The sequence below is a fragment of the Orcinus orca genome, chromosome 4 (genome assembly GCF_937001465.1).
Source record: "Orcinus orca chromosome 4, mOrcOrc1.1, whole genome shotgun sequence".
Classification (NCBI taxonomy): Eukaryota; Metazoa; Chordata; class Mammalia; order Artiodactyla; family Delphinidae; genus Orcinus; species Orcinus orca.
In genome coordinates, this window is record NC_064562.1 from 68,804,974 (window position 1) to 68,864,807 (window position 59,834).

The 59,834-nt window shown below is 36.8% G+C and overlaps 1 protein-coding gene across 11 annotated transcripts; it reads left to right on the top strand.

Annotated features, from left to right (window-relative positions):
* Nucleotides 1-2,240: 2,240 nt before the first annotated feature.
* Nucleotides 2,241-56,635, top strand: TMPRSS11A (transmembrane serine protease 11A). Of its 11 annotated transcripts, none has more exons than XM_033425553.2 (11): nucleotides 2,241-2,402; nucleotides 22,969-23,087; nucleotides 25,101-25,219; nucleotides 35,326-35,397; nucleotides 37,356-37,423; nucleotides 39,387-39,547; nucleotides 44,037-44,075; nucleotides 45,978-46,149; nucleotides 48,319-48,578; nucleotides 51,200-51,342; nucleotides 53,104-56,635. In XM_033425553.2, the coding sequence occupies exons 1-11, from the start codon at nucleotides 2,392-2,394 to the stop codon at nucleotides 53,263-53,265; spliced, it is 1,326 nt and encodes a 441-aa protein (XP_033281444.2). In that variant the 5' UTR covers nucleotides 2,241-2,391; the 3' UTR covers nucleotides 53,266-56,635. The 11 variants fall into 11 exon arrangements, with proteins under 11 accessions (XP_033281444.2, XP_033281447.2, XP_033281449.2 ...); XM_033425556.2 differs by lacking the exon at nucleotides 22,969-23,087 and adding an exon at nucleotides 10,202-10,347 and having other exon boundaries at nucleotides 2,243-2,402; XM_033425558.2 differs by lacking the exon at nucleotides 22,969-23,087 and adding an exon at nucleotides 22,830-22,948 and having other exon boundaries at nucleotides 2,245-2,402.
* The last annotated feature ends 3,199 nt before the right edge of the window (nucleotides 56,636-59,834 follow it).

The window sequence follows — 59,834 nt, forward strand, 5'->3', positions numbered from 1 at the left end:
AGCAGAGAGAGGACAAAAATATCAGTTGAAAAAAAATATCATTCAGAGAAATATCTTACATCTCACTCAAGAAAGGTGTATTGCTATTGTCTCATGATATAATCCTTATGCATTATAATAGTTTTTAGTATTCATATTTCAGTATTTCATATTCAACCAGTTAGTCCTCTACCCTCCTGTAAACAAAGACCCAGAAACCTAAGAAGCCAGATGACGTCAGGGCCTATAGAAAAGTTCGAAGCAAACTTCTTGCCATGTTCTGCCATGCTGACATTCAGGGTAGTCATCTTTTGATCTCAGTACACTTCTCTGTTCAGTTCTTATATATGCCAGTTAGTGTGGGTGACATATTACATGTACTGTTACATTCATTCCTACAATAGCCTGGAAAGCTGTTATTAATGTCATGTACAGACAGGGAAGCTAAGATGCAGAAGAGCTAAGCAGCAGCTATGTGGGGAGCCAGGATTTAGTCAGGTGTATCTCCCTCCAAGTCTGGGCTCTGTCTACCAGGCCTTCTTCCACCAACAATGGAAGCTGTGATTTATTACCAGATATCGTGCTAGGCAGTTCCACACACATTATGTTGTTTAATTCTCATGAAAGTATTGCACATAAATGGTATCAGCTCATTTCATATAGAAGGAAACTGATGCTCAAAAGATCTAAGTAGCCTGTCCAGGTCCACATAACTTTCGGAGTGTCAGAATTCCATTTTAAGTCAGGCCCCATTTCACTGAAGTGAAGCACTCTGTCAAGAACAAAGGAGGGAAAAGAAGGAAGGGAAAGAAAGGAAAAGAAAAGAAAGGGATGAATGAAACTATGTGTACTCCTTGTATAGTTCAATAGAATATGCTCCATTAAGTGTTTCTCTCTTAAATAGTAAGAAAATATATGCATATAAACTACAGGCCTAATAATAATAATGCTTAATATTTCTGTGGTGCTGTGATTGCACAAAGCACTATTCTAAGCATTTTACATTTATTAACATATTTACATTTCAAAAAACCCTACAAGGTACTCACTAGCATTATTCCTATTTTACAGACATGGAAACTGCTAAGATTTGAACCCTGGCATTCTGATTCTAGAGTCTATGCACTTAAAGCACTATGTGGTACTAAGATTATTTCAATAGTGTTAGAAGCAATTTCCTTAAGTGTTAGAAGCAATGACTGCTGAAAACCTTTATTTAAAGTAGTGTTTCCCTTTAAATGGGTATCACTGGGTTGTAAGATTATAATCAAGGCTAAACACTAAGTATATTCATATTTCATGTAGCTGTTAAAAAGAATAAGGTAGGTAGATCTGTGTCTCCAAACACAGAAAGATCTTCTAAATATTAAGTAAAGAAAGAGCGGGTTGCCCAAGGGTGTTTGCATCATGACATTGTTTAATTAACATTCATATATATTTTTCTCGAATATATGTGTGTATGTGTCTGTGCCCGTAAATGCTTAGTATGTTCCATGAAAAGATGGACCCTAATAACAATGGTTGCTTCTGAGGAGAAGGAAATAAATCATGATAAGGACATGGTCAAACAGAGTTTCAGCCTCATTTCTAATGTTTTAATATTCACAAAGAGCTGGTATTCATGTTGTCTAATTGAAAATATTATGTTTCCCTTATCTTCTCTTTTTATTTTCTTCATTATAATAAATCTCTCTCTCCCTCTCTCCCCCTCTGTGTGTGTGTGTGTGTGTGTACACACACATACACACATATATGTATATAAATATAGATATATATATGTATAAATATATATTATATAAATTAAATTACACTTATTACATTAAGACATTTAGGGGAAAAATCTGGTTTGATATGAATTTATTTGTATATACTCTGAGAAATAGGTATTTTTAAAAAGTAAAATGATTATGTATTAATAAACTCACTATACCCCTGATACATGGAGATAGCTGTTGTTCAACAAAAATTTAAGGAGTATTTCCCGAGTCATATTATGAATCTCGGTTTTAAGAATATCTAATTGTTTTTATTGAGAGCTTTTTATGTGAAGGTTTCTTTAAGATATTTGTATACCTGCCAATAATCTTCTTTAAACTCTTAATCCTAGTGCATTCTTAAAGTATTTCTCATTCAAATCCCTGAAACCAGTTCCTTCTCCTTTAACAAAATTAGTCAATACCAAAAAAAGAAATATTGCTTTCTTGTTGGGACTATGCTGTCTCTGGAGCTATTCTATGGGTTGAGGCTTCTCTGTTCAGACTTGTCAAACTAGTTTTATTTCAAGTACTTGTAATTTGTTTCCTTATGTCTTCCAGCCATAGACCTCTAATATATCTAGAGATGTCATATTGTTGATTAGAAAGTCAAGGTGAGTGCACGCAGACCTCTAAGATCATATTCTTCCTCCCACAGATGATGAATCGGTAAGTTCAGTTTTGTTTAGTAATGGCTTGTTTGTTCTACAGTCTGTCAGTGGCTAGATCCCCGGAATGTCGGAGGACTGCCTACATTGGATGTTATGAAGTTTGTGGAATTATTATAGCAGCTGGATTAATTAATCTCTGTAGTTAAAATCAATATTTTTGTATTAAAATTCATTATTAACATTATTTCATGTTACCAAGTTCAATAGTTGGGATTTTAGAGGAAGTTAATGAAAAACTATATTACATTGTTGTTTTGACTGCTTCTGATTTTGGAGGGGGATGGGGGAGAAAGGTGTTAATTTGTTTTAAGAAAAGCCTCCTTTCAGTAATCTGACTAAACTTAGCTTCTGTAATACTTTCCTTCAGCTCCTTTTCCTCATACCTTATAGTCAGTCAATGGGAACTAATGCAGATTGGGAGGTCAAAATCTGCCAAGACACCTGCCTTCATAGATATTTCAGGACTTCTTGGGGGGAGAAAGGAGACGAGATCCTGATTAGGGAAACTGTTTACTCTCTAAAATTTTTCATGTTAAATATTAAAGAGAAAAGAAAACTATAAATTATTTCAAGTTTTTTTTCAAAGGTTTGCCACATGCAAAGGAGAGGAAAAAAATAAGACTTCTTGGTATAACCTTTGATACAATTAAAATAGTGATTTTAAACATCAATGACAATAATATTTCAAGATTGCTTAGATGTATGCCATTTTCAAAACATTTTTACACATTTTATTTCATTTAATAGTCAGGACACCCCTGTAAGATCAGCAGAACAGTTACCAACTACCATTTTAAAGTGATGAATCTAAGAGAAACAGATCTTAAGGGGCTTCTCTGTATCGACAGAGCTGTGATGTCAAGATCAGAGCACTGCAACCCACAACTCCTTAAATCCAGTCTTCCTGGATTCTTGCAGCCTCTCTAGGTGGCAAGGATTCCATCTGGGGCCTTTCAGAGATGAGAACTTGACACTAGGTCAGCCTCTAAATTAGTGAACTTCACTGGGCTTCCTTCCCCACTAATAAAATGCACATTTGGATCAGTCCTTTAGTAAGCAAATAGTAATTGCCAGAGGGTCTCTGACATCCTTATGCAGGGTCTACAGTGCTTCACACATAATTGGCACTCCACATATTTGTTGAACAAATTAATGAATAAACAAATGTAAATATCTAGAGTTAGTGTTTTGCTTATTAAAATTCATTGAATTTGAAAATGCATATTCCATGTCTATGGAAATCATGATATTATAGACCAGTAGTTCCAACCTTTCGTATTTCACATTCCCCAAATTATTCTTTTAAAAAATCAAGTCTCATTATTATGGACACCAAAAGTCTTCTTTTCTAATGCATATTTATGTGTTTAGAGGAATGTTTCCAGCTTAAGGGAAGTAAATTATAGGAGTAATATTAGGGGTCAGTGCAATTGTTCAGGACATCCATGACAAAGAAAGGGGACAGTGAGAAACACTGAATGTTTATGGTTTCTTTAAGATAAACTAATGGAACATTAATCCAGGATTTGGAGGATTTGCAGGAGATGGCCAGGCAGTCTTAAGGATTGAGGCAAAGCAAATGCTTAATAATTACTATGACACCCTATGTCTCACCTACACTAATTTTACAGTACATTCTATAGTCGTGTTGGCCATCCTTACCTCTCCACTAACAAGAAACTCAGTGTGGAAGCTGTGTCAAAATGTACTTGATTCATCTTTGCTGTTTCTGGTCTGTTGAAACTTGGATCTCTTTTCTATGGGTTTTTGACCCTTCTCTCTACCTTTCAGAGATAGTATTTAGTGTTCCAACTTTGCTGTGAATATCCATTTGTATTTGCCTTTAGCAATATCCATACGCCTACTCTTTCCTATAAATTGATTAGTTGGGTGATATATTCACTGAAAATCTCAATTATTTCTCTTATAAAAGATAAAATATCAAATGACTTCTTCATCTGAGATTGCTGTCCTGTTCCCAGATGACGGGCATCTCTCTCTTCCTATTGCCATTATTTTCAGCATTGCTTAATAAATGCAAAAATTAGATTTCTCCTTGTCATTATCCTCATTTAGAGAAAATGCTTCTCAAGCACTCATGTTGTACATTTTAATTTCGTTTTGAATACTCATTTAAATCAACTTGTTAATTTGCTAAGGTCATTCTCTAATATACTCAAAAACTATATCTTCAGAGTTAAAGCCAAAATAACAAGGTAAAACCTCCATGTTACTTACTGATCACTAAACTTTGTGTAAATTATCAATTAAATGTTACTGTTTTGTTAGTTTTTCGCAAACTCATAGTGCTTGCTGGGTGCCACATATGCATATTATATTACCTCATTTAATTCTCACAACAATTCTATGATTAGGTACTATTATTATCTCCATTTTATAGATGAAAAAGTAACTAGCCCTACATCACAGGCTAATGAGTGGAAGCTGGGATTTGAGGCAGTCTAGAACTCAAGCCTAAGCTTAACTATTAGGATATCCTGTTTTTTTCAAGAGAAAAAAATCAATTTTTCCATTTTAATTTAAAATTTGAGTAAGAGATTCATAATGTTAGTTATGCAGTAAAGCTTTATCTATATATGTATTAAAATCATTGAAATTTAAAGGCTAGTTTATAGCATCCTCTTCTTTCTTTTGCTTTTCTTCTTTCCAATTGTCTGTCATACAAAGAATAATGTATTTGTAGATAAAATAGGGAGGCTGGCAAATATGTATACAAAATACTTGGAAACCAAGATAATAGAAATTTATGTTCAGGTAAGCATATATGAATCTATAGTAGGTGGTAGTTTATTTGTAATTACTGTAATAGCATCTACCATTTATTACCTATTTACAAAATATTCATCATTTTCCATATATTATCTCATTTATTTACAATCCTCATATAAGTTAGCTATTATTATTCCATTTTACAAAAAAAGAAAGCAGCCCCAGATTATAGAGTTATTGAGCTTTAAACCCAAGCTATACACACCATCTTACCCCCAATACATTCATAACTGTGCCTCTGAAACATCTGGGCAACGACAGGAAATTGACCCACTACGGATACAAAAATAATATAAGCAACAACTCAACAGCGTACTACTAAAGGCTTTCACATTCATGATCAGAGTGGCCTGGTTACGAATGGTACTGATAGATTCGAAGTCAGAAAGATAAGGCCTCCCCTTAGCTTTGGAACCTGTGTTGATTTTCCTCTCTGATCCTCAGTTCCTTATTAGTGAATGGTGATAAGACACACCTCACCAAGCTGTGGCAACAAATACATCAGATAGCTCCTATGAAAACTCCTGACCCAGAGTAGGAATTTGATATGTGCTAGAGTCTTTCATATACTCATTTCACTACCTCACATCCTTGGGTAGTATTTATTATCACCATCTTACAGGTGAGAAAACTGAAATTCAGAGAGGTTTCATTAACTTCTCAAGATACATGTTAAAGAGTTATAAGCATGGACTGAAGCCAAAGTCCTTTGACTCTAAAAGGTAGGGCAGATCTGCAATACAAATAGGCCTAGAGAAGGTTTGTCCAGGCAGGTAAAAACGTAAAGGAATTAAAAAAAAATCTTTGTATTGGAAAAACTGTGTTTTTCTTTACTATCACACTATTACCACACACAATACTTCTGACATCAGCTGGGTAGGGTTTTCCCCCAAGCAATTCTCCAACACCAGCTGGGAATCTTACAATTCAATTCAATTATGACACTAACCAGAGTTAGTGCAGGCCCCACAGGTTAAGGGCTCAGTCCCATAAGGCTGCCCGTGCTGCCACTTCAGATATCAATCCCAAGTCCCAGTTGTTACCTGTGTTCCTGACTGGTGGGCTATAAAATGGAGCTTCCTACAATCCCCTCGTCTGATTTGAGTAATTTGCTAGAGTGACCACAGAACTCAGGAAACCAGTTTACCTACTAGATTACCAGTTTATTACAAAGGTTATTAAAGGATATGTATAAACAGCCAGATGAGACAATATATATGGTGAGGTCTAGAAGGGTCCCCAATGCAGGAGATTCTGTCCTCAAAGAGTTGAGATGCTCCCTCCTCCCAGCACGTAGATGTGTACACCAACCCAGAAGCTCTTTCATCATATACGACTGGGATTTTTGTGGAGGCTTCATCACATAGGTATGAATGATTATTAACTCGATCTCCAGCCCCCTTCTCTTCCCAGAGGATAGAAGCGGGTGGTGGAGCTTAAAGTTCCAAGCTTCTAATCATGGCTTCGTCTTTCTGGCCCCCAGAAAGACTAGCCCCCATCTTGAAGCCATCTAGGAGCCCATCAAGAGTATCTAACTGGAATAAAAGACACTGCTGTCACCCAGGAAACTCCAAGGGCTTTAAGACCTCTATCTCAGGAACTGGGGCCAAAGACCAAATATTAGAACAAAAGATGTTCCAAGTGCTCTTCATCACTTGGGAAATTACAAAGGTTTTAGAAGGAACTGGGGGCAGAGACCAATATATATATTTTCTATTATTTCATAATCTTTAACTCTCATTTTTATTACCTTAATGGAAATTCATTATTTGTGATATTTTAAATATTTATAGAAAAGAAGTTTACAATACTTAATTATTATCATCCATATGGCACAGATTGAGACAAAAGCATTATATGTTGTATCATGAGTTACATGAGGGTAGAAACCATATTTTATTCATCCTTGCCTCCCTAAGCCCTGCATGATTCCTTAAAACATAATAAAGACTCAATGAAACGTTGTGGAAAAGAAAAATAGTTGAGTAAATGGACAGATGGATGAATAGTTGAATGGATACATAAAAGGACAAATTAAAGGACAAAGGAGGAATAAGAAATATTGCAATATATGAGTAATTCTCAGTAGTTTGCTAGGACATATTTATGGTATATAAGGCTCTGATCCAGGCATTTGTATACAAACAACTCATTTTGCACACATGCATAGACTCCTAGCCTAGACCTTAACCTCTAACCTGAGACATATTTTACAAACCTTAATAGGTGGGACTGCACTTTGCGTCAAAAACATGCTAGACTAAACCAAACACACACATCACACAACTCCATAACATCTGGTGCTGTCTACCTTTTCTAGTAAACTAGAACATCTGTAATAAATTTCTGTTTTGTTACTGAATCTCTTTTTCCCTTACTAATAGTGTACTTGTAAAACAGGATTTCTATTTCATTGTGTCACTCAGGGCCACCCAAGGACACATTTTTGTTGATTAACATTGCATTTAAAATATTTGGGGGATTTCCTAATATACTACCTATCTAAGCTTTCTCTTGCAGGGCCACTCCAAGATGATCCTAAATTCCAAAATGCTACTGGTATAAAAATTACCTACCATGAATATTCTCAGGGTGAAATGCCAACTTTCTCAGCATGGCAAATTTCTAACAAGTGTGTAATATTAAGAAGAACAAAAATATTGATAATAGCTCATATTTATATAGCATTTACAATGTGCTGGTCATTTCACATGAATTAATGCACTTAATTTTCATGGAAATCCTGTGAAGTAGGTATTAATTTCATCTCCATTTTACAAATGGGGGAACTAAAACAAAAAAGGGACAAATACGTTGCCACCTATTACAGAGCTAGCAAGTGGCAGGGCTAGGATTTGAACTCTGGTAGTTCAGCTCAAGAGATTGGGCTCTTATCCTTAATACTATACCACCCCCTGTAGAAGTGAGTTCAATCATGCTGCATTAATTTAAACTAACATGTGACTATGCTCTACCTCTAACGCAAAATCTAAGTTCAACATCATTTAAGAAAGACTATGTGGGACCTCCCTGGTGTTCCAGTGGTAAAGAATCCGCCTTCCAATGCAGGGGACGTGGGTTCCATCCTTGGTCAGGGAACTAAGATCCCACATGCCGCGGGGGCAAATAAGCCCGCGTGCCACAACTACTGAACTCGTGCGCCTTAACGAGAGAGCCCACATGCCGCAAACTACAAAGCCCATGCACTCTGGAGCCCATACGCCACAACTAAAGAAAGAAAACCCACATGCTACAACTAGAGAGAAGCCCGTGTGCCACAACAAAGAGCCTGTGCCGCAACGAAAAGATCCCACATGCTGCAAAAAGGAGCCCACATGCTGCAATTAAGACTCAACACAGCCAAAAAAAAAAATAAAATATAAAATAAAATAAAATGAAAGACTTTGTGCTAAACTAGCACAATAAAACTCCCTATTTTGCTTATATATGAAGGTGAGAGAATTAAATGCCAGTCATTTCTTAGAATAAAGCTAGAGAATGCCTCCTTACTGAACCAGGACAGGGAAACCTAGAAGGGATAAGAATCTGAAATTAATTTAACTCACTAGGGCTGGGTAGATGCTAGAGGAAAGACAGAGCTGCCAGGATTTGGAGTAAATCCAGCCCAGCAGGTCAGATGTGATAAAGAATGAGTAATTGTGTTCCCGTCAGGAATTGTCAGGGGTGGGAATATCCCTCCAAGAGGAAGAAGTACATCCATGCGGAATCCAGGAGAGGTATTCTCAATCCCCTTTAGGTCACGTTTTCTTCTTCCAGCTCAAAATTCTCAGTTATGCTCCCTTTTTGCCAGTGTGCCTAATTTCCACCCCTGGGACCAGGATGAAGGCATTTCCCTAGATATGTGAAGAAGTTGAGTCTTGTCTTTTCTGGCATTCTCATTTTCTTTTTCTGAGTCCCCTGAATTCAGCTCAGCCTGAAACTCTTCATTATTTTCTACAGAAGATGTTCTTTCGTCTAGACTCACAGTGGTATTTTATTCAATTTTGCCCTTCTCTCTTTGTCCCAACCCTCACTCCACTCATATCTGGAAGTTAAATATAGAAGGAAAATCAGAAGTTTTCTTTGTTTCTTCTTCTTTTTTTTTTTAACCTCCTGACAATAAAGCATTCCATGGAGCAGCACACTGGTGTAAATACATCTAGAGCCATGTTTTCAAAACTGTGTTCTGTGGAACATCAGACTCCCATGAGATACCACTAGATAGGGTGATTTTTAATGAGCACATTTGGAAAACTTTTATTTCAGTCCAATTCATTAAATAGTATTCAAGTATTTACCAAGAGTCAGATAATGTATTTGGTACTGGGGTTGTATCAGTTAACAGGATATATGCAAAGCCAAAGCAGAAATGCTGCCTCACCTTTACTCCCTTTTTTTTTTTTTTTTTTTTTTTTTTTTTTTTTTTTGCGGTACGCGGGCCTCTCACTGCTGTGGCCTCTCCCGTTGCGGAGCACAGGCTCCGGACGCGCAGGCTCAGCGGCCATGGCTCACGGGCCCAGCCGCTCTGTGGCATATGGGATCTTCCCGGACCGGGGCACGAACCCGTGTCCCCTGCATTGGCAGGTGGACTCTCAACCACTGCGCCACCAGGGAAGCCCCTTTACTCCCTTTTAAAACCATTAAAGGCTCTAAGACTTCTAGAAGTGAGAATCCTATTTAACTTTCTTTAACCCATTTTTTTCCAAACCTATTTAAATATGGGAAACCTCCCTTTACCCCACTACCTGGGAACACTTCTTGAGAAATGCCTCAATGCTGTATATGACTTACTCACTGTCTTCAAGATCTTCTGCACTTTGGGGCAAGAAGATAGGTGTACACATAATATCTCAAGAAATAAAACTTATAGGGAACATATGGCAGCATGGAAAAAGTGTCAAATTAAATAAAAGCCTCCAAAGTTTACAGACAAGCCCAAATATGGTAATTAATTCTCCTCGTACATGCCTGCTTTCACAGCCCTCTTTCCTTCCTCCTCCCTTCTAGATGACCTCTGCTACTGTCTGGAGAGGGATAAGGGAATACTTACTTCTTGAGAGTTCACAAGAATTTAAAGCCAGTAGAAAGGAAGAAGAAGTGAAGGCAAAAACAAATTCAAGACTTGACCACAATGGACGTGGGTGGTCCCTCTGGTCAGTAAACCAACCCTTGCTTTCACTTCATAAAACTCTTCACCTGCCTTTTATGCTTCTTGATGTTCCACACATTATTCATTTGGATTAATAGGAAGTCTGTTCTGTAAAAGGGAAAAAAATCACTCTCAAAAGAAAATATCATACTACAGAAAAAAAGGGCTTCTGAGTCACAGTGGCCAGAGCTAGGTTCTGCCTCTGCTTCTGGCTGCATGAATTGAGCAAGTTGTTCACCTGTAAAATGAAGATAAATCATTCTACTGACAAGAGCATTTAAAGGATAAAATCAACACATCCTACGAAGTCAGCACTTACTAAATAGTAGCTCTTGTTCTTATCACTTTTAGTACTAAATGGTCATTCTAAAATAGTCACAGGAATATCAGAGCATATTAGGTCAGCACAAAAGGTTGCTTTTCTGTAACAAATGACTGAGTTCAGCCACTCAAAGGGAATGACAATTTTCACTGGTGGAAGGAGAGTTTGGCACTTTAGTTCTATAAGAACTTTCCTCCAGGGGTGGGAGCCAGGCTAGGAAAAGAGAAGCAAATTTTCTGCACCATCTCCCAGGAATTCAGTGCATTTAGCATCTTTGACAGTTTATATTAGGAGTTCAGTAGACTTGTAGGTTGGCCTGGGAAACTAACCAATAATTTCTTTTTAAATCAGATAGTATATCTTAAACACCAGAAAACTCTCTCTGTGAAGATTTATGGGAACATAACCTGTCTGTAAATTGGCATTTTTATAATAATCACATGTATCTACATTTGTATAATGGTAAAATGTAACTACAAGAAAGCAGAAAAATAATCCTGAAAAGGGAAGATTTGGAGCTTATAGCAAAAATGATAAAGGGCATGTAGTTGACTGTGGAGTGAGCCAAAGTTACTGCCTTCAAGGGAGGTCTTTATAGGAAAAGGAAGATCCATGTGGAATAGGGGGTCCATGATGTCTTCTGCTAACTCAAGTCATCTTTGAACTCACATATATAGAAGTCATCAGCTTAGAGGGTTTTTTTTTTGTTTTTTTTGTTTTTTTTTTTAAATATTTATTTATTCATTAGGCTGTGCCAGGTCTTAGTTGCGGCACATGGAATCTTCGTTGCCACGTGTGGGATCTTTAGTTGTGGCATGCGGGATCTAGTTCCCTGACCAGGGATCAAACCCAGTCCCATTGCATTGGGAGCGCAGAGTCTTAATCACTGGACCACCAGGGAAGTCCCCAGCTTAGAGTTTTGTTACTAAGGAAATGAATATCCCAACTCTGATCATTAACAATTCATACTGCTCTATATATTCTTCAAGGTGTATATCTTTCGGTCTTCAAGATTGCAGAAGACAAAGTCACAAATTTATTCATATTATCACTATGTTTTTATTGATAACATCTTTGGAAAAATCATGCCATAAATACACCCTTCTAAACACTGAATAATCAAAGTTAATGAAGGTGTAATAGATATGATAAATTGGATTTCACGCAGATTATAGGTTACTACTCTGAATAAATATCTGCTGTACTTGCCCTCTCCTTAAAAGAATGCAAAGTGCTAATTAGGTCATGATCAGGGATTACTTTTAGCTTTTTTCCTACTTTAATTTAGAAGAGTTCACTTTGTATTCCCCCCAAGTTGTTACTTGAATAAAACAGTCGTCTTCTAATTTTATGCTTAAAATAGAATTCCCTTTTAATGAAATAGTTCTGCCCCAGCTCCACAAAAATTAGAGAAGATTTTAAATCTCACATGCTTTTCTTTGAAAGCTGTAGATTTCTGTCCCTTTTTATGAAAGTCATAATATTTTCAGTTGTGAAAAACTTCTAAGATCCTCCAAGATTCCCAACCCTTGGGGTATACACTCCTTCACCCAATTATTCAAACACTAACCTAGGTGCTGCTGTGAGGGGATTTTGCAGATATAATGAAGGTCTCAAGTCAGTTGACTTTTAAATGAAGAGATTCTAATTTGTAGGCCTAACCTAATCAGGTGACACCTTAAAATAGAACAAGGCTCTACATGGAGAAAGAGATTCAGAATGTGAAAGAAATTTGATGGGAGGAGATTCCCCATTGCTGGTTTTGAAGATGGAGTGGGCTACATGGCAAAGAATGTGGGTGACATTTAGCAGCTGAGAGCCCTCTGACTGACAGCCAGCAAGGGAACAGGAACCCCAATTCAGCTTCAAGGAACTGAGCTCTGCCTCAAACCTAAGTGAGCCTGGAAGAGGGTCACATACGTCAGGTGAGATTGCAGCCTCAACCAACACCTTGATTTCACCCTCCTGAGATCCTGAGCAGAGTACTCAACCATGCCACATACAGAACTGTGAGTGAAGAAGTGACTGTTGTTTTAAGCTGCTAACTTTGTGGTAATTTGTTACACAGCAACAGAAAATTAATATACCAGTGTTTGTTTTATGGGTGCAGGTAAAGCAGGGAAAAAATGCTTGAGCATCTCTACCTACATACAGGCTAGATTCCAAAGGCTTTACTGAGTATATTTCCTTTCAAATCTGTAGTGATATTATGCAAATCATTAATAGGACCTCTCCAGAATGGGAGGTTGATGATGCATATTTGTTTTCATGCCTTGCTTGTTCATAGTCATGAAAGCTGATACTAAGTTGCAAGGTTATTCATATAGGATTAAGTAGTTACAGCTTTAACCCATGGCTCCTGCAGCATTTATAATTTGGTCTTGCGCACCTGTTACATTCCCCAAAAGTTTTCTCAAAAGGAGAAACTTCTGACAGCTGATCACCCCTGTTTGTTGGCCACCATTTCCCGCAAGATGTTAACAGCTCCTTGTATTGCATTTTTGGACATGACCTCCATGGCACTTGAGGCAGTGTATCAGTGAGTGTTGAACCACTCTTCTGCCTAGTGTCTCACAGCCTGTAATAGTGTGAGTTTGTGTGCATTTTGGTGGCGGGGATGTGATCTTCCTGCATCTACTTTCTCCATTTGTCCTACTCAGAGGAACTATGTTATCATGGGAAGATAGATTTGAAAGCTTGTAAATCTGCTTGAGGTTTAGCCTTTCTCCTTTGGTCCATTGTTGGTTTTGAATGACTTGAAGACACACTGATAAGATTCTCTAAGAAAATAAATGAAGAATGAATAAGTGAAGAGATGAATATATAAATAATAAATCTAGTTAAGAATTAAAATGCAATCAATGGGGAGGTACTCTGGCACTGAGAAAAAAATAGCATACTACAAGTTAGAAGACATGAGTTTGAGATGACTACTAGCTTTATTATACTGGAGAAGGCACTTAATCATCTCTAGGGCTCAACTTCCCCAACTGGAAAATGTGTTACATTGTACTAAATAGTCTTTAAATTATGCTTCACTTCTGAATCTAGGTTTTAAGCCAATTAAGAGGCTAAATAATGTCATATCCCATGAAGCTTCTATTTGTTGGGTTTTTTTTAACATCTTTATTAGATGGTCTGTCAGTTTCTGCTTTATAACAAAGTGAATCAGTTATACATACACATATGTCCCCATATCACTTCCTTCTTGCATTTCCCTCCCTCCAACCCTCCCTATCCCAGCCCTCTAGGTGGTCACAAAGCACCGAGATGATCTCCCTGTGCTATGCGGCTGCTTCCCACTAGCTATGTATTTTACATTTGGTAGTGTATATATGTCCATGCAACTCTCTCACTTTGTCCCAGCTTACCCTTCCCCCTCCCCGTATCCTCAAGTCCATTCTCTAGTATGTCCGCATCTGTGTTCCTGTCTTGTCCCTAGGTTCTTCTGACCATTATCATTTTTTTTTTAGATTCCATATATATGTGTTAGCATACAGTATTTGTTTCTTTCTCTGTGACTTACTTCACTCTGTTTGATAGTCTCTAGGTCCATCCAGCCCACTACGAATAATTAGGTTTCATTCCTTTTTATGGCTAAGTAATATTCCATTGTATATATGTGCCACATCTTCTTTACCATTCATCTGTTGATGGACACTTAGGTTGCTTCCATGTCCTGGTTATTGTAAATAGAGCTGCAATGAACATTGTGCTACATGACTCTTTTTGAATTATGGTTTTCTCAGTGTGCATGCCCAGTAGTGGGATTGCTGGGTCATATGGTAATTCTATTTTTAGCTTTTTAAGGAACCTCCATACTGTTCTCCATAGGGGCTATATCAATTTACATTTCCACCAACAGTGAAAGAGGGTCTCCTTTTCTCCACACCCTCTCCAGCATTTATTGTTTGTAGATTTTTTAATGATGGCCATTCTGACCGGTGTGAGATGATATCTCATTGTAGTTTTGATATGCATTTCTCTAATGATTAATGATGTTGACCATTCTTTCATGTGTTTGCTGGCCATCTGTATACCTTCTCTGGAGAAATGTCTATTTAGGTCTTCTGCCCATTTGTGTATTGGGTTGTTTGTTATTTTGATATTGAGCTGCATGAGTTGCTTGTATGTTTTGGAGATTAATCCTTTGTCAGTTGCTTCATTTGCAAATATTTTCTCCCATTCTGAGGGTTGTCTTTTCGTTTTATGGTTTCCTTTACTGTGCAAAAGCTTTTAAGTTTCATTAGGTCCCATTTGTTTATTTTTGTTTTTCTTTCCATTTCTCTAGGAGGTGGGTCAAAAAGGATCTTGCTGTGATTTATGTCATAGAGTGTTCTGCCTATGTTTTCCTCTAAGATGTGATGGTGTCTGGCCTTACATTTAGGTCGTTAATCCATTTTGAGTTTATTTCTGTATATGGTGTTAGGGACTGTTCTAATTTCATTCTTTTACATGTAGCTGTCCAGTATTCCCAGCACCACTTATTGAAAAGGCTGTCTTTAATTCATTGTATATTCTTGCCTCCTTTATCAAAGATAAGGTGACCCTATGTGTGTGGCTTTATCTCTGGGTTTTCCATCCTGTTCCATTGATCTATATTTCTGTTTCTCTGCAGATGCCATACTGTCTTGCTTACTGTACCTTTGTAGTATAGTGTGAATTCACGGAGCCAGGTTCCTTCGGCTCCGTTTTTCTTTCCCAAGATTGCTTTGGCTATTCGGGGTCTTTTGTGTTTCCATACAAATTGTGAAATTTTTTGTTCTAGTTCTGTGAAAAATGCCAGTGGTAGTTTGATAGGGATTGCATTGAATCTGTAGATTGCTTTGGGTAGTAGAGTCATTTTCACAATGTTGATTCTTCCAATCCAAGAACATGGTATATCTCTCCATCTATTTGTATCATCTTTAATTTCTTTCATCAGTGTCTTATAATTTTCTGCATACAGTTCTTTTGTCTCCTTAGGTAGGTTTATTCCTAGGTATTTTATTCTTTTTGTTGCAATGGTAAATGGCAGTGTTTTCTTAATTTCACTTTCAGATTTTTCATCATTAGCGTATAGGAATGCAAGAGATTTCTGTGCATTAATTTTGTATCCTGCTACTTTACCAAATTCATTGATTAGCTCTAGTACTTTTCTGGTAGCATCTTTAGGATTCTCTACGTATAGTATCATGTCATCTGCAAAGAGTGACAGCTTTATTTCTTCTTTTCCTATTTGGATTCCTTTTATTTCTTTTTCTTCTCGATTGCTGTGGCTAAAACTTCCAAAACTATGTTGAATAATAGTGCTGAGAATGGGCAACCTGGTCTTGTTCCTGATCTTAGTGGAAATGTTTTCAGTTTTCCACCATTGAGGACGATGTTGGCTGTGGGTTTTATGGCCATATAAAGGCCATATATGGCCTTTATGATGTTGAGGAAAGTTTCCTCTATGCCTACTTTCTGGAGGGTTTTTAACATAAATGGGTGTTGAATTTTGTCGAAAGCTTTCTCTGCATCTATTGAGATGATCATATGGTTTTTCTCCTTCAATTTGTTAATATGGTGTATCACGTTGATTGATTTGCATATATTGAAGAATTCTTGCATTCCTGGTGTAAACCCATCTTGCTCATGGTGTATGATCCTTTTACTGTGCCTTTGGATTCTGTTTGCTAGTATTTTGCTGAGGATTTTTGCATCTATGTTCATCAGTGACAGTGGCCTGTAGTTTTCTTTCTTTGTGACATCTCTGCCTGGTTTTGGTATCAGGGTGATGGTGGCCTTGCAGAATGAATTTGGGAGTGTTGCTCCCTCTGCCATATGTTGGAAGAGTTTGAGAAGGATAGGTGTTAGCTCTTCTCAATGTTTGATAGAATTCGCTTATGAAGCCATCTGGTCCTGGGCTTTTGTTTGTTGGAAGATTTTTCATCACAGTTTCAATTTCAGTGCTTGTGATTGGTCTTTTCATATTTTCTATTTCTTCCTGGTTCAGTCTCAGAAGGTTGTGCATTTCTAAGAATTTGTCCATTTCTTCCAGGTTGTCCATTTTATTGGCATAGAGTTGCTTGTATTAATCTCTCATGATCCTTTGTATTTCTGCAGTGTCAAATTGTTACTTCTCCTTTTTCATTTCTAATTCTATTGATTTGAGTCTTCTCCCTTTTTTCTTGATAAGCCTGGCTAATGGTTTATCAATTTTGTTTATCTTCTCAAAGAACCAGCTTTTAGTTTTATTAATCATTGCTATCGTTTCCTTCATTTCTTTTTCATTTATTTCTGATCTGATCTTGATGATTTCTTCCTTCTGCTAACTTTGGGTTTTTTTTGTTCTTCTCTCTCAAATTCCTTTAGGTGTAAGATTAGTTTGTTTATTTGAGATGTTTCTTGTTTCTTAAGATAGGCTTGTATAGCTATAAACTTCCCTCTAAGAACTGCTTTTGCAGCATCCCATAGGTTTTGTGTCATTGTGTTTTCATTGTCACTTGTTTCTAGGTATTTTTTGATTTCCTCTTTGATTTCTTCAGTGATCTCTTGGTTATTAGGTAGTGTGTTGTTTAGCCTCCATGTGTTTGTATTTCTTCCAGATTTTTTCCTGTAATTGATATCTACTCTCATAGCATTGTGGTCGGAAAGGATAGTTGATATGATTTCAATTTTCTTAAATTTACCAAGGCTTGATTTGTGACCCAAGATATGATCTATCCTGGAGAATGTTCCATGAACACTTGAGAAGAAAGTGTATTCTGTTTTTTTTGGATGGAATGACCTATAAATATCAATTAAGTCCATCTTGTTTAATGTATCATTTAAAGCTTGTGTTTCCTTATTTATTTTCATTATGGATGATCTGTCCATTGGGGAAAGTGGGGTGTTAAAGTCTCCTGGTATGATTGCGTTACTGTCGATTTCCCCTTTCAAGTCTGTTAGTATTTGCCTGTATTGAGGTGCTCCTATGTTGGGTGCATAAATATTTACAATTGTTATATCTTCTTCTTGGATTGATCCCCTGATCATGCTGTAGTGTCCTTCTTTGTGTCTTGTCATAGTCTTTGTTTTAAAGTCTATTTTGTCTGGTATGAGAATTGCTACTCCAGGTTTCTTTTGATTTCCATTTGCATGGAATATCTTTTTCCATCCCCTCACTTTCAGTCTGTATGTGTCCCTAGGTCTGAAGTGGGTCTCTTGTAGACAGCATATATATGAATCATGTTTTTGTATCCATTCAGCCAGTCTATGTCTTTTGGTTGGAGCAATTAATCCATTTACATTTAAGGTAATTATTGATATGTATGTTCCTATTACCATTTTCTTAATTGTTTTGGGTTTATCATTGTAGGTCTTTTCCTTCTCTTGTGTTTCCTGTCTAGAGAAGTTCCTTCAGCATTTGTTGTAAAGCTGGTTTGGTGGTGCTGAATTCTCTTAGCTTTTGCTTGTCTGTAAAGGTTTTAATTTCTCCATCAAATCTGAATGAGATCCTTGCTGGGTAGAGTAATCTTGGTTATAGGTTTTTCCCCTTCATCACTTTAAATATGTTCTGCTACTCCCTTTGAGCTTGCAGAGTTTCTGCTGAAAGACCAGCTGTTAACCTTATGGGGATTCCTTTGTGTGTTATTTGTTGTTTTTCCCTTGCTGCGTTTACTATTTGGTCTTTGTATTTAATTTTTGATAGTTTGATTAATATGTGTCATGGCGTGTTTTTCCTTGGATTTATCCTGTATGGGACTCTGTGTGGTTCCTGGACTTGATTAAGTATTTTCTTTCCCATATTAGGTGAAGTTTTAAACTATAATCTCTTCAAATATTTTCTCAGTACCTTTCTTTTTCTCTTCTTCTTCTGGGACCCCTGTAATTCGAATGTTGGTGTGTTTAATGTTGTCCCATAGGTCTTTGAGACTGTCCTAAATTCTTTTCATTATTTTTTCTTTATTCTGCTCTGCAGTCGTTATTTCCACTATTTTATCTTCCAGGTCATTTATTCATTCTTCTGCTTCAGTTATTCTGCCATTGATCCCTTCTAGAGAATTTTTAATTTCATTTATTGTGTTGTTCATCACTGTTTGTTTGCTCTTTAGTTCTTCCAGGTTCTTGTTAAATGTTTCTTGTATTTCCTCCATTCTATTTCCAAGATTTTGGATCATCTTTACTATCATTATTCTGAACTCTTTTTCAGATAGACTGCCTATTTCCTCTTCATTTGTTAGGTCTGGTGGGTTTTTGCCTTGTTCCTTCATCTGCCATGTGTTTCTCTGTCTTCTCATTTTGCTTAACTTACTGTGTTTGGGGTCTCCTTGTCACAGGCTGCAGGTTCGTAGTTCCCGTTGTTTTTGGTGTCTGTCCGCAGTGGCTAAGGTTGTTTCAGTGGGTTGTGTACGCTTCCTGGTGGAGGGGACTGGTGCCTGTGTTCTAGTGGATGAGGCTGGATCTTGTCTTTCTGGTGGGCAGTTCCACGTCTGGTGGTGTGTCTTGGGGTGTCTGTTACTATGATTTTGGGTAGCCTCTCTGCAAATGGGTCGGTTTGTGTTCCTGTCTTGCTAGTTGTTTGGCATAGGGTGTCCAGCACTGTAGCTTGCTGGTCGTTGAGTGGAGCTGGGTCTTGGCGTTGAGATGGAGATCTCTAGGAGATTTTCACCGTTTGATATTACATGGAGCTGGGAGGTCTCTTGGGGACCAGTGTCCTGAACTTGGCTCTCCCACCTCAGTGGCACAGCACTGACTCCTGGCTGGAGCACCAAGAACCTGTACTCCACAAGGCTCAGAATAAAAGGGGAAGAAAAAAAAAGAAAGAAAGAAGAAGATAAAATAAAATAAAGTTATTAAAATAAAAAATAATTATTAAGAAAAATAATTTTTTAAGTAATTAAAAAAAAACGGACAGACAGAACCCTAGGATAAATGGTAAAAGCAAAGCTATACAGACAAAATCACACACAGAAGCATACACATACACTCTGACAAAAAGAGAAAAAGGGGGAAAAAATATATATCGTTGCTCCCAAAGTCCACCTCCTCAATTTGGGATGATTCGTTGTCTATTCAGGTATTCCACAAATGCAGGGTACATCAAGTTGATTGTTGAGCTTTAATCCGCTGCCCCTGAGGCTACTGGGAGAAATTTCCTTTTCTTTGTTCGCACAGCTCCCGGGGTTCAGCTTTGGATCTGGCCCTGCCTCTGCGTGTAGGTCACCTGAGGGCGTCTGTTCTTCAGGACAGGATGGGGTTAAAGGAGCAGCTGGTTCTGGGGCTCTGGCTCACTCAGGCACGGGGGAGGGAGGGGCACGGAGTGCGGGGTGAGCCTGCGGTGGCAGATGCCGCCTAACATTGCACCAGCCTGAGGTGCGCCATGTGTTCTCCCGGGTAAGTTGTCCCTGGATCACGGGACCCTGGCATTGGCAGGCTGCACAGGCTCCCAGGAGGGGAGGTGTGGATAGTGACCTGTGCTTGCACACAGGCTTCTTGGTGTCTACAGCATTAGCCTTAGGATCTCATGCCCGTCTCTGGGGTCCACGCTGATAGCCACGGCTCGCCCCTGTCTCTGGAGCTCCTTTAAGCTGCATTCTTATTCCCCTCTCCTCATGCACCAGGAAACAAAAGGGGCAAGAAAAAGTCCCTTGCCTCTTTGGCAGCTCTAGACTTTTTCCCAGATTCCCTCCCAGATAGCTGTGGCGCACTAGCCCCCTTCAGGCTATGTTCACGCCGCCAACTCCAGTCCTCTTCCTGGGATACGACCTCAGAAGCCCAAGCCTCAGCTCCAGCCCCGCCCGCCCCGGCGGGTGAGCTGACAAGCCTCTCAGGCTGGTGAGTGCTGGTCGGCACCGGTCCTCTGTGCGGGAATCTGTCCGCTTTGCCCTCTGCACCCCTGTTGCTGCACTCTCCTCCGCGGCTTCGAAGCTTCCCCCTCCACCACCCGCAGTCTCTGCCCACGAAGGGGCTTCTAGTGTGTGGAAACCTTTCCTCCTTCACAGCTCCCTCCCACTGGTGCAGGTCCCGTCCCTATTCTTTGTCTATGTTTTTTCTTTTTTCTTTTGCCCTACCCAGGTACATAGGGAGTTTCTTGCCTTTTGGGAGGTCTGAGGCCTTCTGCCAGCGTTCAGTAGGTGTTTTGTAGGAGTTGTTCCACGTGTAGATGTATTTCTGATGTATTTGTGGGGAGGAATGTGATCTCCGAGTCTTAATCTTCCGCCATCTTGAAGCTCCTCCTGTTTGTTGTTTTTATGTTCTGGAACCTTAGGTCTTGTCCATCCAAAACTGCCTTTCGACAGCCAGTTGTCTAGATTCTTTTAAATCAGTCAATGTGCATTGTCAGTATTTTCCATACACAACAAAATTCAGGTCTCTCAAGTTTCACTAGTGGTAAGTTGTTACACAGCAAGCAACAGAAGATTAAAACACCAGTGTTTGTTTTATGGGTGCAGGTAAAGCAGGAAAAGAATGCTTGAGCATCTCTACCTACAAACAGGCTAGATTCCAAAGGGTTTACTATGTATATTTCCTTTCAAATCTGAAGTGATATTATGCAAATCACTAATAGGACCTCTCCAGAATGGGAGGTTGAGGATGCATATTTGCTTTCATGCATTGCTTGTTCACATTCATAAAAGTTGATATTATGTTGAAAGTTTATTCATATAGGATTAAGTAGTTTATTGGCTAAATGTATTACTTATGCCAAAACTATTACCTTCTTAACTATTTAGGTCCAAACAGTTTATATCTTTCATGCTGGCATTTATGTATAAAAGTATTTTATATTAAAAAAAATTCCTGTAAATCAATCAATATTTATTAAAAGTCTACTTAGAGTAAATCAATGCACTAAATATTGTGAAACATGAAAAATACATCTGCCCCCAAAGAATTAGCTTTTCAATACACACACAAAAAGATAAATTCTAATGAAAGAGATAAATTAAGTTGACTACAATGGCAAGTTGCAGAGAAGGAGCACTAGAAAATGCGTTAGATGACCTGGGTCCTTTTAAGTCTCCTGGCTCTAATAAATAAGACATCTTCTCTCTCAGCCTCTGTTGTTTCATATGTAAGGTTGGTATAATACCTGCCTGATTCTCATGGATTTATAAAATTCCTACTCTGTACCAGGCACCTTATTAGGTCTTAATGATTAAAAGATGAACATGACTAGTTTAACCCATTGAGTTCACTGTTACGTATAGGTTAATATACTTGAAAATAAACAGTTACTACAATGTGATTATCGCTATTGTTGAGCATAACTAGAGGAAGAGCAAAGAGTTACCTTTTTTCTCCTAAACTGTGGAAATTTCCTCTAATCCAGAGGTGATGCAATATAAAGTATATAGCATCACTTTTGAAGTATTTTTGCCAAATTAATTTAAATCTAATCAAACCTTTAGATCTAAATTTAAGCTTATAAGAAATGAGGGGGATAGAACAAGTTAAATGAGATCACAAGAAAGCATTCAGACAAGTCCAGAAGGTCGACATTCTAAAGAAAAACTGGCTTGATCTCTTCAACAAGTCAATGCCATTAAAAATTAAAAAGCAAGCTGGACTCTTTTATGTTAAAAAAGACTTAAAAGACATAACAACCAAGGTACTATGAGGTCCTTGATTTGTACAATCCATCTGTAAATAGGGACAATAAAGGAAATCTGAAGATGGATATTGTTTAGAAGATAAAAAGATTAGAGAAATACTGTTAATTTTTTAAGAGTGTTATGGTATTGTGGTTATATTGTAAATATCCTAATTGCTTATAATAATGATTTGGTAAAAACTCATGAAGTCCTATTTTACATTAAAATACAGCAGAAAATAATGAATGAAGCCATTATAGTAAAAATGTTAACTGACAAAATGATGTGATGAATATAGGGGTGTTCTACTATACCATTCTTTCTAAATTTCTGTGTCTGAAAAGTTTCATAATAGTTAAAAATGAAAGATAAAGAATAAATGAGAATATTTGAAATCACTTTGTAAACTTTAAAAGGATAAAAGAGATTTTTTTTTTTAAAGAAATTGTTGGAGAAAGAAGGAATGGTTTTTTTCAAGCATATGTGCTACTTTGGACCACACTGCTAAGAGAAGTCAGGAATGGCCACCACAGAGATCCACCCAATGCCTCTAGAAATAGAAACCAGGAGGAATAGCATGGATTCCCAGATACTGATCTTTTTAATACCCCCCTTCATGTCTAGATGACCTTGACCAAAATTGAAGACAAATGTCTTCTTGCTGGGAAAGGTGGGCTAAAGCAACGTGCACTTATCCAAGAAGCAGCAGAAAGCCTGTAACCGTTACAACATGAGAGTAACTGGTGAGTTTTCCTTTTTGCAGATCGGTAGGATTTGGCACCCAAAGCAGAGGTTTGAAACCATGGATGATTGCCCTTATTGTGTTATTACTGACAGTGGTAACTGTGGCCACTGGTCTTCTGGCTTACTTCTTAGTCTCTGGTAGGTAAAATTGTGGATTTTGCTCAGTTTGATTTCAGTTTTCTGTAAAGCTTCATTTGAATAAATGTAAATTTATTTCCATCCAAAAATAATGTACTTTCACTAGTAAATGTCCACATTTTGAATTTTTTAATTTATTCAGTCATTTCATCAACAAATAACTACTGAATGTTTAGTATGTCCAAGTACTTTTCAGGGCACTCAAGAAACAGCATTAAGCAAAGCAGATAAATTTCCCACCTCCTTGGAGCTCACAGTCTAGTATTCTTTTCAGAATCTATACAAAAGACCAAAATAGTAATTGTCTAAAATTTACTAGTAATCACAATAAACTCTAATCATTCATGTATATGCAAGTGAAAAATTATGATGAATTAGTTATTAAAATTGGCTCTTTTACTCAGCATTTTCTGCCCACTAACATTTCTAGGGAAAAAGAAAAGCACGTGTCCAATGAAATAATGAATTTTAAAATTATTGGTAAAGTATAAATATGATACAGTATTATTACTTTTTTTTTTTTTCTTTTTTTTTTTTTTTGCGGTACGCAGGTCTCTCACTGCTGTGGCCTCTCCCGTTGCAGAGCACAGGCTCCTGACGAGCAGGCTCAGAGGCCATGGCTCACGGGCCTAGCCGCTCTGCGGCATGTGGGATCTTCCCGGACCGGGGCACGAACCCGTGTCCCCTGCATCGGCAGGCAGACTCTCAACCACTGCGCCACCAGGGAAGCCCCTATTACTTATTTTTAGAGAAAAAATTTTACTCTTTCCAAAACAATATCGAGAGATTTTTCTATTGCCTGATATATTTATAATCCCACAAAAATTCATTGCAGAATTCTCTTTTTACATTGCATCACTCTGCAGAGTGCAAACCATTTACATTTTTGACAAATGTCCACAATGTCAATCTCACACAGATGTATGTGATAAGACAACTAGTTCAGGGGACTTACCTGAATGGACTTATCTGTTGTCTCTTTCCTCAGACTTGATGGGGGAGTCCAGATTCTTTTAGGAGCTTTAAAGGGCTTAAGAACATAGTTCTGGGGCCCATATAACTACTCCATCTGTAGTTTACACCAATGGCAAAAGATTCTCGGGTCAGCTAATTTAATGTATAGAAGCCCCTCTTCTATGAGTAGAGGGTTCAATTACAAATGGACTATATAGATTAGTAATCGGGGGGACCAAAAAAGCAGTACAGAGTCCAGAGATGTCCCTAGGAGACAGACCATCCTGAGGTCCTCTTTCTTTCCTAGATCCACAGCTTCCCAAGGAGAGATATGCTTCTGTGGTTGCTCCATTTTCTATCTTTAACTCTTTGTAGATTTCTTGCCCCACCAGGGCCATACTCCTAAGATTACCACACTCCTCCACTGCTCTGTTTTTTATAACCTTTCCTGAGAGACGAGCAGAAATCTGATTGATTCATCCCTTTTACACACTGTTCTCACCTCCCACCTCAGGCAGTTTTTTCCCTGCCTTTCTTTTCACACCTTTCTTAGTGTGCCTGGCTCTTCCATTAAAAACCAAAATTTACAAGAACACTTATTTACCTCTACTTCCAGTAGAGTACAAGGTGGTATACATTTCACCGCAGCAAGAAGCAATACAGTAATTAAATATTCCAGCTCTAGAGCCACACTTGTCTGGGTTTAAACTTGGAGAGGCCACTAACTAGCTGTATAGCACAGAGCAAGTTACTTAATGCCTCCTGCCTCACTTTCTTCATCTGTAAAATGAAGGTGATGCCAGTCTTAGAGAGCTTAGTGAGAGTCAAATGAATTAATACATATAAAGTGCCCAGAACAGAGCTTGGCACATAGTAGGCACTGAATAAATACCAGCTACTATTATTAACATATAACATTAATCATTATTTTTATTATATTTATTATTAAAGTCTCAGAGATATATTCAAGACTTCATAGTAGCCCCATTATAGTTGGGCCTTAGATCCCAAAATCTACCCTCAAACCACTTAATTTCCTACTTTTTCTTTTCATCACAGGCCAGAAAATGGAGTATTATCATGGCACCTTTAAAATTTCAGATCTACGAGTCAAAAGTAATTCTGGACAAAGCAGCCCATACCAGCTTAAGGACTTACAGGAGATGAGTGAAAACTTGGTAAGTCAGATAAAATTGTTTCTATCCTAAAATATTGCAGGAGGAAGGGATTTTGTGAATCATTTTCTCCACTATTTCTTAAAACATGATTTTCAGACAATTTGCATCAGAATCATCTTGCAGATTCCCAGGTCCCACTCCAGATCTTCTGAATCAGTGTCTGATGGGGTGGGTGGGTAGGGAGAGAGGAGTAAGGGAATCTGCATTCTAGCAGATTGGTGATTCTGATAAACCACTTTTTAAACCACCTCATTTAAAAGTGAGAGAACGGAAGCCAAGGTATCCCAGCCCTTCGCTCCCCCATTCCACCACGATACTACCCAACTGAAAAGCTTAAACATACCAGAAGTGGTTATTGGTAAAACCACATGCTTTTTTTGTTAGACCACATTTTAGGACTTAAAATATTTTTTAAATACATGAAAAAAGGAAAGAGGATTATAAATGTTCATTTTATCTCAAAAACACACTAATTAAGATAAAATACCCAGACCTATTGTGCAATATTCAAATGAACTGCTAACGATTTTGTTAAAACTGAAATACAAGACTGTCCCCACCCCCACCCCCCCTAAAAAGTAAACTCAGTTGCATAACAGCTCTGCTCACGATGTGTGTGAACCCTCACTCAAAAACTAAGGTCAAGTTAACTGCCTTGACAAAGAAGCACAGAGCATAAAATTATCTTAAAAGGGTGGAAATGTCAGGTGTTGGTTTGTTTTAGTCAAAGAATCATTTTTTACTCAAAACATTTCCTTTCTTTCTCAAACCATTTTCATTTTTTCATGCCACTATTTGATCTTTGTCCACATGCATACCCAGTTGCAACATATTCACAGCCACATCACAAATGGAGTTTTTAATCTATATTTTCAATTCTCATTAAATTATGCAATTTTTTTTATTTTGCAGTCTCATCCCCCCAGATCAATAATTACATTTATAGATTGATATATATCCTCCATTCTTTTATATTCAGAGCACCTTAGAAAATAGCATTTGTGATCATTTCTTGAGGAATGCCAGAAAAAACTTGGATACATACCCTAGTACCTCTTTTATTCCTCTGACCCTGAGTGACTCCACATAACCTCCTCAATGTTAAAATATTAATAATAAATTATTTATTAATTTAAAAATTAATAAATTAATTAATCTTAGTTTAAAAGATATACAATTTCTTTGACTGTTGAAAAAATATTTATAATTTAACAGGAAAGTTTAAAATTTGTTTTCTTTATGTTTTACAGCCAATATTGTTGGCATTGTTTTAGGCTAACTAAGACATTGTTTCTACTGAAGTAAATGGACAGGAATGAAGTAGGTCTTTTTAAAAAAAGTGAAAGAAATTCACTTATAGAGGTATGTGTTTGAAGGTGAACTTTGAAGCTTCACTAAAGCACACGTTTTTAGGTGTGAAAGAACCTCAGGTACAAAGGCTGAGTTACGTGATGAAACATTATCATCATAAGGACCTACAAGGTCTTTCTCTAGTTGTCATTATTTATTTCTTCTCTTTTATTTTCATACCACACTCTCATTCTCCTCCCCCTGCAGACAACCATACTGTATTTCACATGTATTCTTTTATTAGTATTCATTCTTGCAAAAATACATTTTCTTGTTTTGTGCAGAGCACATGGCTTTAATTTATTCTTTGTGTTATAAATCCCTTGTTTTAGTTAGTTTGGGCTGCTATAAAAATGTACCATAGTTTGAGTGGCTTATAAACAACAGAAATTTATTTCTCATAGTAATGGAGGCTGGAAGTCTGGAACCATGACACTAACATGGTCAGGTTCTGGCAAGAACCCTCTTTCTTGTTGCAGACTTCAGACTTCTTGGTGTATCCTTACATGGTGCAGAGCAGGGAGCTAAAGAGCTCTCTGGGGTCTCTTTTCTAAAGTACTAATCCCATTCATGACCTAATCACCTCCCAAAGGCTGCACCTCTTCATATATGGCCTTCATTATGTTAAAGCAGGTTCCCTCAATGCCCACTTTCTGGAGGTTTTGTAACATAAATCAGTGTTGGATTTTGTCAAAAGCTTTTTCTGCATCTATTGAGATGATCATATGGTTTTTATTCTTCAGTTTGTTAATGTGGTGTATCACACTGACTGATTTGCAGATACTGAAAAATTCTTGCATCCCTGGGAAAAACCCCACTTGATCTTGGGGTATGACCCCTTCAATGTATTGTTGGATTCAGTTTGCTAGTATTTCGTTGAGGATCTTTGCATCTATATTCATCAGTGATATTGACCTGTAATTTTCTTTTTTTGTGGTATCTTTGTCTGGTTTTGGTATCAGGGTGATGCCGGCCTCACAGAATGATTTTGGGAGTGTTCCTTCCTCTGCAATTTTTTTGGAAGAGTTTCAGAAGGATAGGTGTTAACTCTTCTATAAATGTTTGATAGAATTTGCCTGTGAAGCCATCTAGTCCTGGACTTTTGTTTGCTGGGAGTTTTTTAATCAGTTTCAATTTCAGTACTGGTGATTGGTCTGTTCATATGTTCTATTTCTTCCTGGTTCAGTCTTGGGAGATTGTACCTTTCTAAGAATTTGTCCATTTCTTCTAGGTGTTTATTTTATCGGTATATAGTTGCTTGTAGTAGTCTCTTAAGATCTTTTGTATTTCTGTGGTGTCCATTGTATAATAACTTTCTCCTTTTCCAGTTCTAATTTTATTGATTTGAGCCCTCTCCGTCTTTTTATTGATGAGTCTAGCTGAAGGTTTATCAATTTTGTTTATCTTTTCAAAGAACTAGTTTTTAGTTTCATTGATCTTTTCTATTTTCTTCATCTCTATTTCATTTATTTCTGCTCTGACTTTTATGATTTCTAGATAGGAACAGTTTGTTGGTAGTAGACATTGCACTTATCCATTCCATCTTTTATTAATTTGGACCATATTGCCCTTCATAAAACAAAAATCCATAATTTTAAAGTAATCATACTTATCAATTTTCTCAGCCTTATGGCTGTGTTTTTAAAGATTTTTTTTAAAAGTTATTTCCTCTTTTAAGTTATAAAATTATTTTACTGTATTTTCTTCTATTAAACTATTAAACTTCTACCTTCTACAGAAGGTTTTTAATGCATCTGAAGTCCACCTTTGAATGTGATATTAAGTAGGAACCCAGGTAGTGATCCAGTTTTCCCAATGTAACTAACTAAACAATCTGTCTCACCAATATATGGTATGATTATTCAGCTTATGACACTTCTTAGCCCCTGAGTCTTACAGAAAAAAAACGATGATCCTCATCTCTTCAAACTGCTTCCCATCTCCTTGGAGAGATGATAGTAACACACATGAAACTGAACAGCATGACATGATATGGTTAAGGACTAAACTATATGTTGAGGACTATAAGTGCAGAAGAACTTCAAAGAAAAGGAAGATCAACTAGGGTTCACGTGGTCAGGAAAGGCTGTGTATTATTTTAGCCCTGTTTAAGTGAGACAATGTCCCTTTCCCTCCAATCCCCACCAATTTACCTTCAGGAGAATTACAGGAAGTGTTCATGCCTCATCCTGAGCCACTCCTTTTTATTGTTGCTAAATCCCAATGAGTGAAACCAGATTCTTCTCTCTGACCTATGTGTGTGCTAATTAGACAGCCACGAAATACAGGTTGTAGGTCCTGTTCTTCCTCATAACTGGGGATTCACTGATTTGAATGGAAACAGAGATGCAAATATAAAATGAGTTCATGCTCAGATACTGCTAAAACCCATTCAAGTTCCTTGAGATAGCAGCACAGACATATCTCATCTTTCATACCATTCTTCAGAGAATACTCCAGTAACCAGACACCATGATATTCCTAAATAGGTAGGTCATTTTTATTATTATTATAAGTTTGAGTAGGATCACTGACTGAGCGAGCACTTCATTTGAAGAAATATATTTCAGAAATATTTTTAAAGTATAGGATCATTACAAATGTGAAAGTTAAAAACTTGTAACACTATAGCAATAACACTAGTTAACATATACTAAATGCCAAGCACTCAATTAGCTTAGCACATTAAGCACTGTATCTGTATTATTTTAGTTAATCCTCAAAAACAAACTTATGAGGTAAGTATAATTATTATCACAATTGTACAAATTGAAAAATCAAGGTACACAAAAGTTAATTTACCCAAAATCATTCAGCTAGTAAACGATATAGTTAGGGTTTTAGATTACATTTTCTTAATACATTTTCGTCATCCATAAGAATCATCTGTGTGATTTTACTTCCCATCTACCATCGCACAAAACACCAGAAATCAAGTAATTATCCCTGGTACATTATTCTCTTTCAGTTACAGTTGACCCTTGAACAACATGGGTTTGAACTGTGCAGGTTCACTTACATGCAGTCTTTTCAATAAATACGTGCTATAAATAAATAAACAAATATGTGCTACAGTACTACATGATTGGTGGTTGGTTGAATTTACAGATGCAGAACCAGGGATACAGAGAGCCAACTATGAAGTTATATGCAGATTTCTGACCCAACCCCCCACATGGTTCAATGGTCATTGAATACTGTATAGTATTAGCATGTGCCAGTAACCACCATCTGAATTAACAATGGCATCAGTTAGGAATTTTCTTAGTGTTGTCTCCAAAAAAACTCACTTCTCCTGTGCCCAAAGCAGTCCTAAATTTTATCTTCTTTGTGCCCAGGAACACCAGAAACAGTGCCTGAAATGATCCTCAAACTATCCTTTGGACTATGTGTCTAGAGTTGTAGAGACAAAGAACTTGGAAACAGAAGTGATGTAAGGAGATAATATAGTTTAGGAACACTCTCTAAAGGAACTTGAAGACACCAATGAGAGACTTGGCTCTCTGAAGCAGGAAGCTCTTCTCTTGAGAAAAGGCAACCGGGTCAAGGTAAACAACTTAGCAAAGGTATTAGACTACCTAAAGTTTGGAGTTGCATAATGTAAGAGAAGTAAGAGGGCCAATGTCTGGTGTAGGCCTATGGTCCTATGCTCAGAGAAGAGATGAATTTGAAAGCTTATTTGAAAGCTTAGAAAAGAAAATAAGTAGCAATTATTTAAAAAAACAAAAAAAAACCTTTGTGTTCAGAGGTTAGAAAAATTGGGTGTAGAATGTGACTGAGTTCTTACTTGGGAGCTCAAACTCACGTTCATTTCATAACTGAAGATTAGGTATGACTAAAAGAGGAAAATGTGTATCATAACCTCTGCCTTCAACGTGTTAAATTTGAATACTGAAAGAAAAAGCTAACTGTTGTATATTTCATGTCTAATCTTCAATATAACACTGCAAAGGAGGCATTGTTATTCACACTTTATAGATAGATAAGAGAACTAAGCCTCTGAAGATAAGGTCCACAGTTGGTAAATCAAGGAGGGGAGATTTGAAGCCATATAGGTTAACTCCAACAGGTGCCATCTCCACTAAATTATTCTATTTGTCAGGAAGGGACTAAGCTATAATAGGAAGTTCAGTTCTACATCAATTCTTCTCCCATTTAATTTTTAAATCCATAAAGATTATAAATTTATATGCTCTGTCAGACCACTTTTACTTAGCCAACACATTGGGATTACATTACTAATTATATAAAGATGTCTTCATTCTTAGTTTCTTCATTTCCTTGTATCAATTTTTTCAGCTTTATTAAAATATAATTGACATATAACATTGTGTAATTTTAAGGTGTAAAATGTGATGATATGATACATTTATGTTGCAAAATGGTTACCACTATAACACCTCCATCATGTCACATAATTACCATTTTTTGTGTGTGGTGAGAACACAAGTTCTACTCTCTTAGCAACTTTCAAGTATATAACACAGTGTCATTAAGTATGATCATTACAATGTACATGGGATACCAGAACTTATTAATTTGCAACCAGAAGTTTGTACTCTTTGATCAATATTTCTCCATTTTTCCCATCCCCTAGCCTTAGTAAGTACCATGCTACTATCTGTTTCTATGAATTCTGCTTTTTAGATTCCACATAAAACTGGAATAAAGTATTTGTCTTTGTCTGACTTATTTCAGTTAGTGTAATGCCCTCAAAATCCATCCATGTTGGCAGAATTTCATTCTTTCTCCTGGCTGAGGAATATACAGCTGACCTTTGAACACTATGGGCTTGAATTGCAAGGGTCCACTTATATGCAGATTTTTTTTTCATTAGTAAATACTGTAGGATTATATGATTTGACCCATGGTTGGTTGAATCCACAGATGCAGAACCATGAATACAGAGAACCATATGGGAACTGTGGATACAGAGGGATGTTATGCTATATGGGGATTTTCAACAGCACAGGGGGCAGCACCTCTAACCACGACATTGTTCAAGGGTCAACTGTATATATATGTATATACATATTCTTTATCCATTTATTTTTTGACAGACACTTAGGTTGTTTCCGTATCTTGCCTATTGTGGATAATACTGTGATGAACATGAGAGTGCAGATATCTCTCTTGAGATCCTGTTTTAATTTCCTTTGGATCTATACCCAGAAGTGGGATTGCTGGCTCAGATGGTAGTTTTAGTTTTTTGAGGACCCCCCCATGCTTTCTCCACAGTGGCTATGCCAATTTACATTCCCACCAACCGTGCATGAGGGCTCCTTTCACCAAAGTCTTGAAGTTTCATTGTTAAGATCTTTTACCTCCTTAGTTAAATTTACCCCAAAGTATTTTATTGTTTTTGATGCTATTATGAATCACGTTGCTTTATTTCTTCTTCAGATATATTGTTGTTATTGTATAGAAACACAACTAATTTCTATACACTATGAATGTTGATTCTATATGTTTGATTTCTCTTGATATGTATGCAACTTTACTGAATTCATTGGTCAGTTCTAACAGTGTTTTGGTGGCATATTTATGATTTTCTATATATAAAATTATATCATCTGCAAATAAAGGCAATTTTACTTCTTCCTGTCTGATTTTAATGCCTTTTATTCTTTTTCTTGCCTGATTGCTCTAGCTAGAACTCCCAGTAACATGGTGAATAGGAGTGGTGAGAGTGGGCACCCTTCTTATCTTGTTCCTGATCTTAGAGGGAAAGATTTCAATCTTTTACTGTTGAGTTTTGGTGTAAGCTGTGCATTTGTCATATATGGAGTTTATCATGTTGAGGTATGTTCCTTCTACACGTGATTTGTTGAGTGTTTTTATCATGAAAGAACCTTGTTTTCTGTCAAATGCTTTTTCTGCATCTATTGAGATGGTCATATGACTTTTAGCTTTCATCCTATTGATGTGTTGTGTCACATTTATTGATTTGCATATGTCAAACCATCCTTGCATCCCAGAGATAAATCTCACTTGATCATGGTATATGATCCTTTTAATGTGCTGTTGAATTTAGTTTGCTAATACACTGTTGAGAATTTTTGCTTCAGGAATATTGGTCTGAAGTTTTATTTTCTTGTAGTGTCCTTATCTGGCTTTCGTATAAAGGTAATGCTGGCCTCACAAAATAAGTTTGGGTGTGTTCCTTCTTCTTTGATTTTTTGGAAGAGTTTGAGAAAGACTGGCATTAATTCTTATTTAACTGTTTGGTAACATTCACCAGTGAAACCATCTGGTCCTGGGCTTTTCCTTTTGAGGAGGGTTTTGATTACTGATTTAATCTCCTTATTCATTATTGGTCTCAGATTTTCTGTTTCTTCATGATTCAGTCTTGGTAGGTTGTATTTTTCTAGGAATTTATCCATTTCTTCTAGATTATCCAATTTGTTGGTTTATAATTGTTCATAGTAGTTTCTTATGATCCTTTGTATTTTTGTGTTATAATGTCTATTCTTGCATTTCTGATTCTGTTTGAGTCCTCTTTTTTCTTTTAGATAGTCTCACTAAAGTTTTGTCAATTTTGTTAATCTTTTCAAAAACACAGCTCTTAGTTTTGTTGATCTTTTCTATTGTTTTTCTGATTTTTATTTCATTTATTTCTTTTCTTATCTTTGTTATCTCTTTCCTTCTGCTAGCCTTGGTCTTAGTTTGTTCTTTTTCTAGTTCCTTGAGGGGTAAAGAGATCAAAAGACCAATAAGCATCAAAATCCTGTGAGCACCATCAGTGCTCAGGTTGGCCATGTTCTACATAGGCTTAGGATAATGATTCACAGCTGACTTCTTAAATCTTGGGTTTTGCCAAAAATCTGGATTTTAAATAGATAGAATAACAACTTTAAAGGATTGCAATAAGAACGATCAAGATTATGGTCTTTATTTTTAGAGGGCAAAGAATATAGGCTGCCTTTGGAGAGGGGTAACCATTACATGTTGCTTGTACATATCAATGGGTAGGAGTTCTTCATCCATAGGAATCAAATTACTGAAAATGTCAACAAGGAGAAAAAATTCCCCTCAAATACTTCATGTGCAGTTTTCTTTTTTCTCTAGGAGCACTGATCTCAATCTGATGTAAATCTCATTAAAAGCACTAATAAAATCTTCCTGATAAATGCAAGGCTTTCTGATAAACAAATTTTCACTTCCTTTTATTAATTCATTCAAAAAAGCATGCTGAATTCTTACATATTGTAGAGTATGAAAAGAAGAATGATTGTCCCTATCCATAAAAGGTTTGCAGTTTAGTAGAGGAGATAATATATTTTCATAAATAACTATATTAAGGAGTAGAAGATATAAGAGGAATAAGAACAATTAGGACAGGAAGAGGAAAGATTACTCTTTCCTCAAGGTTCAAGGAATAAACCCAAAGTAGGTCTTATCTGAAATAGACTTTGAAGGAGAGTTGTGATTCAGAAAAGCAGAGCCAGCAGAATCAGAGAGGGGACTACAGACCAAAGGAATAGCCTGAGAAGGGCAAGTACAGAGGGAAACAGGACATGCCTGAAAACAGCACTACCAAGCATGAAAGGTAATGGTGGTGTTGATGGGGGTTGTGGGTGTGGGGATGAATGACAGATGGTGAGGCCCTTGAACATATGACTCTGTGACCAGAGACTCAAATGCAATTGTGCTCTAATCTCTATTTCTACCTTGAGTTCAGCCCTGGAGTAAAGCAACTTCAATTGAACCTTATTTAAGGTTAAAGGTGTGTTTTTTAAAAGCATCTCTTATACCATCCTTTGTGTGCCACTCTTATTATAACTAGGAGAAAGCAACAGGATCTGAATTTTTTTTTTTTGGCATGTTTTGGCTCTAAACTTTTAGTTATCAGGCACTCATCTGGTGAGATGTTGGTAGAAACTGCCTTCATATTCCATTGGCCAGTCTTCAGTGGCATATCTCTCTGAAGTTAGTGGTCTCAGCTCTGAAACACCCCTATGTGAGTACAAAGACTGCTGTGAGAGGAGCAAGCTGGGAAGCATCTAAACTGAAAGGCGGGCTACATGTGTGAACAGAGGTAGTCTGGGAATGAGAGCTAAATTGCTGGGCCCGTCTGTTTGTTTGAATTGAAGGCCTCTCCCTAACTCTTCCATTAAACACCCAACTAACCTGCAGTTGCCCTCTTAGAACTTAGTGCAACTTCCAGCATTTCAAAATCATCAAATATAAAGAGGTACTACCTTGAAAGAAGGTCTTTTGTTCAACATGAGGGACTAAATCCAACTACAAGACTCTACAAATGGCTCCAAATGGGAGCAAGATAGATTTATAAATCACTAACTCTATTAAGATATGTAAATAATAAACTTAGAACAAGCTGGCACACAGCTTAAAAAAAGTGTCCTTTGAAACTTCTGAGAATTTAGAATTAGAATGCCAAAGTGCTGGCAGAATGTTTCTGATGAAATAAGCCTTAATCTGCCAGGGAAACATTTTTGGGTGGGGTCTCTAGAAAGCTAGTTCTTACATAAACTCCATTCAGCAATAAAGTTTACGTTCATGTTTTCTCTGATTTCCCTGTTTTAAATTCCTTTAGTGTAGGAACCCTGTTAGCTAGTCTCTGTGCCCCAGCATTTTTTAGGATAACATAAAGATCCTGGGCTTCACCCCAGACCCAACCAATGAGGCTTTATAGGGACACGGTCCTGGAATTTGAATTATAGAGAAGAGACTTCTATATTTCTGTGATTACCAAAGTTACTTCTACCTAGATTCTTCTTATATCATTCTTTCAGCTCCTATCTTTCCAGACACCTGAACTATTCAAAGATGGAATGGATGCTGGGGCTAGATATTCTTCTCAGCAGGTATTTTGCCAGATGAATGATGTCATCCAGAGTCAAAAACTTAATCCAGTACCTTCACCAACAAGTCACAAACAGCCAAGGGATCTATCGCGGGTAGAATTTCAGAGGATACTTACAAACCAAACTTCTTTAGATTCCCAAACACTATTTACTTTTTTTTCCTTTTAATACTGGTCATTTTTCTCCCCTTTGTTTTGGTTAGTCTTTTCTTTTCTTTTGGATTTCCCCCAGATACTGAGTAATAGGACTGGTTGTGTATGTCGGAAGAGAAATGATTAAAACAATTAGTGGTCTTGCAAAAACATATCTTACAAAATAATTTCATTTCTAACATATAAACCCCACATTTCTTCAGCCCATTTAAGCTTTTCTTATTTAAGTACAAGTAAGTGTATATTCTGGATACAAGCAATTTCTCTATTTTCTAAATACTGTCTTTGATCTAAAGTTTAAAAATATATTACCAAATATATGTTTAAAAGTTTTATACTTTAAGTCAATCGACTGTTTATGTTACAACTTATTGTTGTATGTTCTATGAAAGAAATTGAAGTAAAATGTACATCACATTTAACAAGGAGGTTGTGTGATTGATAAGAGATGGACCTAGAGACAGAAGACCTAGATTTAAGTCCCAGTTTACTAATCCACATGATGCTAGGGAAATTCACATGATGTCTCCGAGTGTCAGTTTCCTCTTCAAATGAAATAAGAATCAAAATAATTCTTATTTCATACAGTTATTATAAGGAGTAAGGGGGATATATATTTTGTTTCCCAATTAAGCTTTTTATGAATGCCTGATACTGCTAAGGAAGTCACAACTTGTTCCTTGATCTCTGAAACAGTCTTCTTTTTTATTTCCATTCTTTGGGTTTTTCAAAATGAGAGGTGGTTTTCTTGTCTCTTTCTTAAGGATTTAGGACATAATTTTTGTCCTAAATAGATGAGCACATTTGGCTCATCTACTATCAAATATGAAATGCAGTGCCTGCATTCAGATGACACTGTTGCCACCAGGTGGTCACTGGGGGATACTGCAAGCAAAAATCTAGGTGTGATAAGTCACAGCATCATAATGTCTAGGCAGGCAATTAAAATTCTGTGCAAATGGACCCCAAACAGTAGTTTTTGTTCTCCTCCCCTGTTGACATAAACTGAGGAACACAACTTTGACCTAAACCTGTAAAACCACCTTACTCTTTCTTCCTTCCTGACCTACCCTAGGGCTCAGAATCAACAACAATTAGAAAATTTTTAGCTCTTTCCTAAATCTCTAATGCCTCTTCCCTGTACTTATAGCCAAAGACCTGCAGAGAAATCTGAGACCTGTGATGCCAGAATGGGGGCTAACCTGATCCACCGGCAGTCTACTACCAAAATATACCCAGCATTTTATGTGTGTTTAATCCTTACAACCCTATGAGTAGCATAGCAATATCTTTGTTTTAGAGGTTAGGATACTGAGGCTCAGCTTGGTTCAGCAACTTTTCCAAGGTCACCCAGTTCAAGAGCAGCAGGATAAGCAGGCTTCAAACCCAGCACTGAGCCACGGTTCTCTCCACCACTTCTCAAGGCCTCCCTCCATGTCCCATCTCTGCTCTGCAACTTTCTGCTTCACCTTCTGTGGAGTTTTAGGAAGATAACCTTTACCCCAGATACCTATGTCAGCACATTAGAGTCACCTGGGGAGATTTTTACAAATACAAATGCCTAGGTTCCATCCAGACAATTTATAACCAAAATTCTGGGAGAGGGGCCCCAGCATCTTAAGTCATTTTTTGTTTTTTAATTCTGCAAATGATTCTGTTGCACAGTTGGAATTGAGAACCACTGGTTTAAATCATGATATTACTCATGTTAAAACATTTTTCTATCGCTTTAACATTTAATCAGGGGTATATTCTTCTTATAAAATATCTTATTAACACATAGTTTCTCTCTTATTGTAATAACAGGTGGATGATACATTTATAGATTCGGCCTTGAACAAGCATTATATCAAGAACCAAGTAGTCAAACTGACGTATGTATGTTTGGGCAAAGGTGGATTCACATCCTGGAGTGACAAAGGGCAAAAGAGATAGGAACCCTCATATACTGTTGCCTCTATGAGCTTGGCTTTTGGCTAGGATTTCTTATAAATATTATTTCGACAACAGTCTCGAGATACAGGGCCGATCACCAGTTTGTAAACATAAAAACTAAGACTCTGGGAGCTTAAGTGATATGTTCAAAATTCCGCAAGTGACAGAACCAGGATTCAAATCCCATCAACTGATTATAAGGCCTGGGACTACCAGAAACCATAGCTTTGGGAAAACCCAGCAGCATGTCACTGAATGCACCAAGCTGTATTCTTTCAATACACATGTCATTTCAAAAGTATTAAGAAGGCAAAGTTGACTACAAAATGGGATCATAAGTCTTACCTGTAATGAAGCCCTAGTTAGAGGAGCCATGCCCAAACAAAAAGATGTTCCTGTTTTAATGAATTTCTGCTTGTTGTGGTGGAGAGGGAAGACTCCTGTCATTTGCAGAAATTGCTCAGAGGTTTCAATTGTGTTATTTGGAAAGCTCATAGCAGAACATATACGTAACAGATACAAACATATGGGCCTGTGTAACTCATCTTCTTAAAGAAAATGAATATAGTCAGACAGATCTATTTGAAGGAAATAATAATCGGTTTTCTCATCAATAGGCTAATGCTTTATTGGCAGACTTACCCCAAGTTCCTTATACCTTTATCGAGTAACTAGTGACCTCCAGAAGGATTTTACAATATATATTGGATAAATTTTATAATATTTAGGAGATAAAAAGCATATATTTCCCAAAACTTTCTAGATTTCATGCCCTCCGTTTTTAAATTCTGACTTGCCATAGCATCCTAGCAAAATTATCATAGTCTTAAGAACTCCTTTGAATTTGTAGCCACTATCATTTTGTAAGCTTTTGTGTGGGTCCAGGGAAATCCCACTTGGTAAACAATGTTTTCCCTCTGATTTAAAAACAGGGAAAATTACTAGATTGTATATTTACCAATTTGACATAAAATTCTGTTTATTTATATCTTCACATTCCAAAGCCTAAAATGAACCACAATATATAAAATGCCTTTAAACTGATATGATTCCCTCTTTTTTTAAATCGAAGAATTCAGGAAAATAGGGCTTCAGTGGTTTTTAGAGCTTGGATCTTTTGAAATGTAAAAATAAAAGACATGGCAGATCAACACATAGGTTTCCATTTTTCTTAAAGTCCTTTAATTGTTTGGTTTTCCTACTTTAAGAGTATGGAAAAATTCAACCCCACAAGTGAAGGGGCTTGAACTTGTGTATATGAAAAAAGTTCAAGGAACTGGACATGTGTAATCTGGAGAAGACTCAGACACCAAGAATATCACTGTCTTCAAATATTTTATGTGGAAGAGGGAACTGATGTTTTATGTATGTCCCAATTGGTAGACCTAAGCCTATGGAATGTAAGCTTTAGGGAGACATATTTCAACTCCAAGTGAAGAGCTCTCTTAAAATCAGAGCTGACCAAAGAGAAATACCCTCTTTAGAGAAGTAAATCTTTTTAATTACTGTGCTGGGGTTAGATGACCACTTATCATGGAAGCTGTAGAGCTGATGAAGGTATCACACGAGGGACTGGCCAAAGACACCATTAAAGTTTTTTCCAATTCTCAGGGTTTATAATTTTGATGATAAAATTTTGGTGTCTGAGTCTAACTCAAATGCTATAGCAAGCCTTCAAATTAATGGGGAAAATTCACTCAGAACATAATGAAAACTTGAAGAGGGAACATATGAAATGATCTTGAGTCAGAAAGTGACATATATGAGTTATCAATGTGAGATGATTAGTTCTTGACACTTTCAACAACTGAGGCATAATTCAGGAGAAGACAATACAGAAAAGAGAGTTAGATAATACTGGATGTATTTTTTGAACAAGTACCTTTCTCTTGTGTGTCACAGTCCAGAGGAAGATGGTGTGACAGTAGATGTGATTATGGTGTTCCAGTTCCCCTCTGCTGAGTCAAGGGCAGTGAGAAAAAGGAAAATCCGTAGCATGTTATATAAGAAGATAAGTAACACCAGAGCTTTGTCAATAAATGCCTTGTCAGTTGAAGTTAATGGTAAGTAGGTGCCTTTCTATGTGATGTGAAGTTCTCTATTAAGTCCATTTTTTGTCTAATCATAAACTTATTTACCATCATTTCTATTCCAAATAATGGCTAGAATTCAGATGGAAAAAATTTCAAGTTAAAAAAGTGACTTTTAAAGGTTTTGTTATTCTCTGATGAAAGCATGTCTGAAGTTAGTTGTCAAGTGATTTTTTTCTGTAGTAATTGACTGGCACTCATCCAGAAATAAAATCAAACCTTTACCACTAACATAGTCAATCTGAGCCAGCCACTTCCTCCATGACTAAGCAGGTGAAAATACCAAGTGTTTAGCAAAAACTGTTTTTCTGTTTCTAAAACATAAACTCATTTGTTGCCTTTTAAAAATATGAATAGTTTCTGTAAACAGTGAAATTTTGGAGTTTATGTTAACTTTTTTTCCTATGGGCATTTGAGAAAATGGTAAATCAATTTTGGAGCCACTAAAGCCTTCTTATAAGTAATGCTTTAAAAATCACTAAACGAGAAAAGAAATCATAGGAACGAGAAGTAATCTTTATCAAGGCCCTTCTCTATATCCTTTACATGCAGCGTCTAGTTTCTATATTCTTATGAATTAGGCAAATTCACCTTTATAGATGTGAAAGAGGGGCAAAAAAGGCTAAGGACTCCAATAATTAAATGGAGCAAACATTCGGGACTTCCATGGTGGTGCAGTGGTTAAGAATCCACCTGCCAATGCAGGGGACATGGGTTCGAGCCCTCGTCCGGGAAGGTCCCACATGCCGCAGAGCAACTAAGCCTGTGCACCACAACTACTGAGGCTGTTCTCTAGAGCTCTCAAGCCACAACTACTGAGCCCGCATGCCACAACTACTGAAGCCCGTGCACCTAGAGCCCGTGTTCAGCAACAAGAGAAGCCACTGCAATGAGAAGCCCGTGCACCACAACGAAGAATAACCCCCACTCGCTGCAAATAGAGAAAGCCCGTGTGCAGCAACAAAGACCCAGTGCAGCCAAAAATAAATGAATAACTTTTTTTAAAAAAGGAGCAAACATTCAAATCTAGATTACTAATTTCTTGAGAGGCTTGTGAAAAAAGGGTGTGGTCAAACACATTTCAGAAATTCAGTCTATGATATTCACCTCTTGGAAATTCATCCCTTATATTAGCATACTAAAGACTCTGAGACCAGCTAGACAGAAACCTGTTTAACCCTGTACATTAAGCTGCTTCCACAAGCATCTATTTCTGGAAGACAAGTGCAGATTTCCCGTACAAATTCCAGGGGACACCAGAATTATGAGTCACAGAAGAGATTCAGAGTAAGTGTGATTAATATCAGATGTGAAACAGAAGGCCCTGCCCTTGCAAGGGTCTGGTTGACCCTTTAAGAGGAAACCTGACCAGGAAGTGAAAATCTGCAGGAATGGGATGGGCAGGAGTTTGCTGATGAGACAAAGAGTCAGCTAGTCAGGGAATAAACCTGGGGACCTCTCCCAACCCAGGAGGGAAGAACCTGTCAAGGGCTTACTCCACCTTCTTTGTTTTCTTGTTTGTGGGGAAACAAATGAATCGAGGTTGTGAAATAGTGGAAGCTCTGATAAATTACATGATGTGTTCTATGTAATTTCCAACAACCAGTTAATCTGCCAGGAACTTAAAAGCCTGAACTATCTGAAACCAGAAATGAAGTATGAAATGGTCATCAGTTGTCTGGGCTCTTTGTTTCTTATAGGTTCAGTTTGTGACCTGCAGCTTATTTTAATGACTACAGTAGAGTAAAGGGCAGGATGTGCTGATGGAGAACCTGATTTGAGAGTTACCTAATTCTAACTCCACTGAGTCACTGCAGGAACACCCAAGTAATTGGCCCATGCCTTTGCCTCCATCTTCTCATCTATAAACTTGCAATGATAATGTTTGTTATTCCTGAAGTCACAGAAATACCATGAAGATACACAGGAAAATAGAATATGGAACATATAGGCCATAACCTCTTAGAAAGCCAGCAAATTGTGCATATGCGTTGGAAACCTGAAAGCATTAATGTGAGTAACTGGTGGTAGAAAAAGCTATAACCTTGAAGTTTTCCAAATTTCCAAATATAAAAAGAGCAGTGTTTACTAGTACTTAGGAAAGGCCCATTTAGTAGAAAGCTCAGTAGAATCCTCAAGGCAATTCTTACAGACAAAAACATTGCTCTCCAGCAAAACTTAATTTGGGGGACTTCAAATGAATGGAGAACCACAGAAATTCTAGACCAAGTCTAGAAACAACCCTGCAGCCCAAGATTTATCCATAATTTGTCAAGAATATGTGTTTTGGCTTGACAAATAAGTGTGTGGTGTGGGTCTTTCACAAGATGTAATGTGTCAGAGCAAAATTAAAATCAGCTCCTTTGAATTGCAAACACCATGGCTGTGGAAGAGTGGCTCACTGCCTACCTGTTGTTGATGTGGGTTCCAGTTATCATCATGTTACTTGTAGCATGTACTGACCTGAATATGATTACTCCCAACTCAGAAGTGTGTTAGAGGGTCACTTTCAAAACTAAGGTGTTAATGTTTCTTTTCACTTCTAGACGTGGAAAGTAAAAGCATTTGGTCAAAACTGGAAATGTGAAACAGCTAGTTACTTATGTATGGGTAGTTTAGTTCCAGGTGTAATCATTCTCTTTCCTTAAAAATTCAATTACACTCCCAACTATTACACTCACCCTGGTATCATTCCTGGAAAGGGGTGATGTGCATCTTGCTCAAACTAAGCTGAAGAAGTTTTAACTGAAGAAGTCTAACATTATACTATTTTCCATTTTAATTTATTACTACCATGTGACATATTAAAATACCTCTTTTTATTTCACTTCCCTTCATTGCACTTCAGAGATGTTGTGTTTTTATAAATTGAAGGTTTGTGGCAACGCTGTAGTGTCAGATAATTTTTAGCATGTTTTAGCAATGAAGTATTTTAAAATTATATATATATATATATATATATATATATAGTTTTTTCAAGACGTAATGCTATTGCACACTTAATGGACTACAGTATAGTGTAAAAGTAAACATTTATATGCACTGGGAAATCAAAAACTTTGTGACTTGCTTTATTGCAATATTCACCTTATTGCAGTGGTCTGGAACCGAACCCACAATATCTCCAAGGTATGCCTACATTTAAAAACATAAAATAAGAAATTTACTACCTTAAAACTATATTTGACTGAAAATTGAGTTCCTTTCATAAGTAAGTACTGAGAATCTGACCTGAGAAATTGATTCTTCACCATATAATGATTTAGGTATGCCTTTAAGGGTATCCCTGAATTGGATATTCTCAAGAGCTCCCACTTTGTAGAGTTCATTATCACTAGTTTCCCAAGTGAAATTTATAGAAGGTAAGTAGAAAGAAACATTCTTATTGTGTATAATGAGAAATTAGATACAAAGAATATGAGTCTAAGAAACATGGCATTGGTAGAAATAAGTAAAACCAATCTACCCTCATTCTACTCATTAAGCCCTTTTATTTTGAAAAACATCACAGTTTTCATGCAACTGTCCATCAGCTTAAGTTTAAATGTTTGTATTTCCTTTATCAGATTCCTAACTTTGTTGGAAATGACAGAATTTAATCTTAGATTCTGTCCAATAATTGGCCTTTACCAATATTCAGCCGGTGTTTGATAAGAATATACAGTAGTTTATACCTCAGAAAAAAATAATTTTAATAATTTAGGAACCGTGTTTTAGAAGTATTTTAAATATAGTTTATGTGGTAGTTTTCAAAGTTTTTTTTTTTTTTTCCATTCCCAAACCCTTTGACCAAAGAAAGGCTTATGCGAAATCTTAAATAAAGAGAAGAGATAGGGCTTCCCTGGTGGCGCAGTGGTTGAGAGTCCGCCTGCCGATGCAGAGGACACAGGTTCGTGCCCCGGTCCGGGAGGATCCCACATGCCGCAGAGCGGCTGGGCCCGTGAGCCATGGCCGCTGGGCCTGCGCGTCTGGAACCTGTGCTCCGTAACGGGAGAGGCCACAGCAGTAAGAGGCCCGCGTACCGGTAACAAAAAAAAAAAGAGAAGAGATAAAAGCAGACCTGTTCTGGTTGAGCCTGGGTTTGAACCTGAAGACCCCATCTAGTTGCTCCCTCTTTCCCCTCTTTCTCTATTTCCTTAAATAAAATCCAAAGAAGCTTTATCCTGCACCATTGGAAAACCACTGTTCTGTATTAATACAAATGATTTGTGAGTTTTGATCATCCAATATTTGTGCCTTAATTACCTACTGCTTGTATTACCCACCTAATCAGCGGTTGCCTATAAATCTCTACAAAAACTGTACACATATTCTGTTATATCAGATAACCACTTTCCTGACTGATCTATATGCTCAAGTTTCTAGAATCCATATGCGGTCAGTATCCTCTGATAATTTCTGGTCATTGAGACCAACCAGAAGAATATCAAATTATCATTCTTTGCTCTATTTTGTTTTTCAGCAATGAGCTCATCGACAGGGAAGCTAACTGTCCAAGCATGTAAGTCTAGTTAGCTTGTAAAAACAAGTTCAATTTCCATATCAGGGAGGATAATATCTTCAAATATTACCTCATAATCTCCCACCCATGTCCCACATTTTCTTTGGGAGAGAATAACAATTGAGTAAGAGATGAAAATACTTTTTTTCCCTAAGACCAATCTTTTTGTAATGTTCAAGAAAAACATTTTACATGGTGGGAATTTGGGGGCAGTTTGAAGAAATTATATATTTCTGGTTTGGAATAAATAAACTTGCCTTGCTAATTTTTTGAATGCTATGAAATATGCTTTCTACTGAGAAATAAAATGAGAAAGTGATAAATGGGAAAGAGATAGACCCCATAATTTGTGACTGACCTATAAAATTTACTTATTATACCCATCTTGATGGTTGACAGCAGCTCCACTCACTCACTTTATATCACTGTGACCTAAATTTTGAAAGATTTTATAATAGCAGTGATGAATTTTAGGAAAGTTGTTCTTTCATTTTCATCTGTGTCTTGCAAACACACTATACATTTTATTCATTCATTCAATAAATAATTTTTTAACATCTACCAAGTGCCAGAAAGTGAATACAAGTGTCAATAAGACATGATTCCTCCTCTAAAGTTAGGAGTTTGAAGGTAGGGGAAGACATAAATAAATCAGGAAATGTTAAAACAGTGTGATAAACGCTATGGCAGAGACAGAGCACAGTGCTATGAGAGTCAATCAGAGCCAGCTAACCTGGTCTTGTGGGGTCACAAAGTGATCCTTGAGGTGAAAGGAAAGACAGTAAATCAAGTGACAAGTGGAATGAGTGTCTCGGGCAGGGGGAGCAGAATGTAAAAATGTCTTCAGAAAAGCAAGAACACGGTCATTTCTTGTCATTGAAAAATGTCAGTGTGGCTGTAATATAGAATAGGGTGGGCATGGGAAAGGGGTGTGATTAATAATGATCAAGGACCAGAACCATGCTGAAACATTTCGACCTTGTTTGGAGGGCAACGAGAAGTCACTGAAGGGTTTTACACACATCAGAAAGGTCACTCAGTTTTCAGTGTGGAGAATGGACTGAGAGAGCAAAGCTGGAGGCAGGGAGATGAACAGGGAAGCTATTGCAGTCCTTCAGATGAGAAAAATGGTAGTCTAAACTAGAGATGGCAGAGTGATGGGGATTTCTAAAATGACTGGCCACAGAAGGAGTGTAATCAGTACCAGTAAAGTGAATTTCCTTTTTGATACCTAATTTGTTGGAACAAGAATTGAACCTACCATGTTTTCTTTATGAGCACCATGCTTTAAACAGGCTTAATTCTTAGCAGGAACCCTAAGCATCAAACTAATCACTGATCTGATGCACATAATAAAGTACATATTTATTCCTACCAATAGTGAATGTGATGTTTATGTGGAAACATAGAACCCTCCATCCCGAAGAGTAAGAGACTGGTCATGATACATTAACCCGTGCTCACTTTAGGAATTAGTCACTCAGAAAACTGTATGGGGGTAGGAGTTCCAAGGAATTAGCAATTACTTCTCTGACTAGTTCTTTTGGTGAGGGCTTCATGTCAAAGTAACATGGTGGGAACATCTAAAACTGGGAAACAATAATCTTAGTAGGAGCTCCCAGAACATCTGGATAATTGACACTGCAGGTCCTCAGGACATACACTTTTTGGTGTGTCAACACTTTACAGCCTTACATAGCTTTAGTAGGCAATATATATCCACATCTATAAAGGGAGGGAGTAAGCAAAACATCAACTATCAGGAAATACAGAGGATGGATATTAATATTGTACATGTTTATATAATGACATGCAAATATTGCACTGCAGTACTCTACTAGTTTCTCTGTATCAGGGATTATAGAGATGTTTCTTACAATCTAATGATGTCATCTCTTTCAGGTTGTGGTAAACGAGCTGTTCCATTAATAGTGAACAGAATAATATCCGGAGAGATTGCAGGCAAGTCTTCCTGGCCTTGGCAAGCTTCCCTTCAGCATAATGACATACATCAATGTGGCGCCACCTTGATTAGTAATACGTGGCTTGTTACCGCAGCACACTGCTTTAGGATGTAAGTGATTGACGTTAACTTACTACTACTACTGCTACTACTACTGCTTAAAAAAAACCTCTGAGTTTTATCATCTTCTGAGTAATAATCAATGTCCCCAAATATTACTGAGGTAAAATGAGAAAAACTTCTTTCAGTTTCTTTTCTAAAATTGTGTTACACTTACACTTATTTGGAAAGTCAGTAGGGGTAGTAGTCATTATCCTAGTATCAGGTCCTTAAGGTTTTAAATAAAGAAACTGTGGCTGAACAGAGTGTGGAGAAAAGGGAACCCTCCTACACTGTTGGTGGGAATGTAAATTGGTGCAGCCACTATGGAAAACAGTATGGAGGTTCCTTAAAAAACTAAAAATAGAGCTACCATATGATCCAGCAATCCCACTCCTGGGCATATATCCAGAGAAAACTCTAATTCGGAAAGATACATGCAACCCAATGTTCACAGAAGCACTATTTACAGTAGACAAGACATGGAAACAACCTAAGTGTCCATCAACAGGTGAATGGATAAAGAAGATGTGGTATATATGTACAATGGACTATTACTCAACCATAAAAAAGAATGAAATAATGTCATATGCAGCAACATGGATGGACCTAGAGATTATCATACTAAGTGAAGTAAGTCAGACAGTGAAAGACAAGTATCATATCACTAATATGTGGAATCTAAAAAAAAGATACAAATGAACTTATTTACAAAACAGAAATAGACTCACAGACATAGAAAACAAACTTATGGCTACCAAAGGGGAAAGGGAGGAGGGATAAACTAGGAATTTGGTATTAACAGATACACACTACTATATGTAAAATAGATAAACAACAAGAACCTATGTATAGCACAGGGAACTATAATCAATATCTTGTAATTAACGCTAATGGAAAAGAATCTGAAAAAGAATATATATATATATATATATATATAAATAAAATGAATCACTTTGCTGTATACCTGCAACATTATAAATCAACTATACGTCAATTTAAAAAAAAAAGAAATAATTAGGTTGAGAAACAAGTATCTATATCGGCAGTACCTGTCTCTTTGCTTATCCCTCTTGGATGATGTTAGTTCAATTAATTAGTTAAGGAATATTAATCTCATTATTAATAATACATTTTGGTGGAAGATGGTGTCCTATAAAGAACAGAGAGAGACAAGCAGACATGTGATACTAGGCATATAATTTAAACCATCTAGGCCCTATTTTCCTTAAGTATAAAACAAAGCCTTTACTAGAGGACCTTTCATTACTAGATGACCTTCCCAGTCCCTGTATGTGCCAGGATCTACCAGCTGCTCAAGCCCATAAGCTAGAAGTCACCCACACTTGGTCATCTCTCATAGGACTTATGACAACTTTGCCTCATTCACTCTTGCCCTCTAACAATCTACTCTCTGGAAAGAAACAATGTGATTTTTTTTTTTAACATGAGACTACATTATGCTTGGCTTAAAATCATCCAGTGAATTGCCATATCACTTGAATAAAATCTAAGCACTTTATTCACGACGTATAAGACACTCTAAAATCTGGCCCCCGCCTACCCCGCCGATCTCATCCCCCACCATAATTCCCTTGTGTCCTGAACTGCAGCCTGTCTGGTCTAAGCCCTTGAGATGTTTGCCTGAAAACTTGTCACCCCACCTTCTCACAGCTGACTCCTCATCAACCGTGTCTCAACCCAAATGCCATGATCTCAAGAGGCTTATCTAACTACCCCCTTGTACTCTATTCCATTGCCCTATTTTATTCATAGACCTTATCACTGTGGGAAATTATTTATCTATTCATTAATTTGTTTTGCTCTTTTTCCTTCACTGAAATCAAATACACCCACTTTTCTATCTTGTTTGGCACTTTATCCCCGGCACTTCAAATAAGGTTCAACATGTAGATGTTCAATAAATATTTGCTGAAGAAATAAATGAATAATATTTTATGTGCTTTACAGTTCTAAAATTCAATAATTCTATACTGAATTTCAGCTCAAAGATGCCGTTTGTATACATTTTATCTTTCAAAACAGTAGCAAAAGACTATATGGTCAAAGAAAACTATCATTGCAACCAAGTGTTTTAGGGTGGAATTTTCTCCTTTATTAGCCTGCATGCAATTATTGTAATGCAGTTCATATACTCTGTTCATTTCTAATCTTTTCCAGTAAATCAAATCCACATCAATGGACTGTTAGCTTTGGAACAACAATCAACCCTCCATTAATGAAAAGAAATATCGAAAGAATTATTGTCCATGAGAGATATCACTTCCCAGCAAAAGAATACGACATTGCTGTTGTGCAATTATCATCCAGCGTCACCTTTACTGATGAGATCCGAAGAGTTTGTTTGCCAGAAGCCTCTGTGTCCTTCCAACCAAATTCAACTGTCTATGTCACAGGATTTGGAGCACTTTTTCATGGTGGTGGGTATCCCAAAATGAATCATGGAGCACTAAGCCGTATTTATGGCAGTGTGATTTAATGTCCATCAATATTATTCTGTCAGACTTTTCCACACAGTTTGGTTGGATTAGTTAGGGTAAAAGAATGGAAATCACACATAGTATGCTCTCTGATGATAATGGAATCAAACTAGATACCAGTAACAGATAACAGGAAAATCTCTAAATGCTTAAAAATTAAGCAATACACTTCTAAATAATTCATAGGTCAAAGAGAAAATCTTGAAGAAAATTGTAAGTATACATAGAATAAAATGAAAATGAAAAAATATCAATACATGCAGGATGTATCTAAAACAGTAAAGAGAGAGGGAAACATAGCAAATGCATACATTAGAAAACAGGAAAGGTCTCAAATCAATAACATAAATTCTCATTTCAAGAAACTAGAAAAGAAGAGCAAAATAAACCTAAAATAAACAGGAAGAAGGAAATAATAAAGGTAAGAGTGAAAATGAATTCTATCAAAAGCAAAAAATAGAGAAAATTAATGAAATAAAAAGCTGATTCTTTGAAAAAAATCAACACTTTCTGAGAAATGTCATTAAGCATTCCCACAATAGTTGAGAAACAGTTCAGGGATGTATAGGACTTATAGGCTATACTTTTTGTTTGTTTGTTTCCTATGGGTTTTTTTTTAATTTAATTAATTTTTATTGGTGTATAGTTGATTTACAGTGTTGTGTTAGACTATAATTTTTATAACTTTTTGCCAACTAGTTTTATGAAAAATTTATGAATTTACACTGTCACCTACAATATGCATTTCAACCCTTCCCGGCACTGGACATGAATTTTTTTTTTTTTTTTTTTTTTTTTGTTTGCGGTACACGGGCCTCTCACTGTTGTGGCTTCTTCCGTTGCGGAGCACAGGCTCCGGACACGCAGGCTCAGCGGCCATGGCTCACAGGCCTAGCCACTCCGTGGCATGTGAGATCTTCCTGGACTGGGGCACGAACCCATGTCCCCTGCATCGGCAGGCAGACTCTCAACCACTGCGCCACCAGGGAAGGCCGACATGAATTATTTTTAATTGATAATGTAGTAGGCAAAAAAAATTACACCAATTATATTCAAAGAACAGAATAATTTGAGCATTTTTAAAACATTTTAGCAAACACACCTGTCCAGAAATAAATCCCGAATTGGCATTCTACAGAAATTAGTATCTATATTAGTTTTATACTGCTGTGTAACAAATTACCACAAATTTAACAACTTAAAAGAGCACACATTTATTACCTCACAGTTTCCATGAGTCAGAAGTTCAGACATAGCTTAGTTGGGTTCTCTTCTCAGGGTCTCACAAAACAGCAATCAAAGTGCTGGCTGGGGTTGTGGTCTCATCTACGGCTCTGAGTTCTCTTCCAAGCTGGTTGTTGATGGAACTCAGTTTCTTGCAGCTGCAGAGCTCATGGCATCTTGCTTCTCCAACACCATTAGCGAAAACTCTCTGAACTTAGGGAAGGCCTAAGCCCTTTTTAAAAGGGCTCACAGGATTAGGTCAGGCCCACCTTGGAAAATCTCCCTTTTTATGAACTCACTGTCAGACTGACTACATCTTAATTAATCTGCAAAATTCCCTCTCCTGTGCCACAGAACATAACCTAATCATGAGAATGACATCCATAATATTCACAGATCCCACCCATACCTCAGAGAAAGGAGATCACATAGGAATCTTGGGGATCATAGTAGAATTCTGTCTACTACAGGGTCAGTTTCCCAATCAGCATATGGTTGATATAAAGAAACTCTGAATGCTTGTGATATTATTGTTTTCCATCATAAATAGTTGTCTTCTGCATTAATACTGGTTTCTATAACTCAGGATCTAGTTTATGATCTGGAGTCCCAAAATTGTAAGAGGTAATGAAATCATTGCCTTTAAATGTCATTATGTATGTGAAAGTTCTTCATAAAATGTAAAGGATAAAGTAAATGTATATAGTTATTTTATCAAGCCAGGGAAGCAAACTAGGCCTGAAAAGTTTCTGGGAACAATCTGGAATCTAGAAATACAAACTTTATTTTTTAAAAAATGCCGTCCTGGGCTTCCCTGATGGCGCAGTGGCTGGGAGTCCGCCTGCTGATGCGGGGGACACGGGTTCGTGCCCTGGTCCGGGAGGATCCCGCGTGCCGCAGAGCGGCTGGGCCCGTAAGCCATGGCCGCTGGGCCTGCGCGTCCGGAGCCTGTGCTCCGCGACGGGAGAGGCCGCGGCAGTGAGAGGCCCGTGTACCGCAAAAAAAAAATAACAATAAAATAAAATAAATAAATAAATAAAAATTAAAAATGCCGTCCTAAATACATTAACTGATTGTTTTTTAAGGTACAAAGGTTCCAGAAAAAGAAACAAAATGTTTTTCTTGCTAGTATAGGTATTTATAAAAATGAGATAAGGACGATTATCATTTACATATACCAGATATTAAACAGAATTTTTTTTCTTTAGGAACTGCTTACATTAACCTCATCCTGTATCAACAATTTTAGTATGAAAAAAAAATCGGGAAAAGGTCCACGCTTCATTCTAGCTAAGATGTTTACTGTAAACACTAAAATTACTTTGTTTTTCCTTAAGGGGAATCCCAAAATGATCTTCATGAAGCCAGACTGAAAATCATAAGTGATGATGTATGCAAGCAGCCACATATGTATGGCAGACATATAAAATTTGGGATGTTTTGTGCTGGCTATCTGGAAGGAATTTATGATGCCTGTATGGTAGGTGGAGAGAGATTATTTTGATATCATGACCTCAAAAAATGTATCTGGCTTAAAATGCTCTTTATTTTAGTAAAATACAGAGATCTTGTCTGTTCAAAAATTTATAAATGCAAATCTCAAACACATATTTTTTAATCTTTTATTAAGCAAAACAAAATAAGCAAAGAGTTTCTTTGATGCTATCAACCAACCAATAAAATTAAATTTTCTTAATACCAAAAATCCACAGGTTCATAAAGCAGAGTCCCTTTCCTTAAAGAGCTCACATTTAGAAAGGAAACAATCATGAACAATGAACTATGATGTAATGTTATAAATTATATAACAGAGAACAAAAATTTTTATTAAAGTATAGTTGATTTACAATATTGTATTAGTTTCAAGTGTGGAGAACAAACATTTTTAGCTTGAAGGAACATTTCTGGAACAAGTATTAGAGAGACGATACTTCAATGAGGCCTGAAGGATAAAGAGCACTTACCCTATAGAATAAGAGGGGAATATTATAGAAAAGAGAAAAAGCATAGCTAAAATTCTGAAGGTGTGAAATTATAATTCATATTTGAGGCAACTCCAAGTACTCTGTTGGGTCTCAGCCTAAGGAGGATGAGAGGTGAGAAGCTGTTAATGCTGAGAAGGTGGATTAGGCCATGGTGTGAATATCTAGTCCCCTTTCCAGTGGCCTACTCTGTTGTCCAGCATCTATCCTGCATGTATATTTTTGGACAAAGGAGTAAAGTGTGTTTCTTCCTGGAGGCACTTGCTTTATAATGAGAGATTCCTGAAAACTCCAAGGAGGTGATTCCACATGCTAAAATGATGGGAATTGTATTGTTATCAGGTGGCAGAAAGCCCTGCGCAGAGTCCCACCAATTACACAACATAGACAACCTCTGTCAGAAAAATAGCAGGGAGTTTTGCAAGCATACACGCTGGGCAAGAGCAGAATCTAGCCCCAGTTGCTGAGAATGTGGAGGAGGCATCTAAAATTCAGGGAATCCAAAGAGAGGTTCATGCCATGACAGGCAGGTGGGAGGTGGTGACAGGAACACACTGAAAATGAGAATCTAGATGAACAGTAAGATCAGTGATAAGCCTCTGGAAAGACTGGTGGTCATAAAGAGCTTTCACTGGACTGGGGAGCAGAGGTAAGATTCCTGCCCCATGACTGTTCAGTACATAATAAGGCAAAGCTCTAGTCATAGAAAAATTGGGGAAGTTATCGAGGAAGTGACTCAGGCACAGGGGTCTAAGCAGGAATACAGGGATTGCTACTGGGGTACATCGGGAGGTGCTTTGTCTGATAAAACAGAAGCTCAGGCACCTTACTTGAAGTCAGAAAAAACTAACATCAGATTGACTTTCTGTGTTGTGTACTTGAAATTTGCTAAGAGTAGACCTTAAGCATTCTTACTACACACATACACCCACACACACACAAAGTATTGTGAGGTGATGGGTGTGTTAATTAACCTGATTGTGGTAATCATTTCACAAAGTATATATGTCAAATTATCACGATGTACACTTTAAATATATATGTTTATTTGTGAATTATTCATCTATAAAGTTGAAAAAATAAAATGTGGAAATTGAATTTTATAACTTTTGAAACCCATGTTTCAACTAATTATCCTAAAATTGGTAATCTATACATATACTGTCTAATAATAAAATATGTGGTTCATTAAACTATCTTAAGTAACAAGTTTTACATTTAGCTAATTTTCTTTCTCTTTTTTCTTTTTTTATTTTCAGGGTGATTCTGGGGGACCTTTAGTTGGAAAGGATCTTAAAGATACCTGGTATCTCATTGGAATTGTGAGCTGGGGAGATAACTGTGGGCAAAAGAACAAACCTGGAGTCTACACAAAAGTGGCTTATTACCGAAACTGGATTACTTCAAGAACAGGCCTCTAATTCACTATTACAAGTTAAACATTGAGAGCTGTATGCAGGTCATACATGTATGAGAATCCATATATTCTGTGGTTGTAGTACAATGAAGTGAGATTAAATGATATGTTTTATTTCAGAATCACTTTAATCAATCAAAATCCCATAGCCAATTTGTAAAGGATTTAAATTTATAAGGTAGTGGGTCAGTTTAGCCTGGCTTGAAAAATACAGCAGAGATACTGAGCTCTTTAAATCAGCAAGCTAGAGTATAAAAGAGGAGCAATGCAAATTATTGAGGATAATCTGTATGATTTTTAGAGTGTCTTTTTCCCTTAAGCGAGAAACTTTTTGAACTCTGAGTTTAGGAAACCCTTACATAATTTTCTATCATTTCTCTAGAGGTCACAAATACTTTTTTCTAGTTCTTACAGATTTTCCAAAGAAATTTTCCATACTTTCAATTTATAAACCCATTGGAGGGATCCTAATTTTTTTAAAAGTTATATCTAGGAAACAAAATATGGTGATAAATCAAGCCAGAGATCTTATAACCTTTGCTGCAAAATCTCCCTAATTTTTCAGTGATTCTTTAACATACATACACACACACACACACACACACACACACAGAGAATATCCCTACCTTCAGATATACCCAGAAAAAGCCTGCTTAATGAATATATACAGTAATTAGCTAATCAAAGATGTATTTTTGTTACAAAAATTGGGGGGAAGGTGATAGTAACTTCATGAGCAGTCCGAAAAAAATGGCACAAAAATTGGATATTTTATAGATGCGTTTACATGTTTGGACCACCAGGAGGCAGCTTTGTACATTATTGTTGTACGCTTCAATGCCTAGAAAAAATGAGAATTTGTTCATATGTTGAAGAATTAATGAGCATTATCCTTTCACACAGAAAGAAAAAGTTTATTCCTGTGTATTGCTGCAGCCAATTATCTCCTAAGCCTTGCAGCAACAGCCTGACTATTGCAACCATGAAACAATAGTTTTTGTTTTAATTTAATAAATATAAATTTTGAGGACCAACCATATAGAACACATGAACAAAGTGATTAAATGAACCCCCTAAGTGTCTCATGAAGACATTAGGTGAGTCAGGCTCATGTATTCCATGATACAATTAAATGAAGATTTTGTGGAAACTGTTACTCTGTGTGACAATGCTGACTAAACATCAGGGTTTATAGGTGGGGCGTCGTTTACTCACGCAGTCCAGATATAAGCCAAACTGTTAGAAAATTGAGTGATTTTATAACAATCTCCCCCATGTCCTATTAATAAGGCATAAAAATAATCCTAAAAGCAACGAAGACCCAATGCAGCCAAAAATAAAGTAAATAATTTTTTTAAAAATCCTAAAATAATCTAAAAGAGATTTAAAATTTATTCACCATAAAAATTGATCCATAACTTAGACTCACAGAATTTTAAAGCTTAGGAGAGACTACACGTCATATGGGCCAGTACACTTAGGGTTCAAAGAACTGAAGCCAGGAAAAGTAAATAACTTTGTGAAGTTGTAGGTAATTTGTATCCCCAGTGGGCCTAGAACCCAGGTACAAATTTCACAGGCCCTTTTCTTACAAAGTATCTTTATGATTGTCTATATTTATTGAATCATCAGCTGTATAAAAATTTCAGTGAGTTCTATTGAATCTGTTTTAAATTGAATTTTAAACGGTGTGATTCACTTAGGCGGCTGGCTGCCAATTCTCTGAACTCACTTCAAGATAAAGCTGCTTTTTCTTATATAAAAATATACATAGGCATATAAATTATTTGATATTATGGTGGCAAGATATAATTCTGATTTCTAGTGTTAAGGTTCAAGAAATGATCTTAGAGTTATAACTTTATATTTCTAAACTGTTTTGTGAAGCACTTAATCCTGGGTCACATGTAAACAAATACTGATATATTATTTAAAATCTAATAAAGTTGGTGATCAGAGCATTCTACAAATAATATCATTGAATCTGTGTTAGGCCAATAGCATGAACTTTTCTTTCAACTTCTGTTAAAAATTGCATTTCTTTTAAATAACTAGTTTGGGTCACTCTGAAGCAGAATTTCTCAACTTTGGCACTTTTGACTTTCTGGTCTGGGTAGTTCTTTGTTTTAAGAGGCTACTCCATGCATTGTAGAATTTTAGCAGCACCCCTGACCTCTGCCTTCTAGATGCCTGAAATACACTCCTTCCCCCCAAATTATGATAACCAAAAATGTCTCCAGACATTGGCAAATGTCTCCTAAGGGGTGAACTTGTTCCCTTTTGAGAACTACTGTTCCAAAGACATTTGATTATTTTCAGAAATGCCAGCGATATCTCAAAATTATGACACTGAGCATTCAAAAACTATAGTCTCCTGGTCAAACTGTATGTTCACTATCATGTTCCTAAAAGAAACAGCAGAATAAGTGACTGATGCTTTAGTCAGTGGCTATTTCAAATACAGAGTGATCTTCCCACACACAATGTGCCTAGCGTTTCTCTCATACTCCTGCCTACAGTATATTCATAGAGAACCATCAACCACTACTATGAAGATAGCTTTTCTATGAATATACCCTCTAGTAGAGTTTCTCTATCTTGACCACAATCCACAGCAAGAAATATATTTTACATCACAGCTCCATAAATATGTTACAAAATACTATGTATGAAAAAATGAAACAGAAGTTTCATAAAACAATACCTACCTTATTAAATACAATAAAATCTAATATTTCTATTCTATTCTATTTCATATTTTTAAATGCTTGCCCCACCAACTAAATTGATTTCACAATCTAACGAGTCAGTTAGATTGTGAATCTGCAGTTCCTATAACATATTCTGGAATGATCATTCACTATTATTAACGCCATATTGTTATTACCTCACCTCTTCCCACTGCGTTCCCCACCTTCAACCTCTCTCTACTGCATTTAGCAAATTGTAGCTAGATTATAATGCTATTCAATAATGCTATTCTCACGCACTCAAATCTTCACTGATTTCCCCTCTGCCTGACAAATAGAGTCTAAATTCACATCACCATAGCTTGTAAGGTCCTTTACAATCTGCCAACAACGAATAAAATTTTTGTTTCACTTGTACTCAGTGCTCTTATAACACTGAATGTTACTCTTTATTTCCTGAACACATATATAGTGGGGCATGCAATGTTCTCTTCACTCTATAAGATCTAGCTCAAATATCACTTCTACTGAGAATACCTTTTTTATCCCAGATAAAATTACTCTTTTTGAATGTTTTTGTTCTTCCCCTAGAGCATTTCTCATACTTTACTCTGTATTACAGCTTATATGTAAATTTATTATCTCTGCAAACATTTTAAGTTCCATTAAAGACTGCTTTGCTCATTTTTGTATTCCCTACAGTATTTAGGACAATATGCTGTATATATTGTGTTTAGTGAAGGAATAAATTAATAGAGGTTAATTATGATTTCTATGAAGGAAAGACACCTCAGTTCTCAGTTGTTAACTGCTTCCCCCAGGTCACCTTCTTTTACACTGCTTTACAATCTGTGCTGGTCCTGCTTTGCACATTCTTGAACGTTTCTAAAGATCTCCTGCTCTCTGCCTACACCAGAAGCAATCAAATTACAGTAAGGCAAGTCCCTGACATTTCAGGACCCCCTCTAAATTAAAAACTTTTCCCTATATCCCTTAAATGAGCACATTCCAAACCCATAGGGATATTTGGAAATAAGGCCAAAAAGCAAATCTCCCATTTCCTTTTTTTTGTTTTTATTTGATCTACAAGGACTGTCCCTTTCCTCCTTTTTCTTTCATGGACCTCACAAAAGAGGTCTGGGTACTTCCAAAAAGCCTTGTTAGATATCCATGGTTATTTTTTTCTGATCAAAGCCCTTCTTTGTTGAATTTGCCTAATGGGAAACAATAGAGATAAAACTAAAAATCATATACAATATCTATTTTTGAAAGCTCACAGAAATAAAAGGATTAGAATTTCATGAAAAACATGACATTTGGTTCAACAATTTTAATTATCCATAAGCCTGTCCTTTCATATCCATTAGTAATCAAGATTTAACTGATTAACTTTTTAAAACTGATTTTGTTGTTTTCCAAGTTCAGGAGACTCCTCCCACACCTGACGTCACTAAATTAAATAAAGGGGAAAAAAATCCCAAATGTTGCACTGAAATCTAAATACATACTAATGAAAATGATCAGGGGCTCATGGGCTAAAAGAGGAGAGACAGTAAGAGTGTCAAGACTGTTTGTATAAGTACATGCCTGGGACATCTAAGCTTGAATAAAGATGCTACATTTTAGGCTCAGTAACTTATCCATGAACTGTGGTATTTTGAGCTAAAGCTGGAATTTCTGAGGTCCTGATTTAGAGAGAAGCCAAATCGAAAGACATCTTATAGATTTTTAATCTGAAGATTAAAGCCAGTGGGGAGAGAAATCTAAATACAAATCCACTTAGAAACAAGGAAAGTCTGAAAGAGAATAAGTTCAAAGGAAAGTCTGGAAATTCAAAACCTAATTATTAGACCAACTAATGGAAAAATGAAGCTGATTTTACTAGAGTAACAATATTATTTGCAAAAATAATGATGGATGAGTTAAAGAGACTATCTCAGGTTTATCCATTGAAAAACCCAAAGGTGCTTGCTACATTTCTAAGGTTGGTGCTACAACAGCACCTTCCTCCAGCCTGTACACTTTTCAGTAGACAAAAATAGGAGTCAGCTGGGAACCTCTTAACATACTTGGGTTTTCTGCCTCAGGTTAATGTTGTTGGGATATGTAGGCATAAGTTATAGTGGGGTCTTAGTTAATTGGCATAGGGGAGAGCTGAGGAAGAAAGGAGGCATGTCAACAAATGAGGCAACTGAAGCTGAAAGTTATGAGATTAATATTATTAGTTACTAACACCTCAAAGCAGTCCCACAGAACTTTAAATCATAACACAGGCTAGAAGGACATCAAAGAGTATATTCTACATAGTAGTCTTCCCTAAGTTTAAAAAGTCAGCATCCCTAAAGATGCTACACAAATGCCAAAACATTTGCACCTGATCTTGATACCATGGAGACTATGATGGTGTCACTTCCTTATGGCCTGTACATTTCTCAAGTGCTAAAAAGCTACCGGGGGAATGCAAAATGGTATGGCCACTTTGGAAGAAAGTTTGGCAGTTTCTTACAAAACTGAACATACTCTTACATACAATCCAGCAATTGTGCTCCTTGGTACTTAACCAAAATGAGTTGAAAATCTATGTCCATACAAAAACATGCACAAGAATATTTATAGCAGTTTTATTCATAGTTACAAAAATTTGGAAGTAACCAAGACAACCTTCAATAGGTAAACCGATAAACTGTGTTACAAGCAGACAGTGTAATATTACTCAATGATAAAAAGAAATGAGCTATAAAGCCATGAAAAGACGTGGAGGAAGTTTAAATGCGTGTTACTAAGTGAAAGAAGCCAATCCGAAAAGGTTACACACCGTATGATTCCACCTAGATGACATTCTGAAAAAGGAAAAACTATGGAAACAGTAAAAATATCAGTGGTTTCCAGGGATTGAGGGGAGGGAGGGATAAATAAATAGAGCATGGAGGACTTTTAGGGTAGTAAAACTATTCAGTATAATACTCTAATGGTTGTCAAAACTCATAGATTATCAAAACCAAGAGTTAATGTTAATATAAACTTTGGACTTTAGGTAATAATGATGTGTCACTGTAGGTCCATTGATTGTAAAAAATGTACCACTCTGGTTCAGGATGTTGATAGTGGGGAAGCTGTGCACATCAGGGGGTAGTTGGTATATGGGGGCTTTTTGTACTTTCTGTTCAATTTTGCCGTGAACCTAAAATTTCTCTAAATATAAACTGTTTCTCTATTTTTTAACAAAAGCTGCTAGAGCCTCAGAGGCCCTTGAGGATGTGGTAAAATATAAAGGAATATTGAGTTCTGACTCACAAGGAGTTAGTATAACGGAATTCTTCTGTAGCTTAATTGTGTTGTTTGCAGGAAACATACAACAGGAGAGTTTTCTAATTACCAAGCTGAAAGTTTTTTTATCAATCGGTATAGGCAAAAAAAAGAGGAACTAAACGTATTTTTCTTAAATGAATAGCTGAAAATTATATTAAAAAATTCTGTGGAAACTGATAGTGATGGTGAGGATAGAGATCCAGTACAGGGATTAACAACTTCGTAAGTGTAGTGAAGACCTTCAATGTTAGTGAGGGAAAATCAAAGATTAAAATGCAGGCTTTCAGGAGTCAGAAAAAAAAAGGAAAGAAACAAATGAACAGCAGTTCCTCAGATTAACCTAAACTGTGTTTAGCCTTGAAATAGGTGTTATGGGTTTAGGCATATAGATGATATTATGTCACATACAGGGCCCCTGAAAATTCCTACATAACCTGTTGAATACTTTGTATGGGCTACAATGATCAACTGTGGTAACAACATGGTACAGAAAAAACACTAAGCTGAGCACGTCTCTGACTGAGTTACGTGGTCACTGCCCTCATACAGCGGACCACCTATGTACCCTGTGCCT

Excerpts from the sequence above, each read along its gene's own strand:
- TMPRSS11A (XM_033425552.2), top strand. Across the intron at positions 37,424-39,386 it reads AACCAAGTAGTCAAACTGAC|TCCAGAGGAAGATGGTGTGA; the intron begins GTATGTATGTTT and ends TGTGTGTCACAG. Across the intron at positions 39,548-44,036 it reads CTTGTCAGTTGAAGTTAATG|CAATGAGCTCATCGACAGGG; the intron begins GTAAGTAGGTGC and ends TTTGTTTTTCAG.